Raw genomic sequence first — 72,089 nt, 5'->3', positions numbered from 1 at the left:
AATTCATAAAGGTGTGTAAAAATTGAAATATTTAAATGTTTTAATAGAGTTATGTAAATGAAAACTTGCATTATTAATTGTTAAAGCTTGCTTGCCTATTATCCCATCCTGTTGAGACATTTTTCAGTTATATAAATATTATCTGTGGTGCTGAGCTGCGTGGCGAACGAAAGAGCCGCTGCCGCGGCGTATTCAAACGACTTCCAATATAGTCTATCATACCGCAAGGAAGCGGTAAAGTAACAGTAAAATAATATTATTTCTTTTAGCTTCCAGACTTGCAGTGCAGGTCAACAGATTTTATGATGTGTTGCAGGTTGACGCGGGCTGCTGATAGTATATAACTCACAGTACAAATAAGTTAATGTACCGTCAAAATCTAATAGGAATCTTGCTGTGCTCCGTTCTGGTCTGGCAAACTTTATAGTGAAAACGTATTTTTTTTAATAAGAATCTCATGTTCTTGTGCTAGTCGTGGTATTGAATGGTGTTTTACCGAGAAACAAAATCCACTGCAAAATTTTGTTGTTGAACGATCATACGAACTGTAACATCAGTGTTCATAACCAAGTAATTTCAATTTTCAATAACTATAAAGTAGGGAAGATATGTTGATTTTTAGAATGAGTTGCAGTCATGAAAAAACGTTCCATTAATTGTAGGCCAGATACAGAACAATAAGATCTCAATATATATATTTTGCTTTGTTAAAAGGTAATGATGATAAAGAAATTCAAAGCACGGCATTATTAACAGATATTTCGCGGCTCTTTTCGTATATGCGATATCAAAAACGCGAAAAGACGTGCTGATGCGCACAGTCCGGGGAACGCGATGCTGTGCTCTGTCAGTGGCTGTGCAGGCGGTAGGAGGTTAGCAACATGAGGTCCGGCCTAGCTCGCCTCCTGCAGACGCTGCGGCTCGTGACGAAGCCGGGAATCGCCGGTGCAGCAGCGGGCAACGCCCTCCGCCGGCCAGTCCTCAGGGACAGCGCCACTGATGACGTCGACGTAACGTAATAAGTGTTCCGCTAACACTTGTGCCGCTGAAAAGTTCACTTGTGATTTTAGCTCGCGGTTTGCTGTTTCTGAACCACTCAGTTTTTAACTACAATATGTACATTCTCTGATGTGAAATAAACACCACTGTTTCCTGCTATTCACAGTTCAGTGCAACTATAACAATCATATAGCACTTTACTTATTACAGTTCCAAGCGGCTTTTCGCGGATGATGCTGTAGTATACAGAGAAGTTGCAGCATTAGAAAATTGTAGCGAAATGCAGGAAGATCTGTAGCGGATAGGCACTTGGTGCAGGGAGTGGCAACTGACCCTTAACATAGACAAATGTAATGTATTGCGAGTACATAGAAAGAAGGATCCTTTACTGTATGATTATATGATAGCGGAACAAACACTGGTAGCAGTTACTTCTGTAAAATATCTGGGAGTATGCGTGCGGAACGATTTGAAGTGGAATGATCATATAAAATTAATTGTTGGTAAGGCGGGTACCAGGTTGAGATTCATTGGGAGAGTGCTTAGAAAATGTAGTCCATCAACAAAGGAGGTGGCTTACAAAACACTCGTTCGACCTATACTTGAGTATTGCTCATCAGTGTGGGATCCGTACCAGATCGGTTTGACGGAGGAGATAGAGAAGATCCAAAGAAGAGCGGCGCGTTTCGTCACAGGGTTATTTGGTAACCGTGATAGCGTTACGGAGATGTTTAATAAACTCAAGTGGCAGACTCTGCAAGAGAGGCGCTCTGCATCGCGGTGTAGCTTGCTCGCCAGGTTTCGAGAGGGTGCGTTTCTGGATGAGGTATCGAATATATTGCTTCCCCCTACTTATACCTCCCGAGGAGATCACGAATGTAAAATTAGAGAGATTAAAGCGCGCACGGAGGCTTTCAGACAGTCGTTCTTCCCGCGAACCATACGCGACTGGAACAGGAAAGGGAGGTAATGACAGTGGCACGTAAAGTGCCCTCCGCTACACACCGTTGGGTGGCTTGCGGAGTATAAATGTAGATGTAGATGTAGATGCCGACGCCCACCTCTGATGCTCTTAAATAGTGCAGACCGCTGCTGAATCAGCCGATTACGCGGCGCCGTGTTTATTAGAATGTTCTCGATGAGTTGGCTAATGCAACCGCGCCACACGCGGCCCGCGCCTGCGTAATTCTGCTAATGCTTCGTTCTGGCTGTTGATGGCTGCTGCACATGTACACACATACCGACTCTCGTTGCAAAACTGTGTCACCTGCATAACGCGCCGGCCAGCCTTCATCCGCTATCTGCCGTGAGGCTGGCGCATCTCGCACTGAAACACACTAAATCACAATTTCGCACCATATTTCCTAAAAATAACCCATTGTCCTCTACAGTAGTGATTCGTAACACATGTGTTCACTATGATTTCCCTGTACGTCACTCTGGTGGGTGTCTGTACAAGGTTTACTCTCATGACGCTTTCACACTGTTCCGCTAACACTTGTGCCGCTGAAAACGTTCACTTGTGATTTTAGCTCGCGGTTTGCTGTTTCTGAACCACTCAGTTTTTAACTACAATATGTACGTTCTCTGATGTGAAATAAACACCACTGTTTCCTGCTATTCACAGTTCAGTGCAACTATAACAATCATATAGCACTTTACTTATTACAGTTTAGCCATATGTCACAGGCATTTACGTTTATTTTATTAGTGGTGCATTTTGATTCAGGTTATCAATGTTTGACTCAAAATTTTAATGGGACAAATTTTCAGGTGCACACACTGTGCTCAGTGTTAGTGGGTCTTTTATGGATGTGTACGTCTGATTAATTTGCTAATATGTTAGTTCATGTACACACATGGTGCACACTTTCAATTCAACTCATGCAAGAATACACATACCTTCACAGTAAACCAGACAAGAAAATGTACCCACAGAAATGAACAAAGCACATATAAATCACAAAAATACATATTCATACTAACCTAAATTTGTTCAAAGTATACTTACATATCACATATGAATCTATTTACAATTTTGACTGAATTATTTGTTCTTAGTTTTCAGGAATGCCTTTGGTTGTATTTCCCTTCGTACCACCTGTTTTTTCGACCAGAGGATAGGACAGGTAGAATGTATCATGTGCTGGGACTTGCATATTGTACTCATACCCTGTGATTATACTGGATCTTTCGGCAAATACATTGGCAAATTGGTTCAGCAAATATGACAGTTCACTTTGTTGCTGGTCTTTAAAATATTTGGATTTGTCTACCTTTTTGAGAAAATTTTGCTTAATGTTCTGTGACTCCTGCACCAAGGCATCTTTTGTATCATTTTCACTGTTTACTGAGAGATTTTTCACTTCCATTAGTGTAGGACTGTCAGGGAGCACTATGCTTACGTGCCGACGATAGTTCATGCATGCATCAGGCGCCCTGCTTAATACCTATTCGATCAACTAATCATGTTGTATGAAGGTGCAGATGCTCTGTGCCAGGTCAATTTTCGCCTTCATTTCATGGAGAGCATCTAAACCCAGGATACAGGGTATGGCAAGATTTCTAACCACCAGGAATGAGCTTGTAAATGTTTCTTTTTTCAGTGTTAGCTCTACCTGCAACCTGTTTTTTTGTTAACTGCCCCCTTCCCTCGTAGGGCTCCTACCACTCTGCAGTTTTCCGCTGGTAAAATCGGCAGCTTCCTGATCCTGTCCACGCAACAGAACAATTATTCATCTATCACAGATGTGCTGGCACTGGTGTCCAGAATCATTATCATTAAAATATCGTTAATTTTACCCTGAAAGGCAGCCTGAATTAATTCCATATCATCTGTACTTCGCTGTCGCTGTTCAGCTATTAGTTCGCCCTTTAAATGCTGGAAATTATTTTACCTCAAAATACACACGTTTACATTCCTCCCATTCTCCCGACCGACTGGAAGGGGCCTACACTGGTTGGCCGCTGTTTGACGGCCTGTCTCCCGCTGCAGGTGTCTCATATGTGACATCCACAATCCTCACGCTCTTGCTTTGAGCTCAAGACTGACTCTTTGGTACATACACTTGGGCATTAGGGCTAGGTAGATGTGATGGTGGCGGTGGCATAGGTATAGCGTTTATGTGATGGATCGGTACATTATTATTTGACATTTGAATTTGTACTGCTGGTTTGCTGGACCTGGGTGTTACCAGTGGTCATTGGCTGTGCACATGTTTTCTTGTGAGAAGTTGTGGTTACCCCCTCCTTCACCTCTCCTTTTACCATTCTATTGCTCATTGCCTTACTCGGTGAGTAAGTAGATCGTGAATATTGGTTTCCTTCTGCATGGCCGGCCGCTGTGGTCGAGCTGTTCTAGGCGTTTCAGTTGGGAACCACGCAGCTGCTGTGGTCGCAGATTCGAATCCTGCCTCGGGCCTGGCTGTCTGTGATGTCCTTAGGTTAGTCAGGTTTAAGTAGTTCTAAGTCTAGGGGACTGATGACCTCAAATGTTAAGTCCCATAGTGCTTAGAGCCATTTGAACCTTCTCCATGGTTAGGATGCCAATTACTGTTACTTGGTTGCTGGTTATGCCCTGCCTGCCTTTTATTGTACACTTCACCCTTTGAACAGTCATCATTCTTCGCAAACTGGTTCTTTCTGGGGCTGGTACTATTCAATTGTCATGATTTATTGTTGTTTTGATTGCTCCCCTCATTGCCATATTAGTTTTGACGTGCATCTTCTTGGGTTAAATCCAAAGAATCTAGTGTTGACGTAAACTGTTCTAAGTCCGTGTCTGGACCATCCATGAGTTTTTCTATATCGTCAAGTTAATTGATTTTTTATGGAACATCTTTGTTTTATTCTACAAGTTCCGAAACTTGTTTTTTATCACATTCATCTCTTGTGATAGATGTGAGATGGTAGCTTTATCTCTTTCTTCTGAAACATCGTTTAATTTCTGAACAAGAAGGGCATTACGCTCTTTCTCTCTTTTCTCCCTAGCCAGGGCTTCAGCGTTCTCTCTTCCTTCAAGATATTTGGTTTGTACCTTTTCGCTTTCCTCACATTCGATATGTTCTGATTGTAACACATCTCTTACCTGACATAAAAGTACTTTTTCGCGTTGTATGCGTTCTTGTCTGTCTTTTTCATCACGTTGTCTGTCCCAGATCTCTAATTGTACTAGCATCATCACAAGAAAATCAGAACTAGGACCTGCTGCAACTGATGCACCATCAGCTGATGCTGTGACATCAGTCTTCATTTCTGGCCTAATCTCATGAACATGTGAGCTCACTTGAGAATTTTCAGTATTTTCAGGAAAATCGTTAAATGTTGGTCCCAGCTCTGGTTCCTTTTGAGGAATTTGCGAATGGATATTCTCTGATGGATCAGTTATTTGGAGCTTGTGGACATTATCATCTATGTCCATCTTAGATAGAGCCTCACCTGCAGTACGTTTCTCTCTATGTGGCCTACCCATGCTTATTCAATGACAATATACACAAGACACACATAAAAACATAATAAATACAACATATGCCTTAAGTGAAATTGTGTCACAATATACTAAAAAATAACACATAGAAAATAGGAATTTCTACTTCAATTCACTTTCTTTTAGTTATGGAAGCCTATAATTAACCAAAATTCTTTCAGATTTACTCAAAACTTGACTCTGTACATGCATTGAGCTAGTACACCTATACAGAACTTTCTGCAACTGCAGTGTAAGTTTTACCTATAGTGAATTGTTCATTATCAAAAGCACTGCAAAATTATCTTGTGATCTGCGCTCTGAACTTAACTTTGTGCAGACTTTACCTTAAATTACTTTACACTAAATCTGGCAAGCAAATTCGTATGAAATACACCACTGCACTAAACTATCTATGTTGGACACTCAAATTGAACACTATCATTCACTGCTTTTGGTAAATGAATCATCTGACTTTACTGCAAAAATATGCAAATGTAAATTCACTAAAATATGTAGACAATTTAAAATTTTTCACTGTGCAGAGTGCCTGACCCCCTGCTCATTTATGTCTTGTCGTTCACCAGCCAGCAGCACTTGTATCTGCACTCTTACCTTCTGTAGTTTTTGGTTTATTATTCTGGTTATTTGAATTATCTCAAAGTCCAAGGATCAGTTACTGGAGCCACTTCTCACACATGGAGAGGTTGCTAGCAGGATTTTGATGGGAGTGGTACATGCGACAGTTTATTTTTACAACATTGAAATATATACCACCTGGAATTTCTACAAACACAAAATATACATTTACATTTAAGTTTTAGTTTGAGATTCTAAGTTTAACCAAAAACTAAATACAGCTATATATCTGTTTGCACATCTGTTCAGATATATTTATTTAAGTGGTTCAAGCTGCCTACTTTGGACTCAAATGTATCTCCATAACTGGAATATTTATGTAAATCGGTGGTTTGTGCCCCACGTTTGGGCGCCATTGTGGTGGTTCTTTATGTATTGGTTTTTATATATTATGAAAAGCTGAAGTTAATGTTATTGTGCCTGCTTTACAACTGAAAAATTATTTATGTCAGTGACTCACTTGTGGTGCTCCTCGCAGTTAATTTGGCTGACTCGGTCTTTTTATATTGAATGACACAAACAACAAACAAAATTTCAGATATAGGACTGTATTTGTTGTTAAAATTAATTTTTTGTGAATTATTTTTTACTTTTGTGAAAATGCAAGGCTAAGGAGATTCTCGAGATTTCGTTAAGCAGGGATCGAAAAAATTTACTGAACTCAGTTTACTCAAATATGACTTTTACTGTTTCCAAGGAAAAACCGCTAATAAAGAGAAATTTCCTACATTTACACTTACTTTTGCTTGTCAAAATCAGCGAATACTAAGATATTTATTACGACTCTGGGCCATTATCATTTAGAGTAATGGCGCTGACAGAGGCAAGACGATAAATTGAGGCTGTGGACCTGTACATGAAGAAAAAATGATCTGTGATTCATTACAAGAATGATTTAGACATGATCTGTAGAATTCACTACCACAGCACTAGAAGTAAAAATTTCCAGGTATTTTGTGGATCCCTGTCTAGAGTTCACGTGCAAAAGTTGCTGGTAGGAACTGAAAATCTCGACTTAGAAACAAACTGAAATATAGGTCATTGACTTCAAATATAACTTTTAAGAATATACTACGTATCAAACTGTAAAAATATGATCTGTAATTTGTCAGAACCGAGGTACAGTACTTTACTTGCCTTCATGAAATCATCCTTCAGTACAACATAAACAATTCTTGTATGTTTGATATGATTTCACTCAATGCTTGTTTCGAAATTACATTATCAACTTCTAGCTCATTGTAGCTCCTATTACCAGGAATCTTAACATCACTGTCCTTCTCTCATGTGGAGAAATTGCTCTCCTCATATAAGTTGTTTCCGTATTATATTCGGAGTTATGAGCGTCAGCAGTCGTCGAGTTCACCCTAAAACTCGTGAAGTCACTGTATGTGCCCAAACTGCCTTTGCTTAGGCAGCCATCATATAGACCATTGTAATCTGTATTTCTGTTTCTGTCATTTCTTTGATTTTTGTTTTCTGCAACACAGGTGGTGAACACAGAGAGTAATAGAATTTCCTCCAATAAACGTTGAGGTTATTTTAAGAGAATGTAGTCGCTTGCCACTGAAATTTCTTTTCCACACCAACAGACGGCAGGCGAGCAGTAGATTGTAACTTGTGTCATGTGAACACACCTCATTTACAGCGATCTAATGAATGCACAGATATTTTTGCAAATATCTATGGAGACAGATCGTTGCATGTCGACAGGCTTTAAGCTCAGTATACTCTTGCAGTCACATCACGTCACATCATATGATGTCAAAACATTCTACAATGCATTTCAAATAGCGGCATCCACACAGACCATCAACAGAGCACCCCCACCCCGTTATGTCACATCATGTCACATCACCATTAAGGTATCTCAGGAAGTGTGTTTTGATAGTGTTGTCTTCTGCTAACATTGGAAGTTAACCTACTTTCGGCATACTAACTCGTGTTATCCTAATAGATTTTTGTGCTTTTGTTTCTTCTTAATATTTATTCTATTATTTTGGTTTGTTTTTATGGTAAATCGTAAATGCTCCAGAGCGACTTGGGTATTCTGTTCATTGAAGACCAAGTCACATTTACCGAATTCATGTAAAAATATTCCACAGTGAGTCTCAAATGGCAACATTCACAAAGATCGTCAACGTAACGTCACATCACATCCGGCCACGTTACCGCCATGGTTTCTTAGGAAGAAAGTATTGACGATATTATCATCTGCTATCATCGTAAGTTAACCTATTTTCGCAAACTCGCACTATTTTTATTGTGGTGGATTTTGTTTTTTTGTATCTTCTTAATTTTTAATTTATTACTTTGCTTTGTTTTCGTAGCACACTGCAAATGTTCCATTAGGACTTGTATATCTTTTCCTTTGAATGTTCGTCCATAAGCGAGGTCAGATATCTGAAAGTGAGAAATTATTTAGACTTTACAATAAGAGAACAGATTTGACACTTAAGCAGTTTGTAAATAGGAACATAAGTTGATAAGGGAATTTTCGTTAAATGGCATTTTTAAGTTTAAAATATGCTCTAATGAAGGTGAAAAATAAGTTGTTTTAGGACATTATTAGTTATCTCGGTACATGCTGTCATTCAACTATTTGAATCAGCATGTACACAATGGGGCGGAACCAGACTGCACAAAAACTCCCTCAAACTATTGACATTAGCTTCACTGATTGCAACCAAAGGGTGCAGAGAAAAATACACTGCTTGTTTGCTCATTCCGAGCTTGCAACTGCAAATCACTTAACATACAGGGAATGGACACCAGAGTTCTCTCGTAACTATGGACAAACTCCACTACATGCATGGAATATACAAAGTATAATCAAAGAATAACAAAACCAAAAACGTACATATTAAACACAGCTTCTCTGACGTCTGGCGCCAAATGTTTGATGACGTAGCATTTGTAAAAACACACCCACCCACCCACACATGCCGGCCAAAGTGGCCGTGCGGTTAAAGGCGCTGCAGTCTGGAACCGCAAGACCGCTACGGTCGCAGGTTCGAATCCTGCCTCGGGCATGGATGTTTGTGATGTCCTTAGGTTAGTTAGGTTTAACTAGTTCTAAGTTCTAGGGGACTAATGACCTCAGCAGTTGAGTCCCATAGTGCTCAGAGCCATTTGAACCATTTGAACCACCCACACATACGCACACACAACATATGCGATACAAAACTACGTAACTTCACGATGCCACCACATCAACCCACATGGCTAGAGCGGAACGTTATTCCACACAGCGGGCTGGAAATTGGACGTGCTGCCCGGATCTTGACGTATGTGGTGGCTGGTCCGCTGATGTTGTAATCTGCGCTGGTAGCTATGAAATAAGTGATGAGGCAGTAATAACATAGTCTTGGAAGCTATGACATTGTTTCTTCATGCAAAATGTAAGCCGGTTTAACCCTAGCTAGTTGAAGTATCAATTGTCTTGTCTCCCACTGCGACTACATGGTAGGGTCCTGCTTATACCGCTGCAACGACGTTTTATTACCTTCCATACATTACAAGAAGTGTGAGCCGCTTATCTAGCTACTATGCACGAAAATTTTAAATGTACCATGTCTATGAGGTTGACGTGGGCCGATTCGGGTCATGTGCTCTTGCAGTCATTGTAACAATTTTCATGGATCATCCCTTGGTTGCGACAGAGCCTTTGCTTCTACGAATTCTCATGGGAGCCTCAGTATCTCGCCATATACTGGGTCTCGCCATACACCAGTCGCTCTGAAGAAGCGACTAGATATGGTTTGAAAGTCTTTCTGAGACTGAGTGTACCATGGGAAGGACCTTGGTGCATTCAGTGTCGTGGCAAATTAGTGTTGTCTTAAGTGAGCTGTGCCATCTCATTCCGCAATTACCCATTCAGGGCATTCTTTCCGTATTCCTGGTCACACGTAACGATTCGTCACTAGGTAAGTCGTCGGTCAAGTACCAGGTGACCCCAAGTCGGGTGACGTATTGAAGCTGTCCCTTCTGAGGGCAATAGATAGGAACGACCGCAGTTTAGACGTGGTCATGTCACAGTGCAGCTCGACATCACTCCCTGGAATTTAGATAAGTTGGAGATCCAACTCCGATGTTCCTGCTGATAAAAGTTCCTTTTGTTCTTGACTTGAATATTCTTGATCTGACTGTTGAGTGGCGGCGAGTGTGTCGTACTCGATCATGCTACTAATGCTTCTGGCCTCGGACAAGCAATTAGCCACCACATTGTCGATGATAGAGATGTGATGGATATCTGTGCTGAATTGTGAGATGAACATTAGCTGACTGTGTTGCCTAGGTAAACAGTTCATATTGTTCTGGCGATAGGGGTAAGTTATCACTTTGTAACCGACTTAGGTAATTAGGTGTTTAGCTTGTAGGTGAGGCCTGAAGTACTTGACAGACTCATAAACGGCTAGAAGTTCTGTGTCGTAGGTGCTCCACAGCTTCTGTGAGGGCAGTAGTTTGCGCAAGAATAACAAGAGTGGTTGCCATGTGTCACTACAGCGTTCTTGAATCAGTTATGGCTATAGGCGAGTTATCCTTCTTCTTTGGATCGGTGAGCACTGCAATTAATGGCTCCTGTAATTCGGCAGAATGTGGCAAGTGACGGCGATAAACATTTAACTGCCGTAGAATCGACGCAGTTCCTTTGCCATATTTGGGCGCGAAATCCGTAACACGTCTTCCATCTTCCCTGATAGAGATAGCTAACCTGATGCTATTATCGTATGTCCTACGAAATCACTTGAGGCTGACCAAAGATGTAGTTAGCGGTGTTTAGGACGACGCTGTGGTTTTCCAGGCGCTTGCATACTTCCGTTAAATGCTACAGACGTTGCTCTCCTAACGACGAAATATCTAAAATATCGTCCAGGTAAGCTAAAGAAAAAGTTAGGCCCTGTAGCACGGTCAATGAGGAGTTGCCATGTTTGAGCAGCGTTTCTGAATCCAAAAGTTATAGGTTTTCTCTGAGAGAGGCCAAAAAGAGTGACGTCGTTGTCTTGGGAATGTCTCGTTGGGGGATCTGTGTTTACGGTTTTCACAGTCGAGGACACTAAAAGTAACTGCACCGCTCAACACATATGTGCCATGCAGTCACGTTTTGATATCGATAGTTCCCATTTTCTGGACACAATAGCTTCTTGAACGGTTTGCCACCTGCAAAGAGCAGGCCTGTGGACCAGCATTTAAGAACTATGGTGACCTGGAGTCGTTCTCGAAGTTATAGGCGTTTGAGCGGTGTGTTTGACAGTGGCTGGAGTAAACGCCATCACGTCGTTGTGAACTGTATCCATGGCCCACTGCTAAAGTTGCGTTTGATCACTGTGGATGGGATTGAGTGTTGGCTGGGACGGTGAAATCTGCTCATTGAAGAAGCTATGTCTGCATGATGTACAGAACATAACCTTTTTTTGGCATTTGAATTTGCAAGACCTGGGTGCAGTGGCACCTGTCACTAGCATCTGAGCATCTGTTGGTTCCTGGTTCTTAGCAAACTCGTCATAGCACCTAGTTGATGGCAGCCCTTGGTAGAGCAGTTCTCAACTGAAGCTAAGATCTAAAAGAAATGATGGTGAGTGTCGGATTACCATGAGCATAATTATGTTCTGTCGTGCAGTAGCTATTGTAACTCTCTATCCTGGTTATCCATCATGACATGCAAACATTTTCATTAACAAACACTTTAAATGATCCCACTCGAGCTACGTTTGTGTAAATGTGTGTGACTAAACTAGTGGTGCTCAAGCTGTTTGGCTAAGTTTGGGAGCACCTATATTTAAAATTTGTTGTTTATTTTGGAATCAGATGCTTCATGTGCAACTTTCACCCTTTTCAAGTGCATTTACAGTGTCTATTTGTGTTGTAAATAAAAGTGGTTAATTAGTGGTTCGAGTGTTACAGGATAGCTTGATGTACCTGTTGTTTATATTGTAGATCCAGCTGAAGAGGCCTGGGTACGATAAATGACTTTACTGAAAGTGTCTATCTCTCCAGTGGCTATCACCATCTACACTTAATGAAGAAAGCGAAACTGTTTGGCTCTGCAGCTCCCATTTGCATCATACTTTAACTTTAATGTTGTCAGGTTATTCTCCTTGCTTGGAACCAGTCGTTTTCCATCTAATCATCTGCAAGCGGTTATGTGATAGTGGAAGGCTGATATTAACGACCTGTTAGCTATTTTCAATATGTTTTTGAAAAATGTAATGTTGTAAATACAGGTTAATTTTCTAGGTTTTTGATATGATTAGACCTCTTTGCTATGCATCAATTAATTTTTTTAACTTAATGTTGTTTTAAAAAAATATTTTTTAAATTATATTCAGTCATTTTTGAAAGTTATCTAATATCTACCTACAGTTGTGTTGTTGGAAATTAATTTAATGAAGTGCGGGGGTCGCCACTCAGATTGTCTTGCATCATCTTCTGTGTTTTAGTAAACTGGTTTTCATTTTTAATAAATATGTTGATAAATATGTGACATCAACACCAGCTTCCTACCACATTACAGCACAGTTATAATCATGTAACAGTGACACTGGATCCATGTCAGATATTCTTCTGGAGTTCAGTATTCTATAGTCACCACAATGCCCCCAATCACCAGACTTTTTTGGGACCAAATGTAGCGGTGAGCCCAGGGACTGCTGGAAGGCAGCATTACATCTTCACGAATCATGCTGTCGATCTCTGCTTTTGCATTTATAATGGGCAGTGTCTTGCCTTACCTTCCTAGGCCGACCACAAGAATTATGCCAGAGCCAGAAATTCATACAGCAGCTCAGTGTACTCTCCGTCTGCCAAACGAATTACTTAGGTTTTATGAATGGCTGCCCTCCACTGCAATCTGGACTCTGTTAAGCCTATGGTGTTGTCAAATAGTCACAAATTCTTCATGTCTAGTAGTAGATTGTAATGGGTGAGGTAGTCTGCTCCCATGATAGGTCTGGCAATGTCTGCAATGATATAATCCCATGTGAAGGCTTTTCATAAAAGCAGGTCCAAGTACAGAGTATCATACATTGTTGTAACTGAGTTGTTTGCAATCGTCAGACAGTATAATATTATATTCGCTTCCTGTGCAACATAGTATGTGGGTAAATAGGCAAATGGGATCTGTTAGCTACTTAATATTTCCTGTCATACCACCGGTCACTAACAAACTTGTGAGGAGACACTGATATGCAATTGGAGGAGGCGCTTACTTCCGACCACAACTGCCATTGGGTAAGTGCAGGGAGTTGTGTATCTGCGCGCTTCCCCCCCCCCCCCCCCCACTCCCACCCTCCCGAATTTCTGATGATACCAGCAGATAGCTTGTTACTCAGGCTCAGGTTTGGAAGAGGTCATCGATGATCTGCTGTACTAACATCGGCAGTGTCGATTACGGCGTCTGTCGTTGCTTGGATTGCATTGAGATAACATTTCGCCAATCAGCTGTATCAGTAGCTCTACCTTCGTCGCCAAGGTGCCGCAATCTGCTCGCGAAACAGTTGGCGTCGCGCTAAGACACTAACACTGTGATTGTGTTAACAGGAGCCGGTCTCATTGCATCCTGGATAATATCTGTCAACTCCGCTACAACGTCCAAGGCTGTGTCAGACAGTGACACTATGGTTGCTTTGATGGGCAGTGGCAAATGACTTCTCCATATCCTATGCAGCAAGTTGCCCAGAACATTTCCTGTATCTGCCTTGCTTTTTAGATGCTGCAAGTACTGTTTAGGCTTTCTGTCTCCAGTATCTTCCTGTATAAGAACCCAGTGGATTCCCTCCTCCTACGATGCTGAAACTCACCACATCAATTCTGCTTTAAGCCAGTAGCAGGAGTTAGCCACTAGTGGCGAGGTAATTATATTTTGCATTCTGTGGCATACCGGTGGTCTAATCGGCTTACTAACACCGCAAACTTGGTAATGTCTGCCGAAATTCCAGAATAGAAAAAAAACTGACCTACACCTGAACAAACCACAAAGCTGCATTATATAGCCAAAAAGATGCTAGTCTTACAGCCAATCGTGACATGGTGGTATTTGCATGAGTCATTTTGCAAATCTCTTTCGTAACCGCTCGTGAATCCAATGATACTATGAGAGTAAATCACTTAGGGGTCACCACTTTGTTGCCACAAGCTTTGTGGGCTGTTGTTCGAGTATTACAACCTGTGTGTACTTAATACAATGGAACCAGATTACACAAAAACTCCCTCAGACAATTAATGTAAGCTTTATTGATCACAGCCAAAAGATGGTGAAAAATACACAGCTTGTTTGATCGTTCTCGGCTTTCAATACTAAACCACTTAACATGCAGGGAACAAATATCAGAGTTATCTTGTAACTGTGCACAAACTCTCTACATGCCTGGAAGACACAAAATCCAAAAAGTATAACCAAAAAATACCAAAATGAAAACACCTGTATAACACAGCGCCTCTGGTGTCTGCTGCAAAATGTTTGACGGCACAGTGTTTGTAAACACACACACACACACACACACACACACACATGGTACATAGGATACAACTCTACATAACTGTGTGAGGTCGCCATAGTTATGCCAGTTAAGTAAGGAAAAAAAACATAATAGGTACACTAAACAGGCACTGTGTATTCCCTTATAAAATTTATTTATTGTGTTTGTATGTATATATTTTCCTAGAAAAGAAATGGCTATGCTTTGATATGTAGTTTCACTCCTCTGGCTTTTGCCACACAAAATTGATCAAGAACATGTGTCATCAAGGTTTCTTTACCATTACTAAACTTTACCATTGTTAGTTTTTCAATTTCGATACTACATTCCGACTTTTTCTATCTACAGCCACATCTACATCTACAGATGTACTGTGAAGTTCATGGCAGGGGGTATGTTACATCGTGCTAGTTATTAGGGTATTTTTCCTTTCCATTCATATATGGAGTGTGGGTAGAATTAATGTTTAAATACCTTTGTGCATGTTGTAATTACTGCAATCTTGTTCTCTTTATCCCTATGGGAGTGAAATATGGTAGGCTGCATTATATTCCAAGAGTGATCATTTAAACCCAGTTCTTGAAACTTTGTAGCTATTCTGTGATATAGTTTACTTCTATATTCAAGATTCCTCCAGTTCAGTGTCTCAGCATCTCTGTGGCACACTCCCACTGGTCAAACAAGACTGTGACCCTTCGTGCTGCCCTTCTCTGTATATATTTAATGTCTTCTGGTATACCTATTTGGTACAGCTCGCACACATTTGAAAAATTTTCCCAGATGGGTCACACAAGTGATCTGTAAAAAATCTCCTTTGTAGACTGATTGCATTTCTCCAGTATTCTACCAACGTAATACAGTATGCCACCTGCTTTATCCACGACTGTCCCTATGTGATCATTGTATTTCACGTCCCTACAAATTATTAAATCCAGGTCTTTGTACAAGTCGAGTGATTCCCAATGTGACTCATTGATATCATGTTCATAGGATTATTGGTTTTGTGAAATGCACAATTTTACATTGCTGAACATTTAAAGCAAGTTGCCAGTCTTTTGCATCACTCTGAAATTTTATGAAGAACTGACTGAATATTTATGCAGTTACTTTCAGACAGTGCTTCATTATAGATAACTGTGTCATCTGCAAAAAGTCAGAGATTACTATTAATATTGTTCACAAGGTTATTTATATATAACACGAACAGTACTGGTGTCAACGCACCTCCTTGGAGCACAACCGAAATTACTTCTATATGTCGATGACTCTCTATGCAAGATAACTTGCTGCATTTTCCCTCCCAAAAAAAACCTAAATCCAATCCCAAATTTCGCTTCATACGCAATATGATCGTACTTTTGATAACAAACATAGATGTGGTGGACCTAATAGTCAAATGGTTTTTGGAAATCTAGAAATACTGCACTATCTGACTGCCGTTACGTAGAGCTTGCATTTTGTCGTGTGAGAAAAGTGCGAGTTTCGGAATCCGTGCTACTTGACATGGAGGTCGTTCTGTATTACGGACAGTATCTTATAACCTCACTTTCACCCATCGGCACTGGTTTAAACGAATTGATGCGAGATGAACATCCGTTGATGTCTCGTGTGAACCGGTGTGTTCTTGTATACACCTGACGAAACCATATCATGTGCATAGTCAGTAGTTGATTAATTGATTTTGAAAAATATAAAAATATTTTATTTTTAATGAAAATTAATAATTATTGAAATTGCTTTCATATTTTAATGAATTGTTTTAGAGCTTAATTTATTGGAAGGTTGCATCAAGAAATATCTTTGTGTATGAATTGGAATGTAGTATCTTTGTTTACGTTGACGCCATTCTTGTGGAAATCTTCGATCTTCCCGGTCCTGTAGAGTCGCCATCTTAATCGAACGTAGGTATTTTACTCATGGAGGAAACTCGTAGTACTGATGGGGATATGAAATCTGAAGTAAAGGTATGGAATTATTGTAATTATTTGTGAATGATGAATGTTGGAAGAATTCGTTTATTACGTAACAAAATTGATCGACTAAGAAAAACATATCTTGTAATGCGTAAGTGGTCGGCTACGGGTGCGGGTGAAACAGCCATAACGGTTTTCGTATTCCTATTAAGGAACCCAAAATATTCTTCATAAGTAAAGTATTAAGATTTCGTGTAGCTTAAAATCCAAGAATCTGATCAGTCTGGAGGATTTCCAGCAAAGTTTTGTGAAATATTGAAATGCATGAAGCAGCAAAATGCCGCATGTTAAAGGCATTGGATCTTGTGCACAATTTATTTCCCTTTTTGTTGAGATATTAAATATTTTGCCCGACTAAAGGTTTTCGAAAAGTGTTAAATCAGTGTTCTGCTTTCTAAGCTTTGTCAACGTGTCAGGATTTACACAAATGTTTTTCTCTTATGAATATTTGTATTGGCCAATGAGAAATTATATTGTACATTGGTTTATGCCTTCGATATGTTCGTACTGCTTCAGATGTTCGTGGGGATACGTTAGCGTAGGATGTGAGATTATTTGTGTTAGTTGTAGCAAGAGTATTTTAGTGTTGGATGAATGATTTTCTCAGTGTGTAAAATTTATTTTCAGCCGGAAAGAAAGATGTCGGGCTCTGGTGATCATGACGACGAGGCTTATGTTGTTAAACTGCGTGGCTTGCCATGGTCGACTACGGTCGACGAAATTTTACAATTTTTCAGTGAGTATCGTGAAAGATAGTTTACCTACATTAAGCGTATGTTACTTTCTGAGATCAAGTGGACGAGAGTGTAGGGCTTTTTGTGCTTGTAGTCGTAGCTTAGTTGCATGTGACGTGAGTGAACATTAGAGTTATTGTTAAAGGCCGGAACTGCTTCTGAGTTCAAGAGATTGGCGAATACCAGTACATAACAATGTTGTCATACATTTACGTTGCTGTAGATTGTTTTACTTCAAGCACTTACTTTTATTTTTGAATACATCAGGCCATACATCCATTTAATGTTAGAAATGTCTTTACAAGGTTTAAATAGTCAGCAGGAAGATATGTTGTTTCACCTTGGAAAGTTGATAATGCAAACTGTTGTTGGAATTACATTAAGCTGAAAATTCAGAATTTGTTTTCCAGTTTTGATATCAAATGTGAACAGTAAATGTTGACCTATGTATTTCTCTTGGCATTTGTACAGTTGTTGTTTATGGGGTTGAAGTCAGTAAGGTAGATGATTGTTTTAGAAAGGTCAGTGGGGAGCTTAATGGGTTAAATTTTACTTATGGCAGTGCTGGCATAGTGTGCTGATATTGGCAATGACCGTTGATTGCTGGGAATTGACATCCATATTAACACAAATATTTTGTTGCGAAATATTCACTTGATAAGGATAATTTAAACATTTCCCTTGTTGCCGTGTTAAAATTTGCTTATTTTGCCAAAAATCGGCGTAATTTACAGTCTCGCCTCACTAACATGCTGTGCAGTTGCAGCTGTGAAAGAATTCTGAAACAGTGATGTATTAGCTTTCCTTCTGTTCCTCACTAAATTAAGGTCAGCATCTTATGATAAAGCGCATCCTTGGTGTAAAATAAATGTGTAATGTTTTCACTTATGTTCCAAAACCCATAGCATTTTTTGTTTCACTAGCTAATGATAGCATGAAAAATTACATCTTTCATCAAAAAAGTCTGTAGTTAGTGGAATAACACGGTAGATGGCGGTTTTGCATAATAACTAGGTGGCAAAATACCCTGTGGGTGCTATTATTTGCCAAAATCTCATTTTGATATCTCACAGTTTATGAAATGGGAGGAATGTTGTGGATATTTCACACCTGACATATAAAGCTACAAGTAAAGCAAAGATGATTTTTTTTTTTAATGGTGTCTTGAAAGGAGGGTATAAGATGAACATCAACAAAAAGCAAAACAAGGATAATGGAATGTTGTCGAATTTTCATGTGTTGCTGAGGGAATTAAATTAGGAAATGAGACACTTAAAGTAGTAAATAAGTTTTGCTATTTGGGGAGCAAAATAACTGATGTTGGTCGAAGTAGAGAGGATATAAAATGTAGACTGGCAATGGCAAGGAAAGCATTTCTGAAGAGAAATTTGTTAACACTGAGTATTGATTTGTCAGGAAGTTGTTTCTGAAAGTATTTGTGTGCAGTGTAGCCATGTATGGAAGTGAAACATGGACGATAAATAGTTTAGACAAAAAGAGAATAGAAGCTTTCGAAATGTGCTACAGAACAATGCTGAAGATTAGATGGGTAGATTACGTAACTAATGAGGAGGTATTGAATAGAATTGGGGAGAAGAGGAGCTTGTGGCACAACTAGACTAGAAGAAGGGATCGGTTGGTGGGATGTGTTCCGAGACATCAAGGGATCACCAATTTAGTATTGGAGGGCAGCGCGGAGGGTAAAAATCGTAGAGGGAGACCAAGAGATGAATACACTAAGCAGATTCAGAAGGATGTAGGCTGGAGTAGGTACTGGGTGATGAAGCTTGCACAGGATAGTGGCTTGGAGAGCTGCATCAAACCAGTCTCAGGACTGAAGACGACGACGACAACAACAACAACGTGTCTGTAAAATTGTTGGAGAAAGATTCTAGACCATGTGCATCAATTCTGTCATTGCTAACCACCCAAAAGTTGGCAAATGCTTGTCTGCCTCCCCTGAACAAATAAATGAAGTCACCCACCCCGTCGTCCAAAACTAGTCATTGGACATCAGCCACTGTATCCTCTGCGTACCATACTTGTCATGGGTCTGCTGTCCAATACAAGAATTTTGTAACTTTATTCCTGCATGAAAATGACTTTGCTATAGCTACGGAGTGGAATTTCTGTGGAATTGACATGGAATTTTTTCTTGTGATGGAATTGGAGGAACAGCCAAGATTGGCAGCCCACGCTAGTTTTCAGAGGCCTTCAGATAATGAAAAATTGATGCCTCGTGATTTAAGTTCTGTGATATTTCATGCTGCTTCTGCATTGCCCAGAAAGAAATTGAACAAATTTATTTAGATCAGGAAAGAAACTTTGCCAAAGGCCGCACAGTTGCTGGGACAGGCGAGTGTCCAGTTGAAGTCAGAGTAAGCAGAGCTTCCAGGACATAGTTCACATGTTGTGGCTTGTGATCTTGAAGTACAAGAGTTTCCAGTGATGCTGCAATATTGGTAGTTAATGCATTGAAAGCAGATGAAATTCTAATTGTTTGAACTGCCACATTACAGTCTGGGCAGTGGTGTGTGTGTGTGTGTGTGTGTGTGATAGATAAAAAAAAATTACTTGTGTAGCTTTCAGCTGTAGAAATGGAACTGAAGCTGTCCATCCAAGACTTTATGGAAACTAGGTTAAAATGTCATTGGATTCAGAAATGGTTAGAGCTGGAACTCTAGCACCAGTCCACTGGAAGTGTAATGACCTTCATCATTCATTAACAAAGAGCCTTACCTTAATGTTTCACAAAAAATGTGAAGATTGCACTCAGCCCATCAACCATCACTTCACAATTTGTCTATCTAAAACAACAGTGTTAACGATCTATTATCCTACTACATTGCCATATAGGAAGGCATAAAATCCCTGTAGCCATATGGGAGAGAGATTTTAATTTCCTTTATTTTAACAATACTAAGTGTAATGTCAAAGGTTGCAGTACTGCTGAAGGCTGGTGCATAACGTAGTGATTTATTTATTGAATGGTAACAACAGCAAACATTGACTTGTGCTGTTGTCTTCAACAGCCATGAGAGACTGATCTAGTATAGCTGCCGGTAGGTGTAGACTTTTCGCCGTCCTGCCTTAACAGTCTTGTCGCCTGGGTACACCATCTTGGATGTTGTCTACATGTCACCTCCCTGTTATTGGCTGTTAGACTAGGTCTACCATTGGAAACTGTCCATACTTGACCTTCCTCGGGAAGGTGGGGGTGATTTAGTTCTGGTTGACACACTCTTGGAAGTTAGTAGAAGGCTAGGATATCAATACTGTCATTGTGAGTGTATCCTCATAAAAATATTAGTAAATTAAGGTCTCTCCACATATTCAAGTAGTAATATCAAAGAACACACTATCAACAAGCACCATAAGTTATTGCTCTTCCAAACTCCGGATCAGATGGGAGTTAGTGGTGCAAGTGAAACAGACAAGTAGATGTCCCCAGGGGTGTGATCAACTTCTTGAAAACCACCTGTTCAGTGATGTTGGGTAGGAGTCACGGTATCACACCCTGAAGTTATTAACATGAGTGCCTAATTTGTGAATAATCAAAGAGGGATTTCGTGTGATTTGCTGGGCCCTTAGGTATGAGTTATGCAGAGTAGTGGTGTAATGTAATGGTAAAGATAGTCCTAACATACAAAAAGTCATGGATTCAAATCTCTTCAGGTGCTTTGAAAAATATTTTTGAAACTTTGTTAAAATCACAATTTTTGTCATTCAGTTAATTGATTTTTTTACTTTTAATCCTTTGTCACATCATTTAAATCAATCTATTAACTTTATCATTTGCATTTAAATTTTTTCTTCCTACCACTTTTATCATTTGGAATCCTAGTCCATGTGATTTTGTTCTCATGTATCAGCTTCAGTTAAATTTCTGCAGTGTTATCATTTTATATTGTCATTCCTGTTGCTGGAATTTTATTTACAGTTCCTTCTCTTGTTTCAGTCTTCATCTGCTTTGTAGGGCTCTGCACCTCAGTTGGTAAAACGGAACCCTTATATAATCCCTTTGTTGTCCTTGTCCCACTGTCACTGTTAAAAAACACTCTCAAGAAAGGTTAGGCAAACTAAAGTATACAGTCCCTTGGTGCTGTAAAAAATTGAAGCTTCAAAGCCAATGGAATCAAAGTGAAATTCGGCAATAAGCAAGATTCCATAGTACAACCAAAGGAAAAATCCCAAAATTGTTATGTTTTATTCATATGATACGAAAAATATTTTTTGGCACATTTTATCCGACTGTCCATTCACCTCTGAAAACTTCTTTCTTAGGAAGTTGACGTAACAAATCGAAATTTGTCAGCTAAGGTCTAGTGTCCTGTGGTGGTGTAATAAATGTAAGCTTTTAAGTCAGTGCAGTCAAAAAGATATGGCCATCTACATTTCTCATTTTCATATCTTGCCAGTATCGATAACAGGTAGGAAATGTTGAAATTCTCAATTCTTGTGATGGATGATCTATCTGTTGACGTAGTTAACTTTGTGTGGAACCCCTGGTGCGTGAGTAGTACTCAGAGTTGTTTGTATGACTATCACACAGAAAATGTCCCTCTTGTAGTAATTGCATGTTTCAACCATTGCACCTCCACTATCTTCTGTTTTTAATAAACAGATCAACATTTTAAAACTTTTAAATGTAATAGGTAAATGAAAATAATTAAAATGTCATGCACAGTTTCCAAATGAAAAAAGACAGAGAAATGAGAGCAAATAAAAAACATAATACAATGATTAAAGTGGTGCAGCAAATAATTATAAGTTAATAAATCATATTTAAAAAGATTAATTGAACAAAAATATGTTGGATAAATGTTTACAAATAAGAAATTTCGGAGTACCTGATGAAATTGGAACACAATCTTCCGCACGCAGGAATCCATCTGAACCATTACACTACACTGCCAGTGTGTAACGTATTTAAGGCTGTTTCATCAAGTGAAATCCTTTTTTGTCAATTACTTGCAAACGATGGTTCACTTCGAATGATTCCAGGTTATGAGACCTGGGACCCTAACATACACCACTGAAACTGTGATAATGGCCTCTTAATACAACCAAGGAAACCCAGGAAGGGCTGGACCAGTGACAATTTTACTCACTTCGTTTACTGGCAGAATACATGTTTATTTTACAATTTCAATCACATGGCAGCCAATTCAGCATTATTTTTAAATTAATTAAAAGGCGAAGCAGTGAGAGATCCATTTAAAATTCAATGCAAATTTAAATAATTCACAGAAAATTTGAAGTTCAACCCAGATTAAGGCATAAGTTGGGGTTCCAATACACATCAGAAACAGCTTAAGCCAAAGACAACAAGCTAAAGGATACAAATTCAGAATTATTCCAAGTATAACTTCAACAGGAACATTACCGTATTTACTCGAATCTAAGCCGCACCTGAAAAATGAGACTCGAAATAAAGGGAAAAAAATTTTCCCGAATCTAAGCCGCAGCTGAAATTTGAGACTCGAAATTCAAGGGGAGAGAAAAGTCTTAGGCCGCACCTCCAAATCGAAACAAAGTTGGTCCATTGTAATATGAGACACAATTTAGGCTGAATGAATGACGATACAGCTACAGTAGGTTGGTTCGTGATGTAAGCTTAGCAGTTAAGCTTTACCAGGTAGCCATTGCTGTGTGTCAGGTGCTCCGTCCGTATTTATATGGGTACCCTTCCTTTTCACGTGCTTCGTCTGGTTTGAATTGATTGCTTATTTTTCTTTGATCTGATAAGTGCCGCTCTCTTTGTTATAGGTGTTTACGTCACTCTAAGCTGAAGATGCATTACTGTACTGTCATGCATCGTTTGTCACATTCTGATAATGAGTGTTTAAAGCCTGTCGCCACTCGCTGCATGGCTTGCTTTTGTGCGTGATACTGTTGCTTACAAAAAGGGGGGGGGGGAGAGAGAGGAATCGTCTCATTAGCGAAACAATGGCAAGAGACTGCTATTTGTTGTTACTTACACTGCTGCTTTCTTTGATAATGATCAACAAGAACCAAATAATAGACTGTTTATGATAGATGATATTCTGAACGAGAGTTTAGCAAAAAATTTTCTCCGTTTGAAAATCTTTGCAGACACCTCTTTAGTACATTACATTCTGCACAGAAATTAGTCATCTTAGGTTTAAAAATATAGTCAATTGCCGTGCTTCATTTCTGACTGTATCACTATTACGCATAAGAATAATACAAATATAAACATGACATGATATGTATGTTCTTCCGCATTTGCTGTTCTCACTCTAGTTTCGTAGTTTATTAGGCAGACAGAATTTAAATGAGATAGCAGCAAACATGAAAGAATACGTGGCAAAATGTGTATATTCGTATTATTCTTATGGTGAAGAGAATAATGCATGTGATTAACAATTCATAAAAGTTCCTATTAGCAACCATCTCTTCTCACAGTTAGGAAAAAATTCAGAATGTAGAGTTGGCCATATTGACAAACGTCCATAACAGTTTTGCCAGTTGGATTTTCGTAGTACATTGAAATGCTGTGACATTTGAAGACGAACAATACGGAATTTGTATTTACTTAGATGGATAATGTATGGAAATGCAGTGGTCGAAACTCGGGGCGGAGGGAAAAAAGCTCGTCTTCCACCTTTTTTAAAAATTTATTTACTGACGCAGAGGTTTTGGCGCCAGTATTTATCTTTGTGCCTGCAAAGCATGCCTGTGTAGTGCTACATATATTCGACGGCAGAAGTTACTTGTGGCGGCACCTACCAACATTTTTCAGAACTTCTGCTTACTTTGCACTCAATTCTAAGCCACAGGTGGTTTTTTGGATTACAAAAACTGGAAAAAAAGTGTGGCTTAGATTTGAGTAAGTATGGTAAGTAGTGTGGCTGTAGTTGGAGGAAACAAGATGCACCAGTATGGGCTGCTGAACATGTGCACTCCAAATAGCGTAAAACAGCCAGTTAAGCAATCAGACGAGGCATGGGTATGTGGGGCCCGATCCTAAGTAATGCATACCAGCAATGGATACAAGAAATTATTAATGGCAGTTCCCTGCAGCACAAATAATTTTAATTAGAATTCAAACACAACCATGCAGCAAATAATTAACTCTTAGGATAGAATTTAGTAATTTGAGCTCTTACTAGAACCCATGAAAACTTACTGCCTTTTAGCAAGTCAACCAAAAGAATTATAAAACCAGCTACAAATATTTTAAAAAAATAATTTCAGCAATATGCTGCTAATTACAGAAAATTTTTTCTTTCCAGCAAACCATTAAAGCAACTGCAAGGATACTTGCATGACATTCAAAGCTCATCAGTACACACATTAGTCAATACCAGTTCGGAGACAGCAAATGCATCCTGGAACAGACCAAAATTTATCTGTGCCACTTAATTAGAACAGATGCACTATATAATTCATTAAACAGCATAAGCCTTTAGCATTAGCTTCAAAGAAACCAGAACAACAAAAGCAAATTATAAATAGGCCAATAAAACAGCAGAAGAGGCACCTATTCAGACATAAACAATTAATCTGTGGTGCCTCCAATTGAAAACGATGGCCAATCATTTACTTTAAAAATCTGGATTAAAGGGAGGCGGAACACCTACTAGTGCACCCTGCCAAGATTCAATCAAAATAAGCTGTTTTCTGAAACACAACTCTTTATGCTATCTTGATTTAATCTGTCATATAGGTCATGTCAACTTGAGGTCATGAATTTCTCGAGATACATACATTCGACCTCTGTATCACAACTATTAAGAAATAAGGTATTTTCCTTCAATCTTAATTTTTTTAAATGTATATTTTGTAAATAACTCGTAAAACAGTAGAGAACAAAAACATATAATAAAACAAAACTCCTGGAGACCTGGCAGACGTTTAACATTAAAGCTCCCTCCTGGTGTTTTGAAATTTAGTTGACACCCGCACGCTAATGGGCTTCCTTAAACTTACAAATTTAAGATGAAAATATGAACTTTAAGTTAACTTTTCCACTTCAACATTTTTCTGTAAATTGGAAAGTCACAGGACGCTATATTCTGTCATTTTAAGAGATACTACTGATGTAATTTTAAACAGATACTACTGCTGAAAGCAAGGGGAAACTATAGCTGTAATTTTTCCCAGGCGTATGCAGCTTTAGTGTATGGTTAAATGAGATGGTGTCCACTTTGGTCAAATAGTCAATTTGGATCTCCAGGTGAGGACTACTTCGGAGGATGTTATCAGGAGAAAGAAAACTGGCATTCTGGGGATCGGAGTGTGGAATGTCAAATGTCTTGATCGGGCAGCTAGGTTAGAAAATTAAAATGGGGAAATGGATAGGTTAAAGCTAGATATAGTGGGGATTAGTGAAGTTGGTGGCACGAGGAACAAGACTTCTGGTGAGGTGAATAAAGGGTTATAAATACAAAATCAAATAGGGGTAATGCAGAAGTAGGTTTAATAATGAATAAAAAAATAGGAGTGCGGGTCAGCTATTACGAACAGCGCAGTTAACCCATTATTGTAGCCAAGACAGACACAAAGCCCACACCTACCACAGTAAGTAAAAGTTTATATTCACCCCTAGCTGTGCAGGTGATGAAGAGATTGAAGAAATGTACGATAAGATAAAAGAAATTATTCAGATAGTGAAGGGAGGGAAAATTAGTAATAGGGGACTGGAATTCGATAGTAGGAAAAGGAAGAGAAGGAAAAGTATTAAGTGTAAATGGATTGGGCATAAGGAATGAGAGGAAGCTGCCTGGTAGAAATTTGCACAGAGCATAACTTAATCACAGCTAACACTTGGTTTAAGAATCATGAAATAAGATTGTATACATGGAGGAGGCTTGGAGGCACTGGAAGGTTTCAGATAATTATATAATGGTAAGAAAGATACTTAGGAACCAGGTTTTAAATTATGAGACCTTCCAGGTGCGGATGTGGACTCTTACCACAATCTATTGGTTATGAACTGTAGATTAAAACTGCAAAAAGGTAGGAATTTAAGGAGACGGGACCTCGATAAGTTGAAAGAACCAGAGGTTGTAGTGTGTTTCAGAGAGTATTAGGGAACGGTTGACAGGAACAGGGGAAAGAAATAGCGTAGAAGAAGAATGGGTAGCTGAGAGAGATGAAATAGTGAAGGTAGCAGAGGATCAAGTAGGTAAAAAGATGAGGGCTAATAGAAATCTTTGGGTAACAGAAGAGACATTGAATTTAATTGATGAAAGAAGAAAACATAAAGATGCAGTAAATGAAGCAGACAAAAAGGAATACAAATGTCTCAAAAATGAGATTGACATGAAGTGCAAAATGGCTAAGCAGGGATGGCTAGAGGACAAATGCAAGGATGTAGAGGCTTATGTCACTAGGTGCAAGATCGATACTGCGTACAGGAAAATTAGAGACCTTTGGAGAAAAGAGAACGACTTCTATGAATATCAAGAGCTCAGATGGAAACCCAGTTCTAACTAGGGAACCTCCCCATCGCACCCCCCTCAGATTTAGTTATAAGTTGGCACAGTGGATAGGCCTTGAAAAACTGAACACAGATAAATCGAGAAAACAGGAAGAAGTTGTGTGGAACTATGAAAAAATAAGCAAAATATACAAACTGAGTAGTCCATGCGCAACGTAGGCAACATCAAGGATAGGTCCTTGGTTAAAGTCTTCCCTCGAGTGAAAAGTTTAATTTTTTATTTTCAGACAATTATTATCTGTCCATCCGTCTGATGCGAGGTAACTGCGCCATAGTATGGGGACGCTACACTTAAACAAACATCGAAACACACGTCAGTAAACTACAGCGCACGGAAGCTAATGAGGGTCTCTGGCTGGCAGTTGACTGTTCGCTACTTTGGACAAGAGTGCATTAAATGCGTGAGATGTATTTCGTGGGCAATATGAATCCAGCAAATATAGCTCGCAACTTCAGTAACAAGGTCAATGAATATTTTCCGAACTGTAAGGAATTGGAAAGTTCCTTAAGGGAACATTTGTATGATTATTTTCTACATTTGTTGATAACAGTGCGTGTGGTGATGATACCTTGTTGATTGCTGCGGGGCTGTATGTATCAGATGATGAGATTGTTGACAATCCGTACGAAGAACACGAAGAGGAAATACTGGGTCTTCAATCTGATGGTATTTCTTTGGGTTACGTGAAGGAAATGCTCCAATACCGGGTACTGTCCAAACCAATTAAGACGCAAATATAGATTATGGAGTGAAGTAACAAATTTAAGAAATTTAAAGGGATGGAGGAAAAAGTGCAATTAAATATTGCAAAGAAGTTGTGGAACGAGGTGGAACCTGAAGACAGAAGTTCAGTGAACTAGAATACCATGTATACCGACAATTTATTAAAGCCAGAAATGAATTAAGTGCAGTGCATGATACAGACCTACAGATTTGGGGATTGCATTACGCTAAACAAATTGGCCTGAACTTTAAGGCTTCATTTCATTCGCTTGTCACGTTCAAAAGAAAATACAAAATTACGAGCAGGAAGATTACGAAATATGTAAGCAAGAACTAGGCGAATAAACTGGAAGAACTTCTAGAGTGTTCAAAGACGTTTGTTGCAGATACTAAAGTCAGATTCCAACATTATGAAGACGCATATATTATGAAGACAGATCAGTCCGGTTTTAACTATGAAATGAAATTGACCCGCACGTTTTTGTTAGTTGAAGGCGACACGGAATGTACTGTAGACCAGCTGCATGCCACTTCACATAGTTATACCATACAATATGCTCTGAACAAAGCAGGATTTCTTTTGCCTACTTTTTATTTATGTTTGCAGGAAAAAAATGGTGTATTTGGACCGCAAGTTCAGCAACAGGTGAATAGGGTACTTATGCAAATGCCGAATGTCATTCTGAATTGCAGTGCGTCGGGAAAAATGGGGTCAATTATCTAAGTTCAGCTACTCACACATAATCAACTTCGCTCTCCAAAATTCCAGGACAAGTTCAGATTTGCTTGGACATATGCAGGATTTGACAGTCAACACACAGAAAAATTTGAAAATGTTAAAAACATATGTTTTGGCAGAGCACAGGGAAAACTGTGCGACTGTGAAACTGTTGCAGTTTGTGACAAACTCTTATGTTTTCATCACGTTTTTGGGAGTGATTATCACATCCACAAGAAAACCTAAATCGGGCAAGGTAGAAGAATCTTTTTGCCCAAGTTAGGTGGGTTGACAACATATTCCTGTCATGTGACGCGCATGCCATCACCAGTGTCGTATAGAATATATCGGACGTGTTTTCCTGCGGAGGAATCGGTTGACCTATGACCTTGCGATCAAATGTTTTCGGTTCCCATTGGAGAGGCACGTCCTTTCGTCTACTAATCTTACGGTTTTGCGGTGCAGTCACAAAACATAGACACTAAACTTATTACAGTGAACAGAGACGTCAGTGAACGAACGGACAGATCATAACTTTGCGAAAATAAAGAAAGTAAACTTTTCACTCGAGGGAAGACTTGAACCAAGGACCTCTCGTTCCACAGCTGCTCACACTAACCTCGGGACCACAGTGCTCCTGAGCTCACACTCTCCCTGATGTTGCCTATCTTGCACATGGACTACCCAGTTTGTGTATTTTTCTTACTTCTTCTCATAGTTCCGCACAACTTCTTCCTGTTTTCTCAATTGAGCTGTGTTCAGTTTTTCAAGGCCTATCCACTGTGCCAACTAATAGCTAAATCTGATGGGGGTGCTATGGGGAGGTTCCCTTTTAAGCAAGGAAATGAAAGCAGAAAGGTGGAAGGAGAATGTAGAGGGTCTATACAAGGGTGATGTACTTCAGGGCAAATTATGGAAATGGAAGAGGGCATAGGTGAAGATGTAATGGGAGACATGATAAAATTATTTACAGACAAATGGGAAAACTGGTAGAAGCTGACGTTGGGGAAGATCAGTGTGGATTCCATAGAAATGTTGGAACGCGTGAGGCAATAGTAAACGCATGACTTATCTTAGAAGATAAAGGAAAAGTAAACCTACATTTCTAGCATTCGTAGACTTACGGAAAGCTTTTGACAATGTTCACTGGAATCACCAGAGACCAAGAGATGAATACACTAAGCAGATTCAGAAGGATGTAGGGTGCAATAGTTACTTGGAGTTGAAGCAGCTTGCACAGGATAGAGTAGCATGGAGTAGTGTGGAGAAGTGCATCAAACCACTCTCTCTGAAGACCACAACTACTGATGTAACTATAAACAGTGTCTTCTCCACTTTTGAAAATTAGACAAGGTATTGTTTGGTTAATATGATAGTAGTCAGTGCAAATGCAGTGGGAAATTTTTTTCTGTGTAAAGTGTTAAACATTTTTCAGCATTCTGCATATTTTGCATCACTGAATTTCTAGTGTAAAATTTGCATGTTGGCAGCACTGTCTCCAGCACTCTTATTTATAACAAATGAGTTAGAACTTGCACACCTATCATAATACTTTCAGTTTCGTTTGAGCTTTCTGTTAGCTACAATGTCAGGGAGGAAATACAGTAGTGAAAGAGTGAGGTGTGTGGAATATGAAAAACACTCAGGTAGGTGGTGTTTAAGAAGAGTGAAAAACACTTCATAGTTGTTGGAAATTAGCATCACATCCATTGCTCAGGAATTGCTACACCCACTACAAGAGGAAATTTAGTGACAACCCACCTGAATGATCACCATCATCCGAATGTGAAAATGAACAATACAGTACAGATGTTTATATTCCTGTGTGTGAAGTTGTTGATATGTTGAATTTTAGCATTTCTGCTGTATCCCCTACTATATCCCTCTTAAACATCCAGCAAACATAAAAAGCACAAGAAGAAAACAGTATGTAAAAAGGAAAGTGGAAGAAATTGTAACAAGTTTTACACAAACAACGTCTTAAAAACTTTGAAAGTGTATAATGTAGATGAACTTAGTGCATGAACTGAGGATGTTCATGAAATGTGATGTGTGATTTTGAAACCTAAATACTGCTATCTCAGCATCCACATGTACTTAAAAGATAGTCATTTACACTGATACCAGGTAGCAATTCGAAGCAGCAGATTCAGAAATACTTCCTCACATTACTGAATTTCAAAAGCTCAAAGTCATGAGAGGTTTTTGAGCATGCTTAGATTCTGTGGGCATCTGTTGCAATATGATAAAATTGCTGTTGCTCTGGAATATTACCTAAGTGATGACAAATATTGCAGCAAGCACAGTCCTAACCAGGCTGATGTTATCTGTTATTGAAAAGGTTAAAAAGATGAAAAGATAAAAGAGAAATAGGAGAAGCATAGGAGTTATGCTTCTCTTATTGATCTTGTAATTTATCTCATAATGAAAAGAACCCAAATTTAAAAATTGGTGTTGCAAATTTCTGCTCCTTACATCCAAAATGGGTAAAATGCCAGCTGGTGAAGGAGGTATGCACATGTATTTGCTGTACTAATTTGAAACTTGTTTGTTATGCCATAAGCAGTGTCACATGAAAGTAATTCACAGAAATGAACATGAGGCTTTTGTATGTATGTCAAGAGCCACAAGATAAATGGTAGTTGCAGGAGTGTGCAATGTGTCCTGGTGCTGAAGTGATGACTGTTGAAGCATTACACCTTCAGGACCCTGACAATGTAACCTGTGCATTGTGGGAGGCAGGGAAGTTGAAGACAGTAGAGCTGGAGAAGTTTGTTACAGAGGTTAGGCATTGGTTCATGAAAGGAATAGCTCACCATAATACTGGATGATTCAGAGACAGGCCACAGTTGAAGTAAAATTGGCCACATTCCAGAATGACACATTATTTCATTTCAACTTTGCTGAGAACTGGTATGTTGCTTTTGCAACATGAAATTCAATGTTACCTCTGGCACACATCAGATATCAGTATTCACTTCCTAGGAACATCACACTCTTTTGCTATTATCAGGGACACTCTCATTCATGACAGTACACATGCATGCTACACTGTCAACATGATAATTGTTGACTTGGTATCTAGAGGTCATGCATTTCCTAGATATGTGTATTCAGCTTGGTTATACAGCTTCAATGAGAAGCAGATGAAAAGCAAATTAATTCTTTTCACTGGTGCAGTGTTGATTAAGTTGTAGGCAATTTTAGTTCATGGAAAGTCATGAAGTAAAATTGTGATATAAGACAATAATTTGTGAATACTATCATAAAAAGAAAAATGGGTATAAATATTCTAGATCTCATTTTTGTTTTAAAATGCTTTTGAAGAAAATTATGAATTGTTTTCCAATTCTCTTATGTGGTAAAGTAATTATTTTTATTCAGAAATACCAGTTTTGCATCACATTTACTTAAAATTGTGTCCATAATTTTTTTGAGAGTAGAGCTAGGTGTACCCAAAAAATTTCTTACATTTTGTACAAACAAATATTGGCCACTCTGATTGTACATTCCCTAAATACAATTACCAATTAATGTACCATGAAATTTTTAGAACATTTAGGATGGGGGTTTTGGAGAAAATAATTTCTAAATAACCAAAAAATTTGATTCTTTCATCTTAACGTACAAATAGATTGACAGTCCTTCCACTTCTCAAGACAGTTAACATTGTGACTTCATAGTTTTTTTCCAAAAAAAGAAAAAAGCTCAGAAGCGTGTGTGTACTAATGTCCTGTAGTATCGAGAACAAAGTATTTATTGAAAATAAATACAGATCTATATCACTTTTGGCTTTTTGTTTTCCCTTTCGTTTCATTTTCACAAATACTCTTATTTAGAGAGGTCTGCAGGGTTTTAACAAGTCACCAGAAAAACAAAATATTGTGTTTTGGAGGGGTATTGTGTGGGACTTCAAGATAATTTTTTCAGTAAACTTTGAAATAGTGATGTGACACAGGCACTCTTGACCTGTATGATATGAGGTGAAATTGACCACAAGCACCATGGATTAATAAGGTTAACACAAACAACAAATTATAGTTGAGTATCAGCCAATGAATCAGTTTCAAATGTCTACCAGATCTGTACCCAACAAACAGAGTGGAGACGGACCAAAATGACAGTGAGCACTGCCCTGACAGCTTGGCACCCTTCTGATAAATCGCAGCACAAGTCATCTCTGTACGCAATAACTTCAAACATGACCCCAGTATTGATTACCCGTCAACAGCTAATACCACAGTGAAGAGGCTCCATGGAAAGCTAGTTACAGCTTCGTTACTCAGCTCAAACTGGCCACCACGCCAGGAACTGCCACATGAGATGGCGCTGTGCTCAAACGGCAGTGTGTTGGTCAAACATCATACAAATACTGATATTGATACATTGTGAGAAAACCACCACAGCTCAACTGAGCAGGTTGTTTCAAAAAGTAATTCTTACTCATTGCTTTAGTCTAGAACTTAGTTCACAACTTGCAGACGGTTCATTTTGCTATATCTGAAGTTTGCTTATTCCTTTTCCTGATTAAAACAATTTTTTTTGTCATATATATTACAGAAAAATGCAACATTTTATTTAGGCATCAGGGATTAACCCCACACTGATACAGGGTTCATTGTCCTATACAATATAAATGGAAATATTACTTTTGCGTGCAGTTTGTGACCAATCATATGCAGCTTGCAGCTTGAATAACCACTTAGACAACTGGGTGCTTGTGGATGAGGGTGGACAAACAACTGATGTGCAGTCCAGCAGTTGTCAGACTGTTTTTGTGCATGCGTGTGCGCACGCACATCCATCCATCCATAATCTGCAGCTGAGTGTCCTGTGTGGCAGGTAGTCTTTGTTGCCTGTGGACTCCTGTTGTGCTGGAGGGATGCTTGTTCCGTGGGAAGTGTGGGAATATCTTGTTATAAAATATCTGCAAAGGTGTTTGCTAGTTAGCAATATGTCTGCAAAGTGTTCAGAATATGAGCTGTTGACTCATGTCCTATTAAATTTATTTTTGTGTTCTGTGAATTATATTCAGTTAGTGAAAACATTTTCACAGGTCATGTAATCTTCCTGATAGACTAGAGGAGGAAATCTATTGTTCAGAAGAAACCACTCATCCCATTCGAAATGAAATAGTATGTCACTCGTATCCTGATGGGGGGACACTTTTAAACCTTTTGCAATCCTCTTTATAATGTTTCCTCGCATATGATTTCACTTGGTAATACAGTTGACTACCTCAACATGAGTTTCACATAATTATTTTTTTTTTTTTTTTTTTTTTTTTTTTTTTTTTTTTTTTCCCCCATGAGATAATCTCGATACCATTAAAACCAGATACGGTAGTGATGTGGTGTAACATTGGAATCATATTCAGAACAGAATTTCAAATCTTTTTCAGACTCCTAGTTCAGTTTTTCTGTGGCATTTTTAAATAGCTTCAGGCAAATGCTTATATGGTTATTTTGAGAAGGACTTGGCCAATTTCATTCCTCAGTGTGGGCTTATTCTCTGTGGCTGATGACCTCACAGTTGGTGGGATGGTAAACCCATAGCTTTTTTCATTAAAAAGTTAGTTAATAAATGTAAGATTAGGTCCCACTAATTGGCTGTGTGAAAATGTTAACTGAATGTTCTTGTGACAGTCATTTAATTCTAAAGTAATTACCCTTATCAAAATGTTTATTTTCCACTCTGCAATACCTTCTTAATTTTGGTTTCATGTGGTTTCTTAAATATCATTGTATGTGCATATGTGGTTCCTTCAGCAAGGCCATGACACGCTGTGGTTGTATTCTCATTAAACCCTTTCGTTTATATTTACATCTGTATGTATGAGTTAACGTTTTCTGTGGTATTAAGTTTACAAATTTTATATCATTGTAAATGTGTTACGTAAATGAATAAATTTTACACTATATTAAGAACAGGGTCACTCTATCTGGCAGTTGTAACATACGCTGGTTTCAAATAAGTCTTTTTGTAGAAATTTTGTTAGTACAAGAGAAGGAAAAAATTGTTTCAGATGATTGTCGTATCAAAGACGGCAAGCTTGGAATACACATGACAATGTCCAGGGAAGGGCGCCCGAGTGGTGAGGCATATGTGGAGATGGAAAGTGATGAGGACATAGAGAAGGCTTGCAAAAAGGACAGAGATCACATTGGACACAGATATATAGAAGGTAAGAACATTTTTATGAGCTAATAAACAAGGGTTCCAATGAAAATATTATTGAGGAGAAACTTGTACAAAAGTGCAATGATCTTGCGTCTGAACTTTCCATCTACTCATAAGACCTTTAAATAAATATTTATTGTTATGCATTTGAAGACTTTTCTCATGTTTTCAATGTTATTACTCCTGTAATGTTATAACAGTGATGTAGAGTATGAAATAAAACATAATTGTCATGTCTTAACCAGATAAACAGTTTAATTTAATCAAATTTTTATTGGTTCATAATTCTCATTTCTTAACCAGGTAAGCAGTTTAATTTAAACAATATGTGCAGAAACTGTTTTCTTGTTGTGGTAGGTGACCAGTTAAGGAATCAGGTTTTCGAGGGGTTTGGTTGGTTTCCTCCTGACGGTGTACTTGGGTTTGCTTGACGCAACAAGTGTGTGAATCATACATGAACATGTTACCTTACTGATCTGCATTTGAATTTAGTGTGCAACTTCATTGCTATTGGAGATCTCAGTACAATGTAGATCTAATTATTTGTAATTGAGGTAATGGTATGTGTTTGGTTACCAGTCCATGTGTGATGTGCAGTAAAACCTATTTTTTTTAACAGTTTCTGGGAACCAAAATATTTTTTATAAAATGGGGTATCCTAAACAGGACATACGGTTTACATCTAATATGCTAACGAAATGACATAATCAGTTAGGATTCTTATGTTTATGCTGCACACTTCCCATTATAATGGGCAGAAGTAACAGTATAGCCATACGAATCCACATAAGTTAACTTTCCTTAAATATTATCAATTGTTTTAATTTTAAAAAGTAGGGAAGTGCAGTTCATTTTTTTCTTGTCAGTGTAAAACACTTGGTGGTGTTGCTCTGTTTAATATTTGCTAGAACTCATCTACACTGAATGAGGAAAATTAGTTTCTAACAGCGGCAACAAAACTTGCTAAATTAAACCATCTCCCCTACATGCTACCAGCCCTGCTTGATTCTTTATTGAAGCCTTGGTCCTCCCTTTGATGTGCCAAAGTCAGTATGTCACCATCACAACGGTGTTCGGAAAAGTCACACTTGCTGGTATACCTACCTACCTGTAACGTTGGGGGAAATCTCTGGCAGCTGATACTGACCAACAGCCAACAGGGTTCAACAGCATGTTGGTATACCTCTCCAGGTAGCAACAAACATTCACAGCCTGTCAAATATTCATTCTTACTACCACCTTTCTTTCAAGGAATGAAGTTAACTTCTGCACAACAGCTATTCCATATTTGACTTCCATTGAATGAATTATGCCAAGATCGAGAGGATCATTGGGAGTTGAGATGTTTTCTGTTATTAGTGGCTTCAGATTTCACTGTTGTCACTATTAACACATAAGGCCATCACTGATTTTTTTTGCTTCCATGATACTTCCCCTCTTAATTGTATGAGTGTGTTTTTGAGGGGAAAAACTAGGAGAACCTGCTTCCATCAGGCATGAAGAAATATTTCTGGGCTTGTGTTGGTTATTAGTCATGGCAAAGTATTTGCCTTTAACTGTTAAATACTTTCCAAATCTACTTCCATCTCTTAAATTTTGGTAATGGTGATTATAACTTTTTTTCTGTACTACCAACCATTCACTGCCCTGAAATCTTTGTGCTGAAAATCTTCATTCCTGGACTTCCTGTTGTAATAAATTTCCACTCAGGGAATGTTTCCACTTCTCATTTCGTGAAACCATTTTATTAGAAAGAGGGTGTTTCGTAAGTCTGAAGGTGCGTTTACACTGCCATTTGTATCGGCACATGTATGAGATACATGTATATGGGACTTTGCGACATGTATCGCGACTTGTATGAGTTGACAAGTATCAACCTCATACATGTATGAGCGTGCGTTTACACTGGTTGATATGTATCACTGTGCGATAGCTTTCGACTACGATTTGGAAGATTTCACATTTTTATGTGCTGGTACACTTGCTCTTTTGGAAGATGATAGGAAGAAAAGGCGGAGGAAGCGTAGATGGTGGCAGAGCGAGTTTCTCGCGAATTAACGCTAGAGGATGGCGCATATTTTAGAAATTATGTTAGGATGCGTATGGAGGATTTCCGCGGTTTGTTATCACTTGTGGCTCCTCTTGTGTCCAAAACCAACACAAACTTTCGGGAAGCGATTCCACCAGAGCATCAGTTGGCAGTAACACTCCGTTTTTTGGCCACTGGGGATTCCTCTTGAAACGAAGATTTCATTACAAAACATTTGCATTGTCGCGCGATTGCTAATGCCAACGTCTCACACACGATTGTCGGCATCCGTTGTCAACATTATCACGTGAGGCCGCCGGAATAATAGCAAAAAATTGATATACGTGCCAGATGCATGAAAAAATTATAGAATGTATTACATACTCTGATATATATAAAACTTTTACCTTCACTTCTTGGCATAAAACTTGCACAATAGCCTCGCAAACACGAAGAATAATGTTGCATATGGCACTTTTTGATGTTCTATGCAGATACATTAACGTCGAAACGATAGTCGGCACCTCCAAAACTCAAACAGCCGCCAAAGAGCCTGGTACTATGCATGCGCTAATCGTCAAAATAAGCGGCAGGCGACAAGACGACAGGAAATGATAGTACTGCGCATGCGCGAGTTCTTCAAATGTCGCTCATACATGTCGCGTATATGGCCAAAAAGCGATATACAAAATGTATACGCGACATGTATGAGCTCGAGGGTCCGCATACAAGTTCCGTGAATTTTTGTATGAGGTGATGTATCGCGACATGTCAAACTGACATGTCGCTCATACATGTCGCGATACATGTATCCCAGTGTAAACGTACCTTGAGAGAGACCAGTATTTGGCGACAAGCTGCATCGTTCCCTCTGGTAGTTGTACAACTTTCACAGTCGTGTTTCCACCTGTCAGATGAATTCAGTCTGTTGCCATCATTACTTTCATGAAAAAAAAGGAACATTTGGATTTATTGAAGGTTTCAGGAATCTTCATGAACATTGGGCACAGAATATTTAATATTCCAATGTCGAGGGGGTAGTGCAGAAATGGGTGGCTGTGTACATGTTTCAGTATAAAAACTGGAACGTTCTGGATCTTCATATGGTTCCTGGTGGTATACTGAAGAAAAAAAAATTGATCTGCTTTTCAGAAAGAATTAATGAAGCAACACGGCTGCAAGTAATTGTCAAGTCATCTTCCATTGTCACTTTACCATAACAAGATCCTATACAGAATGCCAGACTTGATAACCGAGTGGAAAACTGAATATAGCATGCACACTTTGTTGACTAAACATATTTTGATTTGAAACTAATAACTGTACATTCAAATGGAATCTGTGGAGGCTCATTTTAATGATGGACAAATGCTGTCACTTTATAGTGCAGAAGAGCCGTGAGTTTCAGCATTCAGGAATGCTTGCTAATTATGCTGTATTTACTGCACAAAGGTGATGGTGGCCAATTGTATTTTGTTGCCATGTTGAATAGTTCAACATTAGGGCTGTCATCACAAACATTTGTCAGCTTCTGCTGAACTGTAAGTTTTTTAGGACAGAAAGGTCAATATCAGTCTTAACATAATTTTTATTGCACATCAAGATTTCAGAAAACAATGAAGCTGTCATCAGTGCATATGTAGTCCATGTGACTACCTATAATACACTGATGACAATTGTGCTGTTCGCTGAACTCATCTGCATTAAAAAGACAGTATTACTGATGCTGACCTTTTTGTCGTGGGTTACCTCAGTTGTGGGGTACAATCATTCCCATGGAACCAAACACGTTTAAGCTTTCTTCTTTGGCTGGCCATCACTACATAAAACTTCCACAGTGTAGAATTCAGCACAATATAATGCAATTAGTGTGGACATAATGGTAACATTTTCTGTGATGGCGCCATTCGCAGTTGGAACAGGGAAGACGGGGAAGGGGGATCCATTAACGTACTGGAGGTCCCTTTGCCATGCACTGGTAGATGGGTTCGGAAGTATGATGTAGATATAAATGATAGTTTCACCTGGACTGATTGAAGGAATTCCTTAATAGTGGATCACTTAGTGCAGATGAAATTTTTGTTAATTGACGAAAATGGAATGTTTGGGAGATTTCTAGGTCATACTTTTAAAAAGTTCCTTGGCTGGACTTCCTTGTAAAAAATCAGTGAACTATTTGGTCATTGTGATTTTGAGTTCTTTAAAAGATGTCGTGACAGGAAATTGCACTATGAAATGTGCAAATAAAAAGGGTAGTGTCAGTAGGAATGTTTGAGGTAGAAATCCCACTCATAGAAGTGCTATTGTGTTGAAAATGAATGTCACTCTTCTAGGAACTGTAATTAAAATTCAATAGGAGAGGTGAAATTGGTCATTTGGGAGTGTTCTGTGGGCTGCATAGCTTTTTGATAGTTTTGCTTTCTTGAAAGCTGGCATAGTGATTTAGCGGGACTAATAGATAACACTTCAACTCCATTAATGGAGTGAAAAATTACTGCTTTTGTAGGTGGTGAGTAAAAGAAATACTAGACACACCTCCTTGTGCCTTAGTAAAAGGATGGATGTTTGTTTTGTAGCATTCCTCTGTGTGTGATACCTTGTAAAGCTGAAAACAAGTTACTTGAAGGCTTTGATTAGAGAACAGAATTTGGCTAATTGGTTTCTATTCATGTGACTGGACATGTTTTCATCATGCGACTTCTTTCCTGAGAGGCGTAAGTCGTTTCATTTGAAAATAGCAAGCAATTAATTGAAAATGATGATAAACATTAAAATCTTGTCCAGTGGTTATACTGGGATTTTATTGGAGTGTACTTTACAGTATTTGTCAATCAGAAATACAAAAAATTATCATTGCATCATTGAGAAAAGCAGTGGTGATAAATGATCCTCCTTCCCCTCATTTACTGTTAGGTTAGTCAGTAGAATGTTAAATTCTCATGTGATTGTAGTGAAGTTCATTGAAGTGCCTCACACAAGCAGCACTGTTGAATGTTCATTGGAAGCAACATTTCAGTATGTTACAAACCTTTTCAGGCAAGTTGAATCACAGTTACTGTTGTTTCCTCCAGATTATTTCAAGCAAGTGTTTAAAGTTTCCTTTGGGAAATATAAAGACCAAACTGCCACTTCTGCAGGCTGAACTTTCCCATGCCGTCTTTGACAGGTGACGTCAGAAATCCAACCTTTCTTGATATTTTCATGAGCATATAGTATAAAAGGGCTCATAAATTTTCTGTTCCCTGTCTTTTTTTTTACATGATTTTTAAAGCTTTGCAAGTGAACAGTTAATTCAGGAATAAATTCACTGTAACAGTTGATTTTTACTTTTGGAAGAGTTCTCTCCCTTCTAAAGTTATAGTAGTTACGAAATAGTATCATAACTTTTTCATGTTATCATTTTATACCAATTTTTAGGAGAATAGTTAAATCAACAACAATGCTGTTACAGAGGTGAAGTACAGTGTGTTTGCAAAGTAATTATAATGAAATATTGAAATGTTACCCTTTTTACAGTGTTTAAAGTTAAGCGCTCAGAAATGGAGTGGGTTGTAAAACGCAGTGGACTAAATTTGGAAAATGCTATGGATGATGGTTGTGTTAGACTTCGTGGCCTACCATTTGGCTGTTCTAAGGAGGAAATAGCTCAGTTTTTCTCAGGTATGACTTAATTTAGTAGTAGCTTGTTTTTGAAATTATTTGTGTTCATATTTATTAAGATAATTTGTGGTTTTAGTAATCACTGTAATCTTCTAGAGAAATGTGCTCACCGATTGCGTGATTTTGATTGCCTCGAAAATTGAATGTTAGTTGGCTTAATTATGAAGGACAAATCTTTTGAGTGTTTTATTTTGACAGTATTGTATTATTTGTTTTAAGCTTGTTGGGGTTGTTTGCAAAGATTTGTTTTTAAAGCAGTGACTTGTAGATGAAGGTGGTATTCATTAACACTTTATAAATCTACAGACTGTGGATTCTGAAATGTGAATGTTATATTTTTCCTCTCTATACTTGAATTGTAAGGCCTCGTTGTACTTCCTTTATTATTCTCTTCCTTCATCCAGTCCTTGCTTCTTTTCCTGTTTATTTCTTATCTTCAAGTAATGTAAATTTGACACATGAAAACAGATTGCTATTAATTGGTTGAAGAGATGTATTGAAGTACTTGGTGTTAGATATGTGGCAAGTGGCACAGATAAGTAACTGTCTGTAGGGGCAACAGTAGGATCATATTTTCCCGAAGTTCCTCACAGTTGTTACTCTTGTGTTTATGTTCTGAATACTGAAGTCCAAAGAAATAGTTTTGTAGATCCTCTGCACATAAATTTCACATAATAGCATATTCAACTGAATTGAAAAAGTTGTTGTGTAACATTTTGGTTAAAAGTAGTATGATAAGAGCCTTCTTACACTAAGTGATCATGGGTAATGTCGTGTATAAAATTTGTATTACAGGAACTTCAGAATGTATGATTCACTGTTTGAAATATTGCTTAAAATAAAATCTTTGCAAATGCCCCTTTTATTTCTGAATAATATTTTATTGCTAAAGGTTTTACATGCTTTTGTTGTGTGTTGATTCTGGGCATATTGTTTATTGGTTGGGTAGGGTTGGAGATAGTACCCAACGGGATATCCCTACCGACTGACTTCACGGGAAGGAGTACTGGGGAGGCTTACGTACAGTTTGTTAACAAAGAAGTGGCAGAGAAAGCTCTGCAGAAACACAAGGATAAAATAGGACACAGGTGGGGAACGTGTGCAATGCAATGGAAGGGAGGGCTGGGTGGGCTGAACCCCAACCTCCTATTCTATGGTATACAGTATCACTCTTTTAATCTTTAATTCATTTACTTATTTCATAACTGGGATTTATTTTCAAAAGTCAAACTGTAAGGATCTGAAATTACTGAGTAAGTATTTATCAGCAATATCATATTAAGCAATGTAATCCTTCCTAAGGCTTCTCCTTGTGCAGTAGGCAGTAATTTCAGATCCTTACTAGATGTAAATTCCAGGTATAGTTTTATGTAAATTCCAGGTATAGTTTTATATGCAGGTAAGGTAAAGTTGTGAATACCTACTGGCTCAAATGAAATATTTTTTTAATATTACTTGAATCTGGAATCTGTTGTAATTTATCACTTGTTGATTGTGTGTTTTAAAATTTTCTTGTAATTTAACAAGTGGTATTTTTCAGTATGCCATGTAATTAGAAAACATTCAAACTATAGTCCACACATCACACACTACTTCATTAATGATATGTTTCGGAATTTAATCCAGTTTTGCAAATTAAAAACCATTCATATTGTCATATGCTTGTATCATTTCATTTACATTTTTATATTGAAAACACTGTAATTATGTTTGCAATGTCTCATTCTCTTATACCTAGAAGTGTCTTAACATTGTGAACCCCATGTTTTTACTGTTGTTGCTCACACAAGCGTTTGTAGCTAATAATGTACGTAATAATCCGTCTTTAGCTTAATGCTGCATGCTTATATTCTTGCAGATGCCACCCTATGTACAATTATCATTTGTTACAGTCTTCCTCACAGCTGTAGTTGTTTAAAAATGTCCTAAGCTTTCCAAAATTGAAATACTCCAGAAATTGTCTGTTTCAAATAATTCACATGTTCAGTTTTTCCAGTGAATTTAGCTTCATATAATATTGGTACAGTGCACAGAATACACTAAAGCTGTTACGCTTGAAGTGACTTAGGTTATCATGGTGCATTGACACTAAGGCAGTGGGTCACAGATCATAAGGAAATTCTTAATGTGTATGTGATGAATTTAAAACCACATACTTTGGTTTTCTAACATTCATTATCCCTTCATATACAGGAACTAATTAGCAGTAATTAGTCAGTGCCTTTGTGCAAAACAACTTGTGGCTGTAACTTACTGGTGCTGTGAAACAACCCTGTAAATTTTTGGTGTGCTGTTATTTAACAGTATTATTTATTGCAGTAATTCCGATATTTACATGTTGTTTCACTTGCTTAAGTGTAATTGCTGTTACACCTTACTAGATGTCTCTAGCAAAGTGGATCGTGTGGATCTTAGTTATGAATGTTGTCCACAAAGTGGGTTGCACCTGTAGTAAATTTCATATTGCGTTGAACACTGGAATAATTCTGCATCTTAAAGCTGATTGGTCACCTATGTGGCACCTTTATCTTGTTTTGTTGTTACAGTAAACATTTGGTAAAGTTTCCCTTTGTCACATGTGGATGATACACATACGCGACTTTGCCATTTCATACTTTTGTGTATTCCTTGCGTTTTAAGCTAATGGCTGTGTCATTTCAACACAATTCTGTATTTCAGTGTTCTGTGCAAATTATATTGACTGACACACAGTAGTATTTTGAAAATATGAGAGTGTAATTTGTCTTTATTTCATGCACTACATACTGGCTACAGATACAAGAAGTAGGAAAACTGCACTGTGCCTTACAGGATAAAGCAGGATTGTGGACTCTGTAGTTATGCTCACATTTGGAGGTGGATTAGAAATGTGTGCTGAAATAGTGGCCTCTATTAGTTTAAAACAGTGAATTATTGTGAACAGTGAAGTGAACGGGCTGTTTAAAGTTACTGAATAAAAGACTTGGGTGGTTGCTTTCTGCGCATGGCTTCTTTAGTGTGTGTTCATGCCAGATTGTGTACTTTCCATTACAGAAACTAAAATTGCAAGTTATATTGTGGAAAACTGTATTCTGAAAAATGCAAGGGACCACCATGTGACTCTCGTACACAGTCAATATTCCAAGTCAGCAGAATAGGTGGTGGTCAGTCCCATAGAATTTATGATGATTTGAGGTAATAATTGCGAGAAGAAATACAAGGTTTTAAATATTGCCCAGCATTTGTACACAAGTGTTTTTATTAGTGTAAAATTCATAATGTTTAAATTTACTTTGGAGCTGCTGTGTTACGTAACAGTTTTGCATGGAAAAATTTTTGCAGGTAGAACCTTTTCTAAACCATTGTTGTATTATTGAATAGGCTTCACTTAGTGTTGAATGTTTCTTGTCCTGGTTGTTAAGCTCCTTACCTGAAAATCTTTAAATATTAAATACCAAGTGTTTTTATAATAATTTTTAAAAATTGTAAAGAAGTGGCTAAGGAAGGAATTTCTCAGCTTTTAAACTGGAACATGGTAATAGTTCTTGAAATGTAATTGCCAGCTTTTCCTGCTTCACGTTTGCATATTGAGGATTTTTGTTTGCCAGTAACCCTGTTCTACTTGGGCACATTCCTGTTTACATCCAGTTGTGTAAGGCATGCTGTAGTTTTCCTGCTGATTAAGATCCCACTATGTAGATGCAAAAATGCTCTGGTATTAAATGCATAAGGCAGTTAATATGTACAGATGTTAATATTAAAAAATAGGCTTAATTTTGGTGTTTCATTAAATTGTGTAAGAAGTAGACACTACACTGTTGAATGAATTGAAACTCTAATGTGGAATGTTGGTAGAAATTCATTACTTTTAAGATGAGTCACCAGAGGGACACACCCAAGGGTTCCTTATGGGCCAGTTGGGGGTGGGGCCATGCAAGACAATGGATCCAAGTGATGAATGGGCGGGAGCTGAGCTCGTGAGGCCAAATTTTTGGTGTACAAAGTGATGATTCTCTTAATAACATCAGCTTAAGGTACTACGTAAGTAACTTTTGGAAAATGTGTAAGCAAAACTTAGGACAACTTGACCCAAAAAATTGGCCTCTGTTTTGAGCTAATCATCAGGCTCTGTTAAAGGTGGGTGGAATTTACTTTGAGTGTATCTAAGTGTGAAATAAAGCATTTGGATTATAAGCTGTTGAAAACTGCAGTGATTTTACAACTTCATTATTCATTTAGCCAGATCACAGTTGTATAGTTGTTCAGCTGAATTTAGATAGATGGTTTTGAATGAAGCTTATTTCATTCTGGACCATTTCCTGGTAGTTTTTTTGCTGTATACTTGAAATGAGTAGATGTCAGTTTTAAAGAATAGAAGGAACACTTCGTGTAAGTTCCTTGAAGAAACAGACGTCCATTGTAAACAGTGTGTAGAAGAATTGAGTTGGATACTGCCAGTATACATATATTTTTTCTTAGGGTGTTAGTAGGTACACAGTAAGATAGCACAAATAACCAAATACTTATTTTTTCTCATTTTTATGATTTCTTTTGTTTTTGAATGTCATCTCATCCTTCAAATCTGTTACATGCAGGTACATAGAAATATTCCGCAGCAGCCTTTCTGAAGTGCGTGCCGCTATTGGCCCAAAAATGCGTCCTTTAGGACCAGGAGGTTTCAACCAGCGTCCAGCTCCTTACGATCGTGGTGATAGATTTGGTGGCATAAATCGCTATAATAATATGGGTAGAGGATCTCGGAGTTTCAAAGGTAATCACTTGTTCTTGTTTAGCTTTTTAGCTGCATGTGTTGGATTTGGCAGTTAAGTTAGATAGTGCATTGTCATTTTTAAAATGGTAAAGAACAGAAAATTTTTAAAATTATAGTTATCTAAACAGGATTCAGGTTTTGGTAACACATGCCATTCATTGTTAATGTGCATTTATTAATATAAAATATATTCAATTCAAGTCTCTAATGTGTTTATTAGAAACCTTGTTGCATATCTGTGTAAAAACTGCTGAATCTTTCCTAATTAATGTAGGATTGCTGTTTTGTGTGCCTAAATTTCTTCCAATAGCTGTAATATATGATTACTACTTCCTTCATAAGTGATTTAGTTACGACTTGTTTTTATTTAATGTATGTCTGTCAGTGCTGAAACCATAAATATCTAAAGTGGACTAAACATTTATTGTTTTGCTCATTCTTTTTTTGTTGTAAATTGTCAAATGTGAAAATTACATTTCCTAGATTTGTTTTGAATTTATTGAATCACTGTCGGGGATTTGTCTCACAATTCTGCTTTCAGTCAAATGTGAAAACTTGCAGCATCTTTCATGTTGACAACTTCAATGTTCTTATCATTTATGTGGGAAATCTTGTGGGTATTAGCGCTCTGCATTTCTCACATTTGCTGTAGGTTTTGTGGCATGTATTCACCTTCATAAATTTGACTAGTGGTTTCCACCAGATATTACTTTTTGATCTTGTTCCCAATAGGACAAATTGTATTGGGATTGATTGTTGCAGGCACCATAATACATAATTACTTGTTTCATTGTGTAGTTAACAAGAAAATTACTTCAACATAGTTTTATATTTTATCAAAAAGTCTTTTTTTTACTTTGAAATGGTCATCAGATTTCAGACCACAAATCAAACCAAATTTTTCCAGTATGAAAAAATAAGATCCAGACATCAGACAAATGTTATTGCAGAGTTGCTGATTATTTGTTTTTATTTGTAGATGGAGAATTGTTGTGCAGTCATGCTTGTTTTTGCGTTATAGGTGGTTTTGGTGACTTCGATGATGGTCCAAGTCCATGGGGCATGAATTCATCATGGGGTGGGAGTGGAGGACCTGGAATGAGAGGTAACATGGGTGGTCGTGGTAGCAGTAGCTTCAACATGAGTATGAATTCAGGTGGATTTGGCAACATGGGTATGGGACGCGGAGGACGTTCTGGTGGAGGTGGAAACTGGAATGGTGGTGGAGGTGGTGGTGGCCACTGTATACACATGAGAGGTCTGCCATTCCGTGCAACACAGGCTGATATTGCTGATGTAAGTAATTACTCTTATTGTGTTCTAACTTGTTCTGTTGTAGGCCTGTGTACTGAAATGGCTTTTTTTCTAAAAGTTTTTCAGGCCAGTTGTACCAGTCAATATTAGGCTCCTATACGACAACAGTGGCCGTGCGTCAGGAGAAGCAGATGTTGAATTTGCAACACATGATGAAGCATTAAAAGCAATGTCAAAGGTAAATTTTTGTGCTAAACACTAACTTTCCTAGGTATATTCTTCATAATATGATTTGCAATGTAATTTGATAGTAAAAAACTCATTATTTTGGTTGTTATAATATGAATTATGATGTGTGTCTAGGACAAAGGACACATGCAACATCGTTACATTGAACTGTTCCTGAATTCTTCACCTGGTGGTTCTGGAGGTATGGGAGGAGGCAACTTTGGAATGGGAGGAGGTGGATTTGGAGGTGGCGGATTTGGCGGAGGTGGTGGTGGCGGAGGTGGTGGTGGTGGATTTGGAGGAGGCAGATCAAAGTTTCGTTTTTAAGTACTCTCCACTTCTATTACATTGGTTCTCAATAGAGAATTTCTCAAAGTTTCACAAGTTGTGAGAGACTTTTAAGGTCAGACACTTCTTTCTGTTATTGCTACTGTTTTGCTGAGTCGGTGTTCTCTTCAGTGCACTTTGAAGTTTAGTCCACTTCAGTTGTGGTTGAATTAGTTTGTGCTGTATAAGTTTAGCTGTAAGCCAGTAAAATTAGTGGTGCAACACTAGTGTTTGTTACTTTGGCACAAAGATAAAGTTTGGTACTACACACAACGCAAATTGTTAAATTGTACATTCCATCTGTAAAACAGCCATAAATTGAAGTCTGATAACTGTAATGTCTTCAGTGTACTGAGACTGAATGGTCAGTAGTAGATACTGTGGATCTGTATTAGGGAAACTGACAATTGATGTTTGTGTAGTTAATGTTAATTACTTTACTCATAACACACAGTGAGAAAGTAGATAAACAAGGAATTGGAGGCTGGTAACGATTTACAGTGTATGTGGCATTATTCCTACTATTGTAGCCATTGACATATTCAGTAGATCAGACAGGTTGGGTGAGTATTTCAAACTGGATCATAACTACTTCAGAATTGGCGAAGGCTATGGAAACAAAAGAATAAATAGCAACTTCACATGTACTGAAGATACAATAAAGACTGTTAAAGATTTTTATTTTGTTCATTGACATTTTTATTGCTGTAATATTGAGTAGCAAACATTAAATGTAATTGGCATATTTACACAAAATTGTATTCATTTCTGGCTTTGTTTCCAATTCTTGGAAACTTTGACTTTAGGCAGGAAGTACCTGATGAATTAAGTTCAAAATAAGTGATCAGTGAATTTTATGCATAATGTCAATGTATGTTCAGTTTAGAGTGGAATGCATGTGACAGTATACTGTGAACTAAATTCTGGTACTCATTAGCAAAATTATTGGTACACTTGTAGAAAATAACACAGTTTGTGATAAAATCATAATTAGGTAGCTTTAGTAAAATTAGGAGCTTAAGTATCATTTAGGTTATATGTTTTAGTGAAAGTGAAGAAAGGCTTTTAAAACAAGCACTTTTAATAAGACATATGCTTTACTTGTTTCAAAGCATTGAGAATTTGTAATTAGTTTGTTACTTGAAGAAACCTCTCAGATAATTATTCAGGCCAGGAAAAAATTATCGAAGTCTAATGTTTATTGATTGAACGAATGAACAAACTTGTACAACAGTTTCATTTCAATAAAATAAATTTTGTATTTTTTTTAGCTCTCAGTTTAATGTATTTTCTTATCAGAATTGTTCTTCGTTGCCTAAAAGTACATACTCATTTGGATCCATAAAAAGTACAAGGTATCTGTGATTCAGTAGTCTTACTGGTCTTTGGTGTGAATTCAGTGATGTTATGCTTTGAAATGTTAGCACAATATTTTTTACAAATACAAATTTGCATGTCATTGTTGGCTAGGAGACAGCAAGGGATATGTTCCTGTGTAAACCCACGTTATATGTAGAAGAGTCTGGTTACTGGCACAACTTAAAATTATACTGCCATACAACTTACAACACTTTTCACTGCAAGTTAGGTGCAGGGACTTGATTTATATAGTTACTGTATGTAGACTTTCCTGTAGTGGTCAAAGGAAAACAGGTTTTCTCTGGTAATGTCTTTATGATGGGTGTAAATGTTTTCACAATGCTGTTACTTTTTAATTTCCACTGCTTTGTTTTCCCAATTTTTCTGGTGGCTACACATGTTCATAATCAAATGTCTCCAGACAATTTTGTTCATAGAAAGTTACTGTCTTTCCAATCTGTGCTTTTAGAAATTCCACTTGGGTTAATCAAAGCTATACAAAAGGTGGCCTAAAACTTTCTAATTAAACTATGAATTTATTACCTATGTGCTTAGAACTGTCATGATTAAATAAGTGGTGCCTCTTGGGAGTATTTCTGAAGTTGTCACTTAGCAAATCAGAGAACCATTTGTAACACACTTGTCTAGAGCAAGGATTCCCAAATTTTTCCTTTGGTGGAGCACTTTGAGAATCCTGTTAATTTGTTGGAGCATCTTGTCCATTTTGAAGATTAACAAAAATTTAAAAGAGATAACTTTATTCACTGTTTGCTTCAGTTTTAAATCATAACTAATAACTCAAAAATCACAATAAAAGTTTAAGAAATTGAAGGAAATTATGCCACGTTAATTTTTTGGCGAGTTCTTACTGTGGAACACACTTTAGAGAATCCCTGGTTTAGAGCACAAACTCTTCCAAGTTCGCTTCAAAAATACATATGTCCACAAAAACATTTTCCCCAGTTTACACAATTTCTAGTTTCATTATTTCTCTCAAAAATCTAGTGTTTCAAGTGTTATGGGTACTCATTTCTCACCAAAAGAAGTAAAATAAATCAAACTTAGGTGATGTTGACAGTATTGTTCTGTGGACGGTTGTGATGAGTAGAAAGCTGCTAAAGTCACCTTATGCCACACTGTAATTGTGTGTAAAAAAAATATTTAACAGAACTTATGCGGTATATGATGTACTTACCTTTTTAGTGTTAGGCATTTCCTTGCACAGCCTGGCACAATTTACTATCTACTCTGAATGTCCAGGCATTGAGGGTGTTTGTCCTGTTACCAAGTAACACACTGCCATAGTGGTGTGCATGTAGGTGGGTGATAAGGTTGATTGTGCAGTGGCAGCAAGTAGTGTAGTCAGTAGTGTTGTCACTGTCCAATGTGCTTCAGGGACCAGGTAGAACATTTGATTTCCATGTTAGTTTAGGTATGCTGAGGAGACTCCCCTCCTAAAGTATCCATTATGGAAAACTATTAGTTGTGAAGTGATAGTGGTAGTTTTTAGCATATAAACGCTTTTTAAGGAGTCAGAAACATAAATAGTGGATCAGTGGAGCCCTCGTACATTGCCAGTTATCAGGATATTCAACAACAGGAGTATGAAGTGTGGGATTGATGTTTCACTGATGTGCTGAAAGGGCTCACAGGCATCATGCAAGCACCTGCGCACACTAGTATAGTAACAGTATGCAAATTTCTTGTAGAATCCAAGCCTACTGCTTCTTATTGTCATCGTTGAAGAATTTCCTTTATCTTCAAAGATCATCTCTTAAATTCATGGCATATTATGTTTCGTGTTAATGGATTTTTTGCAAGAACCTTCTTACAAAATATTGAACCAATTTTGTGAGTATTGATCAAACACATCCATAATGCAGTACATCTGTCATTTTGTCTGATTTTCCTAATTGAACCATCTGTGTGAATGGTTTACTGTTGGTTACACTGTAACATACTTCAGTCATATTAATCAGCAGTACATGCAAGTTCCTGCCTGAAGTGATAGAATATAATGGATTGCTGCTCATAGGCTTAAAAATACCTGTTCAGACAAAGTTGCAGTTACGACCAGAGCAGTGACAACGAAACAAACTAATGCTTCTCAGTGCACGTGATTATAGTGGTAGAGCAGGCAGGGTGGTGTGGAGGGGAGTGGATTTAACATGTTTATTTCTGAGTGGCGATCAGAGTGTTAGTGACTGCGGCTGTGTTCAGGTGTTGCTGGTAGCAGTCAGTACAGTTGCTGGCGCTTGTTTCCTTTGTTTTACTGTTGGAAAAATGGCATCAGCAGGAGCCTTGAAAGCATTAGTTTTACATGATGTCCTTTATGGAACTAGTGAAACAGGAATCATGACAATTGATTCATTGTGGACAAGTTGTCTGCGTTGGCAGCAGTATTACAAACAAGTACAGAATACATTTCTGTAATCTATTTCTTTTACTGTCTTAAAATGATCAGCGATAAAGTTGAAGAGCACAGCTGACATACATGTGAAAATTGTTTTATTACATGAAAAAAGTTTTGGAAACTGTCTCATTTGGACAACTTTATTTGAAGATTTCATCTTGTCTGTAAAGTGCCTTGTATAGAACAGTTGATTTCTATTTGCTGCTCAACAACACTCGAGGATCCTTCATCAATGACTGTTGTGGAGAACGTGTACATTTTACAATAACATCAGCAAATTTTGGTGAAGTTTCTATTGACTTCCAAAATTTGCTCCACTTTGCATTCGTTACTCCAAAAGAACATTCAGTTAATCGTTGTGGTCTGGAATAGCTTGTATTGAAATATTCTTTCCCTGGATCTAAAACCCATCGACTTTAGAGTTGATAAAATGCCTCAACAATGGATAAGCCTCATCTCACAGAAAGCAGAGACCTGATGTCTTTGGTAGTGGAGTCAGGTGGTATATTGAAGTCCCCTTGTTGCATCAAGCAAAATACACTAGAAGAATGTCAAGCAAAATACACTAGAAGAATGAAAAGCAAAATACACTAGAAGAATGAAATCTACCACCTTCTCTTTCCTTTCCATACCACCCCAAACTGATTCTAATGAATTTCCTGGGAGGACCTGTAACTGCATGTAAGGTGGTGAGGTAAGATTTTATAGTTGTAAACATTGTACCAGAAGGTGTTTTAGACTAATATATTTATCAACATCATGAACTGCACTTGGGATTTCTAAATGTTGAATAAATCACTTACAGTATTTAGAAAATTTTCAGAATGCACTTGTGTTGTGACTGGAGGCAATGCCACAACACTGGTAGTTGACTCCGCAATTCTGACAATGGTTATGAATCCTATTGTGAATGCCTGAGCCATGTCTCAAAAACTGCTTACAGGAACCTGTAACAATTTTTATTTCACGAGCAGTTGGCCTTAAATTACATTATTCCTTAAAATAATAATTGTACTTGTATATTGCAGTAGATATGGAAGTTCCATACAGTAAGACGGTGGCAACCTTCTCTCCTCTGTGTGCTATCATTTGCCAAAATTTTGTTTCGATATCTCAAACCATTTGAGATACAAGGGGATTATGAATATTTCATTCTCGCTTTTGTCTAGGCATGCGAGTGGATTGGTATGCGCTATAAATGATCCATTTTCTATAGAATGGGCTTGGTTATAGATTGTATCCCAAATTAAAGAATAGTTAAATATGTTAGCTATATTTGGGATGCAGCAACATATGATTTAACTTTCACCACACACATTCATAGCAACATTTATTTTTCATTGCAGATTATTAGATTTTCTTGCAGTAGCTTGCTTAATTTTGAAATATCGGAGTGACAGTGATTAACGAAATCATAAGCAGGAAGCTGACGAATACAGCTATGACGTGAGAATAATTTTTTTACTGGGTCGTTTCTTAAAAATCATTTGAGAAAGATTATCGGGCAACTTGTGCATTTTCTGTTTACGCAGTCAAGCGAGCGTGCTTGCCTGTCTGCTGCTGCACTGCTCCCTGGCCCCACTGCACCTGGGTGCAAAGCAGTACTTCGGCAGTGGCCCCAATGTGGAGCTCTGCCCTGCTCTATTGCACCACTCCACTATCATCTGAGGCCAAGAAAATGTGGGTGAATTGGTTTCATAAAATGGAGTAAAGTGACTTTAAACCTTCTATTGTTCACTCAGTGCAAAAAATCCATTAGCTTGCTTTCACACACCAAATATTTGCAATAGCGCATAATTTCAAATATGTAGATCCAAATAACTAAGAAATAAATAGGATAAGATTTTGCAATTGTACTGTTTTTACTGACAGTTCCATACTGTTCTGACTGGACAGTTCTGACTGACAGTTCCATATCTGTGTACCCTGACATCTAGCAAAAAAATAAGGAAAATATTGTGTTACAGAATTAGTTTCATGTAAAAAATCTCCTCACATGTCTGACTTATAAAGAATGCTGTACTAAATTATGCTTGTCATGTTCTGTGCTATTAATACGTTGAGTGTTGCAAGCCTAATGATGTTTGACCACCAGCCAGGCACATTGCATTAGGTATGATTCTCTGCTTTGGCAGTCAGTGTGTACAAGAAAGTTGCGCAGCATACTCAAAATAAGCTGTAATTACACAATGCCTATCATCGTTTTGTTGTTTCAGAGAATGTTGTTTTTTTTTGGGGGGGGGGGGGGGGTGAGATAGGGGAGATAGGAGGTTTGAGAGTTGTCTGTGTGTAGTTTGTAGGCCTTTGACATAGTGCATATTTTCATATTAAGATTCTTGCACTCTAAATTTATCAACCAGTAACAAAACTTCCTCAGAAAGATAAAATGTAATAGACAGGGAAGAGTGGAAAATAAGAACAGATGGCTAGAGGATCTAAAACTGTGGTATTGTCATAACCAGGTAGAAACTGCATACGTGAGCACACACTGGCTATATGTTGAGATATTGTGTTGCAAGATTCTGTTTGAAGGAAATTTACTGTAGGAGTTGTCAGTGAGATGGAATATAAATTTTTCGTGTTGTAAAACACTGTGTGGCCTGGGAAACACTTATAAACTACCACCTGTTTGCTACTTAAATGGAAAGTACAGGACGAAATATCAACAGTGTAGGAAAAGGCAGATTGCTTCTTACCATAAAGAAATGTCAATTTGCAGACAGGCACAATTGTCTGCAACTTGAGGTCATCCTTACAGTAAGTAGCAATTCCTACATTGCTGTTTTCTATTTAATACTTTCACTTTACACATTTACTGCACCTAAACTGACAATCAAGAACAATGCAGTATTGCTCTTTGGCATTCCCACTCTTAAGTTTCAGGGTGCAGGGAACATAGAAATGTTCCCTATTACCTAAGTAACACTGGACCTAAATTATAGTCCACAAATGCCAGTACTACATTCAGAAGTCAACATGCTGCAGATCCAGTCATATGCACTTACCCAAGGAAACAATTAATTAGGAGCTAGTCACCACATGTGGCTGCATAAGATGGCAGGGGTATGTTTTAGCAACACACTGTTGGGTTGTTGACAAATTAGTTATGTTGACACAGTGGAAGCTGATTGTGAGCAAAGAGCGAACATTAAGTTCTGTGTTAAACTCGGAGAAAACCCTTGTTGAAACGCGAACAATAATTAAACAGGTATATGCAGGTGAGGCACTCCCAAGAAGCCGTTATTTGAAGTGGCACAGAAGGTTTCATGAAGGCAGAGATTCAGTGCAAGATGATTCCAGAATTGATCACCTGTCTGTAACAAATATTGATGCAAATGTGGCATGTGTAATTTATTGCGAGAAGACCATATCTGTGTGCAATATCAGAACAACTTCATTTGAATCGTGATGTGTGTAATAAGATTTTATGTGAAGGTTTACTGAAACTTACTGCAGAACTTGGCCCTCGCACACTAACGGAGGAACAGGAGGAGGAAAGACAAATTTCTGTTGTACTGGATGGAGCTAGACGTGATCTCGCATTTCTGTCAAAGATTATTACTGGGGATGAAAGTTGGTGCTACCATTATGGCTCACATGACATGCTGAATGGAGGAGTACTGAAGCACCAACTTCGAAAAAAGTCAAACAACAACCTTAAAGAACAAAGACAATGTCTGAACACATTAGTTGATCATAAAGAATTAGTTTACCATGAGCATTTTCCTCCATGTCAATGAACCAAACTGTGTATATCTAACTCTTGAAACTGTTCTTTTTTTGCAGGAACTGGGCACAGTTTTTTGTTCAAGGAACCTACGACAGATTATAATTAGAAAAGGGGCCAAATTCAGTATAGAATCTGACTGGGATTCGATGAGGCCGTGGAGAATTTTTCAGTTTTACAGATTTCAGTTGTTTCTCAACACCACTGACACTAATAACTTGTTTCATCTTTTCAGTGGTACATGGATTAAATTGGGGGCAATTCTCCTTGGTTTTCCTTTGTAAAGGAACATTTGAAATCCTTTATAGAGGCCCAATCCAAGTATTCTGCCATTGTGTTTGCCTGTACCAAATTCCTCCCGTACCTTTACGGTAGGTCTTTCCCCTTAATTACTGACCATAAGCCCCTCGTGGCCTTATTTTCTCCATCAGCCCAGTTACCCACGAAGACTTCCCACCACCTGCTGCAATGGGCCCTATTCCTTTCACGTTTTAGGTACACCATCCATTTCCGACCCACCTCCCAGCGTGCCAACGGCGATGCCTTGTCTCGGCTCCCCTCTAGCCAGGATTCGGTATTTGATTTGTCAGATCCCCTAATTTTTTAGGTTTATGACGACATACAGGATGCGTTACCTGCATTCCCAGTCACATCTGAGAAGGTGGCCACAGTGACGACCGCTGATCCGCTCCTCCAACTGGTGCACCGCTATGTTCTCTGTAGCTGGCCGACACTTCCTCCGCCTTGCGCCCAGGCTGACCGATTCTTCTTCTCCATCTGCCATCAACTGGTGGCTGTCAATGGGGTGCTCCTCAGTGCTGAAAATGACGCCACTCCACGAGTCATCATACCAATGTCCCTGCGGTCAAGGATTATCCACATCTTACGTCAAGGTCACTGGGGTATTGCCCGGACGAAAACCCTCACACGTTGCCATGTCTTTCGGGCAGGCATGGCAGTGGACGTGGAGTGCATGGTTCGGTGTACCCAGGTCCTTCCCACTCTGTGCCGGTCCTTCCAGTTCTGGCCAGCTGCTTCCCTCACATGGGAAAGCATCCATGTGGATTTTGCGGGACCCTTCCTTGGCGCTTACTGGTTTCTCGTCACAGATGCCTACTCCCACTTCCCTTTCATTATCTGGTGCTCCTCTATCACCACAGAGAATACCATCATGGCCCTGTCAAAAATATTTTCCATTGAAGGCCTCCCTGACACCTTGGTATCCAACAGTCCGCAATTTCGGAGTCCTGAGTTCGCCAGTTTTCACGATAATGGTATCCACCATTTCGTTACCCCTCCTTTCCATCCCCAATCCAATGGAGAGGCAGAGCGCCTTGTTCGCACTTTTAAAACTCAGATGAAGTAGTACGCAGTAGACCGTTCTCCGTAAGAAGTTCTTACGTTTTTTCTCAGTACCTACAAGGCCACGCCGGTGGGTGTCAGAGTCCAGCCGAACTGCTCCATGGTCGCCAGCCTCAGACCCTATTCCATCTCCTCCTGCCACAGGCCTTCCCGATATTCATCCGGCTCCAAGGTGTGGAGTTTGAGGCCCCAGCCCAGCTGGCTTATGGGGATCATTATCCAGTCCCGTGGTAAACAACTGTTCGACGTATGCCTGGATGACGAGGTAGTTTTGTGTCACCGCAACCAACTGCATCCTTGTTTCCTCGAGCAGCCCCAAATGCTGGCACCCCCCCTGCCGGTCCTTACCTTGGGGCTATGTTGATGCCCTCTCCTCAGTTGGTGGGTGATCTTCCCGGAGATAGCCACCGGATGCCGGCTGCTCGTCCCACGCCGCTGCATACTCCAGACCCGGTACAACTCCAATACCTTCCCCTGAACCCACTTCCCAGCCCCTCGGCACCGCCTCGGTTGGACGATGCGGACGTCCCCATGCCGCTTGCCCAGCCCGATGTCGCCTCGCACCTGCCACCGCTGCAGTGTTCCAACCGCCTCGCCCAGAAAGTGGCACCCTACTCTCTGGAGGCCGGGGCCGTCACCCGTGCTGCACCAGCTTTTCCAAGGGGGGAGGCATGTTATACCGGAGCCAAGGTAGCCCCTGAGGGCCGGCAACCCATATAACACCACAGAGGATGAGGTTGTCTATGCCCAAGCTGTACCCAAAAGCACCATGGTAAACACTGGCTATTTACATACAAGATAATGGAAGCAGACATGCTGAGCACTACTTCCTGCAGGGGGAGCTTGAGCCATGGCCTGCAGGAAGTATCACTATGCCAAAACATGATTGGATGGAGACAGCTATTTAGGGGGTAGAACTAGGCCCTAAGTTCAGTTCACTCTGGATGTCGACCTTGTGTACTGCGACCGTCGGAGATTACGTCTTTGTCTCGGAATTGGACTGTTACTAGTGTGTGTGTGTGTGTGTGTGTGTGTGTGTGTGTGTGTGTGTGTGTGTGTGTTGCCACGAACCTTTGTGGAAAATTAGAAGTGAACATTTGTTTGCCTCAATTAGGAGACTTTTTTCGTTATTGTTACCTTTCATTTGTACGTTCAGTCATCAACCTTGTGAACTTACATCAATAAAAGTTGTTTGTGAAAAACTGCGAATTGTGAGTCACAACAGTATCAGAACATCTAAAAATTGCAGCCTTGGTTCTTTCTGTCTCCGTGGTGAATGGGATGTAGGGTACAAGCTGTTCATGTGTTCAAGAAAGTGCTCAAGAGCTTTTATGCTGTATGCCCGGACAATAGATGTGACGTCAACATTGCAATACAATGAAGATTGACAATGGGAAGCCAAATTTAATGACTACTTCTCAAAATGTTCCATAAAAAATTGTCCACTGGTGGAAACAACAGAGAACCCACAGCTATTCTGTTCATCATTTCATAAAATTTACTGCCATACAAGAAGTAGGAGGTTGTCATAATATGTTGGAATTACTTTTATAATTTCAGGAGGAAAATGTTCTGCCAACAGCTTCAATGTGTCACCCACAGGAACTTTAGTAAATAGTGAGACCACATCCAGGCCGACTAAAATATCGGTTGGGCCAACTCTAACCTGTTAAATTTTCCCAATGAACACTAGTGTTTTTGATGTGATGTTTGCAGTGGCCAACTACCAGTCATCAGCTATTTGGTTAGCCTGTAGGTCAGAGAGCCAATAGCTGAAGTAATTGATCTCAATGGAATACCTTTATTGTGGACCTTACGTAATTTGTACAGCCTGGGAGATACAGGAGCTCAAGCTTTTAATATTTTTCAAGACATCCTATGGCAGACTTGAGTTCTTCAGGAGTTCCACCGTTTTTCTGTTGTATGACAAAGTTGGGTCCAATTTAGGAATTTGTACGAGCTGTTTGCCAACAGTTATGCCACTTTTCTGTGATATTCAGTAGTATTAAGAACAACTGTGGCAGTATCACAAGATCTTCACCATTTTGCAATGCACGGAGGCCCCCCCCCCCCTCTCTCTCTCTCTCTCTCTCTCTCTCTCTCTCTCTCTCTCTCTCTCTCTCTCTCTCTCTCTCTCTCTCTCCCCTCTACTGATGTTAGATTTGGGTGGCTCGGCTGAGGCTAAAATGTGAGTGGTGGGAGTCTTACCTTGTCGGTGGTGTCTTGAGAGGGATGCCGCACCATGTGTTCCATTCCCTAATAAGATCACGATAGGTACAGCAGGAGCAAAATTCAATCCTTAATTAAGAGCCGAAATGACTTCTTTGTTCAGGTTCTTGCCCGACAGGTTGAGGACATCATGTACCATTCTATGAGGTGACACTGATTTTTGCAAGTTGCTCCAATTTTATTGTTTAGCCGTTGTAGTGCTACAGTCAGCTCTTTGATGGGCTGCAATGAGATATCAACCCACTCCCAGTTGAGATATCAGAGAACTGCAGATAAAGAGATGGCAATTACATAAACAGCTTGCTTTGGCATCCAGTTTGTACCTTGTATGTTGTATCCTTTCTTTAATGATAGCTATGCTGGTCTTCTATAAGCAAAGAGGCTGTAGAAATAAGAATGCATGTGAAGAACTTCAACTGTTTTTCCTAGCAGAGCGTGGAAGCGAGCTATCAATGCAGAGAAGAGGCAGAGTGCTTGTCACGATGTTTACACCACTAAGGGAGTGGTGGTGGTGGTGATGGTGACACCATCTGCACCAGCATTACATAATTACTGACCAATCACAAGCTCTTTGTGGACTATAAAAGGCTACCACAGCAGCAGCTTAGGCATTTGCTGCTGACAAAGATGATTGAGGTAATCTTAAGCTTGAGGTTTTACCCTGAGCTGATGCAGCAAGAAGTCTGAAAATATTTATACAAATCACTGTTATTTAAATATGTAGATACATGGGACTCCTATTCCAATACCTTATTTCTTTGAAAAATAACTTTCAATGTCAATAGCATGGTATTTAAGCTACGTTCGAAAATGGAGTTAACTTTTAACTACTATCGCCTGTCTCTCAGACCGCTACTAATTTTTGTCTCGAGATATTTCTCACACTCCTGCAAAGCCAAATGGACTCTTCCATGTACCTTCCTATTGGCTGTCAAGCTACACGTGCCAACAGTCTTACATTGTTGCTGCTCTTTGTTTCGTAATTATTAGCCTTGAGAGGTCTCACAGACGTACCATAGTGTGTGCGTGCCGCGTTTTTATTGCATGCTTCTGTTTCTCCATGGCGGGGAAAGCTGGGCCTTCTGTGCAATGTGTTTTATGTGAGACAGATGTCTTCACTTGCAAGATGAGCCCCAGACACTGAAAGAAGAATTCGAAAATCGAAAAAGTGCACCTTTTGCCCTCCACATCTGAAGAGGAAAACAAGGTATGTCAACAGCGTGGTGTTCCGATTTGTTTGGAGTGTTCCAGGAAGGTCTGCGTGAAGTGTTTGCAGGTGGAAATTGACTAAAGTATGATTCAGTGGCACATGAGAACAAGTATTTAGTTTTTACTTGTAATTTTAGAAGTAAAATGGTGGCAAAGTTTCTCCATTCATAGACTTATGGACTGAAATACTCGCTCTACATTGCAAAGTGAGTCGTAAACTGAAAGCTGACTGCACGCAATTTATCATAAGTCATGTCAGATTTTTCTACCTAGTTATATTGTCAATTTGTAATATAATCCCTCTGATGAAAATCTGTGTGTGAGTAGAGAGCTAACTATTTGCTGTTATTTTTGTAACTCAAAATAAATACTCCAGATTTCGTTTTGTTTTAGTTGTCGAAGTGTTTAAAATACCGCAGTATTTAAAAAAATCAAATTTCTACAAAAGCCACCTCTAAGAAGTATAATAAATAACTGGAAGTCAAGAAACTATATATATTCAGCAAAATTCTGGTTTGATATATAAAATAGAAAAATGCGGCCTGAGAGACCCCTCCATAGTAATTGTGTTCCTGTGAATGACCATAGTAGTTAAGAGTTAAGTACCATGAGCTTACAGCTTAATTTACTCTCTGTATTAGCATTCAGTGGAGATATATTTCCTATATCCATTTCAAAAAAGAGTGGTTTGTTTTGAGGACCTCATTTCTCTATTAAATTTATGAAATGACACTGGGAAATTTGGAAAAATATGCGATGAAATTTGTGGCATCCTACCGACTGTTTATGGCATGTTGTTGCCCCATAGAGTAATGACATCTCTCATCATGCGTGCTGGCAGGTGCAGTTAGAATAGGCTACCTGTCAAGACTGCCCTATTGCATCCTTTCTGCAAATGCATGAGCTGCTTGTCCAATCCTGCCTATGTGTCACCGGCTGGTGCAGCATGAGCTACAGCCTGGCTGCAAGATTGCCTGCATGTCAGCTGTTTGCCAACTTGTGTCAGTGGGCACAAGCCTGGTTTGTGGAGACAATTCCCCAAAGTATGATAAGTACGATAAACTACTACTATCTTTTCCAACACCTTAAGTGCTTGGAGATTCTTGCCAACACAGCTACAGCAATTTACAACTATAATACCAACTGTTCATAGGTCTACCCTCGTCCCTTGTTTGACCTGTACTGTTTGAGATTGAAATTATTTTTGTATTTTCTACTATAACCTAAAAAACTATCCAGTAAACTCCACACAGCCCCTAATACCTGTGTAGCGGCCCCTTGTGTGTAATGGACTCCTGCCCTATTATGTAGGACCTGGTTCTCGACAATCCCATGATGCAAGTCAAGGTATCTGCAGCCTATTTGGTTGTAGAACTGGCTGAGCCTTTAGTTCAGAACCTCCCGTCGACTTTATGCCAAGTTCTGCAATCGGCCATCAGTGATATTACAAATGGCGAGCTCTTTCTTCGTCTCACAAGAAAGACTAGCAGACTTTACCACATCAGATAGCTGCCAGAAACCAAATAGGATTTCTTCTGATCCAAGGAGATACACATGATTAGAACCAATGTGAACCACCACCTGCAATTGGTTACACCCTGTGCTCTTTATGACATCCAGAAGTACCTGTTCCACATGTAATATGACTCCCCACAATATGCATCCTGGACTTTCTCCCTCCTCGGCAGCCATATCCCTAAGGGGCTTAATGTTGCCTAATTTTGGAGCTCCCCAATGATAAGTAATTCCACCATCTGTGAATGCCCGGGTCTTGCAGACTGAGAAGCTTTTTCTGAAACATGGCAAGTGACAACATCAGTCACAGACAGAAGCTGAAACCTGTTTGTCATAAGAACCAGGGAGACTTTTCGACTGGCCAAGTTGTAAGAAGATCAAATGGCAACCAGATGCAAAATTACTGAGCAGCTCTTACTGACTTTGTGATAGGCCAAGATGAGTATGAGTGTGTGGTGGAAATACAAGTGATAAGGAACAGAGACAAAAACACTCTGAAGAAATATTGGACTTAAATTTCCTGATAGCTAACCATGTTCAGATCAGTGTAACAGAAAGAGAGATCTGATTTGGTCACAACAATTATGGCTGCAGTGGGAACTATAAAAGTAAAACTCAAAGGAACATGAGTGACACAGAGGAAAAGCACAAACTGAGTAGGGACATTGTTACATAATTAAGATTAGTATACATTTGGCTGAATGTGAGCACATCCCCACCAGGAACAGTAAAAACTCTGTATATCAACATGAAAATGCCGAAATGCAGGGGAAGTAATTTGGTGCTAATGGAGCATCAGTAAATCTCCAAGATTGATGGTATCTAAATTTAATGTGGTCTTCAAGGAGAGATGCTTTTAATTGTTTCCAGAATGAAATTTTGTTGAAATCTACCAGAAGATTCAAAGAGATTCTGGTCATTTGTAAATTCCTTCACTGAGAAGTGTCAATGGTAATATTTCCAATGACAGTGCCACCAAGGCAGAGTTACTAAACACTGTTTTCCAACATTCCTTCACCAAACAAAATGCAAAAAACTTTGGAGAATTAAAATCAAGAACATCTGCATATACATGATTACCCTGCAATTTACAATTAAGTGCCTGGCAGATTGCTTCAGCTTCAAACTATTTCTCTACCATTGCCCTCTTGAACAGTGTGCAAGAAAAATGAGCACAAATGTTTCCAATCACACTATGATGTATCCTATTTTATTGTGATAATCATTTCTCTTTGTGTAGGTGGGTGCCAAAAAAATGTTTTCACATCCTGGGGAGAAAGTTGGTGATTGAAATTCTGTGATAAGATCCTGCCACAAAGACAAACACCTTTGTTTTAATGATTCCCACCCTAATTTGTGCATTGTGCCTGTGGTACTCTCTCCCCTATTTCACAGTAATACAAAAAGAACTTCCTTTCTTTGAATTTGTCGGTCCTCCAGCAATCCTGCAGGTCCCACACAGTACAGAAATACTCTAGAAAAGGTGGACAAGTGTAGTGTAAGCAGTCTCTTTTGTAGACTTGTTGCATTTTCATACTGCTCTGCCCTAAATCACAGTCTTTGCTTTGCTTTCCCTGCAACATTATGTATGTGATCGCTCCTGTTTAAGTTACTCATTTTATAAGACTGAAGTATTTAGTTGAATATACAGCCTTTAGATTTGTGTGATTTGTCGTGTAACCGAAATTTATTGGATTCCTTTTAGTACTTACGTGGCTAACTTTACACTTGTTGCCACTTCTTGCATTATACAGATATCTTGTCTAAATCGTTTTGCAATTGGTTTTTACCATCTGATCGCTATACAAGACAGTAAAAGACACCATCATCTGCAAACAAGCTAAGAGGGCCACTCGGATTATATCCTAAATTGTTTTTGTTGATCAGGAACAACAGAATGCTTATAACACTTCCTTGGGGAACACAAGGTATTAACCTTTCTGACAGGAAATCACAAATCCAGTTGCACAGCTGAGATGATACTCCATAGGCATGCTATTTGATTATAAGTCAACTGTGAGGAACAGTGTCAAGTCTTCTAGAAATCTAAAAGTGTGGAATAGATTTGATGTCCCCTGTCAACAGCATTCATTACTTTGTGAGAATAAAGAGCTAGCTGTATTTCACAAGAATTATGTTTCCTGAATCTTTGTTGGATATATGTCAATAAATTAATTCTTCAAGGTAATTCATGATGTTTGAACACAGTATGTGTTCCAAAATCACAAATCAAGCCTAGTGATATGGATCAATAATTCTGTGGATACTCATACTTCGTTTCTTGGGTTTTGGTGTGACTTGTGCAACTTTCCAGTCGTAAGGTATGGAAGGCCAGCTGCCAAAATGAGTAACTTTGAAGTAATACCCTCGTTGTAGCAAAGGAACTTAATTTATTTAATAAAGACAAGTCTTCCGGTCCAGACTGTGTGCTAGTTAGATTCATCTCAGAGTATGCTAATGTAATAGCTTCATATTTAACAACTGTATACAACCACTGACTTGACAAAATATCCATGCATAAGGGCTGGAAAGTTGCACAGGTCACATCAATACACAAGAAATGAACTAGAAGTAGTACGCTTAACTATAGAAACAAACCACTGACCTCAATTTGCAGTAATCCACTGAATTATAAACCCATATTACTGACATCAGTTCGCGGTAAGATTTTGGAAGTTGTACGGCATTCAAACATTATGAAATACTCCGAAGAAATGATCTATTGACACATTGCACAAATTACGAAAATATCATTCTTGTGAAACATAACTGGCTCTTTTTTTCACATGAACTACATAATGAGATCTATTGACAGAGGATCTCAAGTTGACATTTCTAGATTTTCAGAAGGCTTTTGATACCACTGCTCACAAGTGACATCTAATCAAACTGCATGTCCATGGAGTATCATCTCAGTTGTGCAATGGATTCGTGGTTTCCTGTCGGAAACGACACAATCCATAACAACTGATGGGAGTCATTGTGAAAAATAGAAGTGATACTTGGCATTTCTGGAGAAATTGTTACTGGTTCTCTTGTGTTTCTAATCTATGTAAATTATTTGGGAGACAAAGTAAACAGCCCTCTTAGATTGTTTGCAGATGATGCTGCCATTTACTGTCTACTAAAGTCATCAAAAGATCACAACCAATTGCAAAATGATTTAGACAAGATATCTCTATGGTACAAAATGTTGCAATTGACCCTAAATAAGGAAAAGTCATCCACATGAGTATTGAAAGGAATCCATTAAATTTTGGTTACATGATAAATCACACAAATATAAATGCTTTCAATTTAACTAAATACCTATGGATTAGAATTAAGACTCATAATGTCGCTAGGAAGGTGAACCAAAGACTGCATTTTATTGGCAGAACACTTACAAGGTGCAACAGGTCTACGAGGTTTGTCCGGAAAATATGTATAAAAGTTGAATAATAACTTTATTTTACAATTATTCAGGTATTACAATATGGTCTCCTTCAAAGTACTTGCCCTGAGAGGCGATATACTTCTGCCAACGCCGTTTCCACTGTTGATAACATTGCTGAAAGTCTTCAGTTGGGATGTTGTTCAGTTGACGTGTCGTTTCCGCCTTGATGGCTTCCACGTTTCCCAAGTGCCGCCCCCGAAGCACCATTTTGCATTTCGGGAACATGAAGTAATATGGGGCTAAATCGGGTGAATAAGGCGGGTGGTCTGTCACGGTGATTGAGCTTCGGGCCAAAAACTCTTGCACAACGAGCGACGTGTGAGCGGGCGCATTGTCGTGATGAAGGATCTACCTGCCCGCTGTTGCCAACTCTGGTCGAACTCTGGTCACACGAGCTCTGAGACGTTTCAGAACTTCAACTTAAAAATTTCCGTCCACTCTCTGGCCGGGAGGGACAAATTCCTTGTGAACAATGCCCCTAGAATCAAAGAAAACAATCAACATTGTCTTCACATTTGACCTTGAGTTTAGCAACTTTTTTGTTCTCGGTTCTCCTGCTAGTTTCCATTCCTTGCTTTGAGCTCCGCATCAAATTCGTAAAACCAGGACTAAATTCGTAAAACCAGGACTAAATTCGTAAAACCAGGACTTGTCTCCTGTGATGACTCGGTTGAGAAAGTCCCCTCATTCCTCTGCTTCCAACCCATCCTCACAGCACTCAACCCTCTTTGCTTTCTGTTCTGGCGTCAAGAGCTTCGGTATGATTTTCGCACACAATTTCTTCATTTCAAGTTTTTGTGTCAGGATTTCGTGAACGATTGTTTTGGGGATTGACAGCTCGTCAGCAATCATTCTGACTGTCAATGTACGGTCTTTATGAACACAAGCCCGAATTCGTTCAACATTTGCATCGGAACTCGATGTCGACGGGCGTCCTGGCGAGGGTCATCGTTTACTTCTTCTCGGCCATCCCGGAACCCTTTTAACCACTTGTTCACGGTTGGTTCCTTCAGAGAATTGTCTCCGTAAACCTGTTTCAAACACTCAAAAATCTCACGGCCATTCTTGCCTAACTTTGCAAGAAACTTGATGTTGACGCGCTGTTCCTCAATCAGAGAGAGCTCCATGCCGACGGCAGGTGAAAAAGGATAACTGTCAACAAGCTGCCGCACACTCCCACCTTCACGCAGAGTGCTCTGACTCGAACTAAGTGTTGATGGGATTGATTACAGCAGTAGTCCCACCTGGTGGTGACTGCAACGTGTAACATAAAGACATTATTCAACTTTTATACGTATTTTCCGGACAAACTTCGTACTGTAGAGGCAACCTACACTGCTCTTGTTCAGCTCCTCTGGGATATTGCAGCATGGTTTCAATGGGAACTTTGCCAAGTAGGATTGATGGAGCACATCGACAAAGTTCAGGTAAGTGCAGCTCAGTTTGTATTCTTGGGAAATAAGGGCAACACTGTCACAGATGTGATACATGAATTGGGGTGACAATCATTAAAACGAAAGTATTTTTCTTTGCAGAGAGATCTTTTCACACAATTTCAGTCACCAACATTCTTTTTGAATGCGATAATATTTTGTTGGTGCCTACTAACATAAGGAGGAATAATCAAAATAATAAACTAATAGAAATTAGAGTGCACTCAAAAAGATTTAAGTGTTTGTTTTTCCTTTACACTGTTTGGAACCCACTGTGAGGCACTTGTGTGGGTATTGCAGAATAGCCATGCAGACGTAGATGAATAATATGATTATAAGCACTAAAAATCTTTACATTGCCTGGAGGTGTCAATGAGATAATCTGCTGTGGTGATTCACTGAACAGTATTATGCAATTGTGGGACTTCTTACAGTTTGCTGTATGAATTTTTTTCTGGCGGCATCAAGTAATTTGGAGCAGTCTACAATATGCCACACTGCAACATTACATGTCAGCCTCCGTGCGTAGTTCAGTGTTATAGCGTGCAGTGCAGTGTTCTTAGCAAGTGAATCACGGCTGTCTGAGCAGTTCCATCACCAGCTGCCAGGGGCGCTGTATTTTCTATGCTTTTTCTGTGTGTGCCATTTATTCTTTTATTTTGTGATTTTTCTGGTTATACGTACTCCTTACCAACATTCTGTTACTTGGTGTTACCAAATTGTAGCCTCTAATAAACTCCTTTTATGACAAGGATTAGAATTCCAACTACGGCATCCTGTCCATTTATAAGAGTGATGTCAGGAGTGCATTCCTAATAAAGAGTTTTGAATAATCAGTGCAAGTGTTGTTCACTTAGACACCATAAATATGTCAAGCGAAAGTTGGCGGGTCTAGTGCAGCAGGGGATACAACCCGTCGGCTTTGGACAATGACGTCACAAGTCGCCAGATAGCAGTTTACCATTTTCGCTTTTGCTGTTATGTTTCAGTTTCGTTTTTTTACTGATTGCTTAATAAAGTGGATCTGTTTATTCTATCTCGTGAGATTTTTTTTTTTAAAAAGCCAAAAAACACTTATCAGCCACTGAAGGGAGCTACAACACTAAGAAGAATCGCTTCTCGATTGGCGACTTGTGACGTCAATGTCCAAAGCCGACGGGTTGTATCCCCTGCTACACTAGTCCCAAGTTGGCTAGCCAAAAGTAAAGAATTGACGCTGATCCTGACAAATGATGACCCCAACATGATTGGTGGAATCTCAGTGACCAAAGAACCAACAATATTTAGAACAACAGTATCTCTGCCATCGTTATGGTGAGATATCCAATCCTTTGATTCACACAAGCAGAAGCCAGTTTTGTTGTGCAAGGATAACAGCTGACATGACTAAGTTTGCACTCACAGTAAGTCAGTTTGACCACTGATTTGCCACTGAAGTGCAAGACGTAATTTTGGCACCACCAGGAACAGACTCGTATAACAAGCTCAAATCAGAATTGATACGAGTGGCTGCATCCCAAGAGGACCACTTATGACAAGTTCTTGCTCAAGAAGAGATGGATGATAGAAAGCCATCCAAGTACCTGGAACACCTGTACAGTAAGGTTGACACAGTCACTGTACCAGATAACTTGTTGCACATGCTATGGAGCAGTTGTTTGCCAATGCAGATAAAAGCCACAGTTGCCTCACAAACTGACAAGCTGTGATGTAGATGGCCAATCAATACAAGACACAATCACATCCACACAGGTCTGGTAGTCAGTGCGGGATAACAGTGCAACAGCTGCAGCAACAGTAGCAAGGGATGACCACAACTCACTTGCAGCCGAGGTCGACCTGTTTTGTGCCCAGGTCAGTGTGCTATTGTAGCAAGACAGCTCTAGCAACGGCAGAGGTCTATACCGATGACATTTAAGGAGTAGATCTTCTGGTGATACCATGGATCCACAAGGCGGTGTGCAGATATGCTTGTACCGTCACGGGTTCGGTGATCAGGCGAAGAAGTATTCATCAGTGTGCTCTCACCCAAATGCAAGCAACGATCAGTAGGAGGCACAATTTATTTCCAGACATCCTCCACTTGCCTGTTTGTCACTGACAGAGGTTCTGGCATGAAATTCTTGATAGATACTGAGTTGGATCTGAGCATCCTGCCCCGAACGTCCATGTATCGTTGCCGGACTTCTGCTTGATGGTCCCTAACAACGCCACAGTCTCGATGTATGGTACTCAGCAGATGGAGCTTGGCCGTCGACTGCACCACCCTTACACACGGCTCTTCACTGACACTACATCAGTGTGGCCATCATCAAAGCAGACCGCCACCTGGTACACTACTGACTATTTATGGTTGTTGCAAATGCTTGCTTGGTGGATGGTGTCACCAGCTTAGGAGCAGTCACTGGTTTCCTCTGCAGCACAGCATTTTACAGTGCAAAGTTGATGCAGGCTTCTGGGGGTGAGTATGTAGAGTTGTTGAGAAACTACCCATATTTGACCAGGCTGCCTGGTGCTCCTAAGTGTCTATCGCATGACACAGTACACCACATAAAGACACCAGATGGACCCCCATAATGTGTCAGCCAAGACATTTGGCTTCAGTCTGCTTACCAACAGCAAAGGCTGAATTTGATTCTGTCATACATGAGGGCATAATGCGGCTACCTAAAAGCCCATGGTCCTTGCATTACACTTGGTGCCAAAGAAATGTGGAGCCTGGCACCTAAGGGGCTACTATTGCATGCTTAACTCATGAATGGTGCCTGACAATACCCTGTACTGCTTTTGAGGGATTATATTTACGTACTATCTGGTGCCACTGTATTCACTGTCCTGGACTGTACAAAGGCATATACTCAGTTAATGGCAGCCATGGAGGATATACCAGAGACTGCCATAATCATGCCTTTTATTTTATGTGAGAGCATGTTTATGACATTCAGCTTATGCAATACAGCTCAAACATGGCAGAGATTTATAGATTCCATTCTTCAAGGACTACTGTTCTGCTATCTCAACAATATTCTGGTGTTCTCCACATAACTGGAAAAACATCATCAGCACCTACGTGATGTATTCAGATGACTAGAACAGTACATAGTCCTACTGAACGCAACCAAGTGTGTTTTTGGGCAACCGGAAGTGATGTTACTTGGTTATAAGATCTCATCTGCGGACTCCCTCCCTGTGACAGAAAGTAGAAGTAATACTACAGCTATCCAGGCCAACTACAGTTAAGGAATTACAAAGTTGCTAGCATATGCTCAATTTCTAAAGGCGACACCACCTCCATGTGGCAGAGTTACAGAAACCTTTGATGGCAGCATTGTCAGGTCCTGATGTTAACGGCAAACCTCTTGTGGACTGAACAGATAATATGTGCTCCATGTTTGAGGCTGCAAAGTAGAGTATGGCTGACACAGTGCTTTTAGTGCACTCGAAGCTTGATGCACCACTAGCTTTGTTGTGAATGCGAGCCAGACCCCACTGGTACAGCACTCCAAGAGGAGGTGGATAATGCCTGTCAGTCACTCTCACAAACTGTCACCTTCACGAAGAAAACAGAGTGTATATATGATCATGAGCTCAAATTGAGGAGCAAATCTCCAAGGTCATGGAATGTGTCTGTACATGAAATTACAACATAAAAGTAATAGCAGATAAAAATAAATTGTTTATAAACTTGAAAAAAGTTAATCCATAAGTATAAGTAAACGCAATCAACAATACAACAAGAATCAGCTTAATTTTTCAAGGAACTCCTTGACAGAATAGGAGTGACCCATGAGGAAACTCTTCAGTTTCAATTTGAAAGCACATATATTACTGGTAAGATTTTTTAATTCAAGTGCAGCTTATTGAAAATGGATGCAGCAGTATACTGCACACCTTTCTGCACAAGAGTTAAGGAAGTCTGATCCAAAAATGCAGAGGCCAATGTCAAAATACCCAGACTTGTGAACAGGGGTTGACAAGAGGTTTATGAACTTATACCACTTATTGTCCGAACCGCCAATTTCCGAGCCAAAAATATCCTTTTAGACAGGGAAGAGTTACCCCAAAATATAATACCATACATCATAAGCGAATGAAAATAAGCAAAGTAGACTAATTTTTCATGTCAAACGATCACTCACTTCTGGCACTGTTCGAATAGTAAAAATGGCAGCATTAAGTCTTTGAACAATATCCTGAACTTGGGCTTTCCACGACAGTTTGCTATCTATCTGAACACCTGTAAATTTGAACTGTTCAGTTTTACTAACCATATGCCCATTCTGAGAAATTAAAACTGGGTTTTGTTGAATTGTATGTTACAAACTGTAAAAACCGAGTCTTACTGTGATTTAGTGTAAGTTTATTTTCCACAAGCCATGAAGTTGTGTCATGAACTGCATTATTTGAAACCTAGCCAATGTTGCACACAACATCCTTTACTACCAAGCTAGTGTCATCAGCAAATAGAAATATTTTAGAATTATCCACAATACTAGAGGGCATATCATTTATATAAATAAGGAACAGGAGTGGCCCCAACACTGATCCCTAGGGCAACCCCCACTCATACCCCACATCACAGCCATTCTAAACATTGGGAATAATGACCTTTTGCTGTCTGTTGCTAAAGTAAGAGGTGAACCAATTGTGAGCTACTCCCCATATTCGGTAATGGTCCAACTTCAGGAGCAATATTTAGCATCCAGTACCTCACTGAGAAAAGAGAACATAGCATTTTCAGTTGTTAAATGACTTCTAAAACCGAACTGTTCATTTGATAGCAAATCGTGTGATTTAAAATGATCAATTATCGTTGCATACTAAGCCTTTTCAATAACTTTAGCAAACATTGATTGCCTAGAAATAGGTCTAAAATTGTCTACAGTATCCCTTTCTCCCTTTTTATAAAGCTGCTTTACTACTGACTACTTTAATCGTTCAGGAAACTGACCATTCTTAAAGGCAAAATTACAAATATGACTAAATACGGGGCTAACATGTGCAGCACAGTACTTTAATATTCTGCTGGCACTCCATCATAACCACAAGAGCCTTAATCTTCAGTGATTTAATTATTGACTCAATCTCCCCCTTATCTGTATCACAGAGGAGTATTTCAGACATCAATCTTGGAAAGGCATTTGTCAAGAAAGTTATATGATTCCCTGTAGAACCTAATTTTTTTTTTTTTAATTCACTAGCAAGGCTCAGAAAATGATTGTTAAATACTGTACATATATCTGATTTATCAGTAACAGAAATATTTTTACTACAGACTGACTTCATATCGTCGACATTGTGCTGCTGACTACACACTTCCTTCACAACTGACCATATGGTTTTAATTTTATCCTGTGAATTAACTATTCTATTTGCATACCGTATACTCTTTGCCTTCCTAATAATATTTTTTAAGCACCTTACAGTACTGTTTGTAATGGGCTACTGTAGCTTGATTGTGACTAATTCTAACATTTTGATACAATTCCCACTTTGTTCTATGTGATATCCTTATCCCACCAAGCCACCCAGGCTGTCTATTACTGCTAGTACCATGTTTAGAACATTCTAATGGAAAGCAACTCTCAAAGAGGATGAGAAATGTGTTAAGGAAAGCATTGTATTTGTCATCTACGTTATTGGCTCGATAACAATCCTGCCACTCTTGTTCCGTAACGAGGTTTAAAAAACTCCCTATTGCCATTGGATTAGCTTTCCTACATAGTTTGTAATTATATGTGACATTTGTTTGAGTACAAAAACCTTTTAATATTATAATTTGTGCATCATGGTCTGAAAGGCCCTCTAGTAATGAAGAATGAATAAAAATATTGTCTATGGCTGTGCTACTGTTCCCCTGCACCCTAGTTGGAAAGAAAAGCAGTCTGCATCAGATCATATGAATTTAGGAGATCTACCAACATCCTTTTTCTTGCCCCATCATATACAAAATTTATATTGAACTCACCACATATGACTAATTACTGGTACTTCCTACAAAGTGAATCAAGAACCCTCTCTACCTTCAGCATAAATACTCTGAAGTCAGAGTTATGGGACCTGTAAAAAACAACACTTAGAAGTTTAGTTTCACTAAATTCAACTACCCCTGCACCACATTCAAGTCTGCAAGTTGAAGCATGTCTTTACAATCTGTTCAGACCAGGAGCCTTTAACATATGCATTCTTGTGGAACAGTGCCAACTGGTCACCCAGGCAGTTTAATCATCTCGAATTTTTGGCCCAGTTCATGACAGACATTAGACACGTAGCCAGAATTAACAATGTCATTTTAGACTGTCTGTCGCAGGTCAGAAGAGCTTCGAGTCCAATAGATTTTTTCATACTTGCACAAGCACAACAGGAAGACAAAGAGCTCAGAACATACATCAAGGACATTGCACCAGCGCTGAAGTTGCAGCTCATGCACATATCAGGAGAAGATACACGTCTGTACTGTGATGTGTTGTGTAATCGACCATGTCCTTTCTTGCTGCCTGTATTCAGAAGGCAAGCTTTTAACATTGCCCATGAGTTGTGCCATCCAGGTGTGCATCCGGCCTATCATCTGGTGTCTCAGTATTTCATGTAACCAGGCATGCAGAAAGGGAATGGGTCAGATCTTGTCTCAAGTGTCAATGCTGCAAGATTATCCACCATGTCCTAGTCCCAATGGTGACTTCCCAGATACCACAACTCGCTTTGCCATGTACATTTGGACACTGTTGGACTACTTCCCCCATAAAAAGGGTAGAGGTACTTATTAACAATGACTGATCT

The 72,089-nt window shown here is 39.0% G+C and overlaps 1 protein-coding gene across 2 annotated transcripts; it reads left to right on the top strand.

Annotated features, from left to right (window-relative positions):
* Positions 1-16,420: 16,420 nt before the first annotated feature.
* Positions 16,421-47,903, top strand: LOC126413523 (heterogeneous nuclear ribonucleoprotein H-like). Of its 2 annotated transcripts, none has more exons than XM_050083271.1 (9): positions 16,421-16,544; positions 17,181-17,289; positions 34,224-34,382; positions 39,924-40,067; positions 41,017-41,155; positions 44,642-44,817; positions 45,839-46,113; positions 46,190-46,309; positions 46,435-47,903. In XM_050083271.1, the coding sequence occupies exons 1-9, from the start codon at positions 16,497-16,499 to the stop codon at positions 46,624-46,626; spliced, it is 1,362 nt and encodes a 453-aa protein (XP_049939228.1). In that variant the 5' UTR covers positions 16,421-16,496; the 3' UTR covers positions 46,627-47,903. The 2 variants fall into 2 exon arrangements, with proteins under 2 accessions (XP_049939228.1, XP_049939229.1); XM_050083272.1 differs by having other exon boundaries at positions 16,422-16,481.
* Positions 47,904-72,089: the final 24,186 nt, after the last annotated feature.

Source organism: Schistocerca serialis, chromosome 1 (genome assembly GCF_023864345.2).
Source record: "Schistocerca serialis cubense isolate TAMUIC-IGC-003099 chromosome 1, iqSchSeri2.2, whole genome shotgun sequence".
Classification (NCBI taxonomy): domain Eukaryota; kingdom Metazoa; phylum Arthropoda; class Insecta; order Orthoptera; family Acrididae; genus Schistocerca; species Schistocerca serialis.
This window is presented reverse-complemented; position numbering and strand designations above follow the sequence as displayed.

Coding starts and splice junctions, on each gene's coding strand:
- LOC126413523 (XM_050083271.1), top strand. CDS start 16,497: ATGGAGGAAACTCGTAGTACTGATGGGGATATGAAATCTGAAGTAAAG. Junction 44,818..45,838: donor AGGATCTCGGAGTTTCAAAG/GTAATCACTTGT, acceptor TTTGCGTTATAG/GTGGTTTTGGTGACTTCGAT. Junction 46,114..46,189: donor CACAGGCTGATATTGCTGAT/GTAAGTAATTAC, acceptor TTTTTCTAAAAG/TTTTTCAGGCCAGTTGTACC.